Source organism: Equus caballus, chromosome 3 (assembly GCF_041296265.1).
Source record: "Equus caballus isolate H_3958 breed thoroughbred chromosome 3, TB-T2T, whole genome shotgun sequence".
Classification (NCBI taxonomy): Eukaryota; Metazoa; Chordata; class Mammalia; order Perissodactyla; family Equidae; genus Equus; species Equus caballus.
This window is the reverse complement of record NC_091686.1, coordinates 115,871,890-115,943,978: the sequence shown is the minus strand read 5'-3', so window position 1 is coordinate 115,943,978 and position 72,089 is coordinate 115,871,890. Positions and strand designations below refer to the sequence as shown.

Sequence of the window (72,089 nt, the reverse complement as noted above, 5' to 3'; positions counted from 1 at the left end):
AACATCCGTGCCCATCTTCCTCTACTTTATATGTGGGACGCCTACCACAGCATGGCTTTTGCCAAGCGGTCCCATGTCCGCATCCGGGATCCGAACCAGCAAACCCCAGGCCGCTGAGAAGTGGAACGTGTGAACTTAACCGCTGAACCACTAGGCCGGCCCCAATATTTTCTAGTACCATGTTTGATCAGGCAAGGGAAAGAATAGAAAAAATAAACAAATGCGACTACATCAAACTAAAAATCTTCTGCACAGCAAAGGAAACCTTCAGCAAAACAAAAAGACAACCTAACAACTGAGAGAAGATATTTGCAAACCATATATCTGATAAGGGGTTAAAATCCAAATATATAAAGAACGCATACATCTCAACAACAAAAAAGTTAACCACCCAATCAAAAAATAGGCAAAAGATCTGAAAAGACATTTCTCCAAAGATGATATACAGATGGCCAACAGGCATATGAAAGGATGTTCAACATTATTAACTATCAGGGAAATGCAAATCAAAACTACAATGAGATATTACCTCACTCTCATCAGAATTGCTATAATTAACAAGACAGGAAACAACAAGTGTTGGAGAGGATGTGGAGTGAAGGGAATTCTCATACATTGCTGGTGGGAGTGCAAACTGGTACCGCCACTATGGAAAACAGTATGGAGATTGCTCAAAAAGTTAAGAATAGAACTACCACACAATCCAGCTATTCCACTGCTGAGTATCTATCCAAAGAAGATGAAAACACAAATGTGTAAAGATACATGCATCCCTATGTTCATTGCAGCGTTATTCACAATAGCCAAGACTTGGAAGGAACCTGAGTGCCCATCAAGGAATGAATGGATAAAGAAGATGTGGTATTCATAAACAACGGAATACTACTAAGCCATAAAGAAATTATGAAATCTGGCCATTTGTGACAACATGACTGGACCTTGAGGGTATTCTGCTAAGTGAAATAAGTCAGAGGGAGAAACTCAAATACCATATGATCTCACTCACAAGCAGAAGATAAAAACAACAAAAAACAATCACATAGAGACAGAGATTGGATTGGTGGTTACCAGAGGGGAAGGGGGAAGGGAGGAGGGTGAAAGGGGTGACTAGGCATGTGTGTGTGGTGATGGACTGCAATTAGTCTTTGGGTGGTGAACATGATGTAATCTACACAGGAATCAAAATATAATGATGTCCACCTGAAATTTATATAGTGTTATAAACCAATGTTACCACAATTAAAAAAAAAAAAAGAATGAACACTTGGTCATAGAGTTGACATGTCAAGTAAGCTACCCAAAAGGCATTAGCAAGACTTTTATTACATGATCATGATCTTTGCCAAAGAATGTCCAAAATTTAAGCAAAGTAGCCAGAAGGAAACAGTCTTGTGGTTAGCATTAAAGTTTAAACAGAAATAAATTATATGCCATTAACGAAGTTCCAGCTCTACCCCTCCAACAAGCTGGGCATTAGCTTAGCCTCTCTGCGTCTTCATTTCCAAGTCTACATAATATCTTAAAAAGCCTGGGCTCTGCAATCAAACTGTCAGAGATTGCGTCTTGGATCCACTGCCAACCCGCTATACAACTTGACTTAGTAAACTCTCTAAGCCTCCGTTTTCTTATATATAAAATAAGGTTAGCAATACATACAGTGGTTGAGAAGATTACATGAGATGATGTTTATAAAAGGCTTCACTCAGTAGCAGGCACATTCAAAGTCCTCAGTAGCTGTTTTGGCTCTCTTCATTATCTATATCCATCATGGCAGCCATTTGAAACCTGGGGGCTGCTTCTCATTTACCTTTATAACACCAGATCACAACATATCCAATACACAGTGCATGTTCAATGGGCATTTGTTGACTCGCATTCTTGTTGATCACAGAGAAGTGAGTTAAGACTTCAGCTTTCATCTAAGGCTTATTTGGAAAACCCTTTGGAGTAATTGGTCCTGTGCTATTGGTAAAACATGGCTCCTTAGGTAGTAAGAGAGGAAAAGTCTATATTTTAAAAGGTTTCATGGACTGCCAAGAACTGTTATAAAACAATATTTTGATGAGTTATACAGTAAATGAATCAGAAACATATGAGCTTAATTTCCCTGAAAATACATGTGGGTTTAAAAATGAAAGGAAAGGAATCTTGGCACACTTTGCTATGCCAAACCCAAAATGTTAGAAAAATATTTTAAGATTTTAGGATGTACAAATCCTAAATGCAGCTCAATTTGCTCATCCTTCAGTGGCCTGCTCCCAGTGTACCTGTTGAGTCTGCTGCCATAGTCATAACGAGGAAAACCTAAAAAAGAAAAGAAAATCATATTGGCATAAGACAGAGCCAGAGGTTCTAAGTTAGGTCTGGCTCTTCTACTGGCTGGCTGTGGGACTCTAGATTAATCACTTAGCCTTCCTGAACCTTGGCTCAGAAAAACAGTCCATGACTTGCAGACCTCACAGGGTTGTTAGCAGCTGTTAGAACGGAAGTTCAGGAAGCAGTGTTAAGCCCAGGATGACAGGGACCAAACCAAAAAATGAGATGGTGCCCTCAGGGTGGGACAAGTGTCCAGAATGGCCCAGATCTATGCGTCAGAGGGAAACAGGTATGCACAAGATGAGCACATAGCCAGCTTCAGGGAAATCTTCAGCAAAAGTTAAACAAGGCATCCACAGTGGATTATCTGAAGTACACTTGCCCATGAGTATTCTTAATCCCCTTGTATCTCCTGCCATCTACCACACCTGCAGAGCAAACCCCCACTATCCCGGTGGTTGGACACCTCAGATGGATGGTCTCCAACCTCAGCTGGACCCTCAGGAATCTTTTTCAACTCTTCTGTTTCCCCACTCTTTTCTATTATGCTAACACTAACCCCATCGATGAACTGAAACACTTCTGCTAAAACCACTATCCTCTTACTTGCAGCAACAAGCGTTAGCTAATCAACATTATTTTCACATCTATATTTATTTTTGTCCAAACCCACCTGCATTAGTTAACTATTGCTGTGCAATAAATTATCCCCAAATTTAGCAGCTTAAAATGACATGTATTATCCCACAGAGTTGTAGAGGGTCAGGAATTCACAAGTGTCTTAACTGGGTGGTACTGGCTCAGGATCTGTCACAATGTTGCAGTCATGCTGTCAGCTGGGACTGCAGTCAGGTGAAGTCTGGGGTGGAATCTATTTCTAAGCTCTCTCACATAGTTGTTGGCAAGTCTCAGTTTTTTGTTGGGCCGGAGGCCTCTGTTTTTCATTGCACAGGCCTTTCCATAGGTTTCCTGAGCATTCTCAGGACATGGCAGCTGGCTTTGTCCAAATTAAGTGATCATAGAGAAAGGGTGCACACCTAGGACAGAAGCCACAGTCTTTTGTAAACTAATCATGGAAGTGACACTCCATCACTTCTTCTGTATACTACTGGCCACACAAATCACCCTTGGTGTAATGTGGACAGGAACAAGACTAGGGTTCAAACATCAGGAGGTAGGGATCATGGGGTCCCCCTCAGAGGTGGCTTCCACACCATCTGTGCTCTCATTCAGATGTGTATTCCAGCCACCCTACTAATCTGAGTCTTGGCTTCTTTACTTCCTGCCTCCTCTGGGCTGTTGTTCTCTCAGTCATCCCTCACCTTTTGAAAGTACTCCCTCCCTCTCTATTGACTCTTCGTGCTCAGCCTTAGAGCGTACTTGTACTTGACCAGCCACAGGAAGATCTTATGGGGCCTCAGGAGATTACCACACCTAACGTTCCATTTTTTTAAGAGAATAGGCTTAAAACACTCTGTCACAAGTTTTAAGGCTTATGTTACCTGTTGAGGAGAAAACTTCGCCACCTTGTCTACAAGTGATTGAAACAGTAAGTAAACCATACATAGCTAAATAGGCACCACTCAAGACAGAGATCAGCCCTACCTGAAATGGTTTGATGCCAGTGGTACAATGTCACTCCAATAAGGGCTTCCATATTGAACAGCGGTAAACCTAGACAAACAAATCAACCCTTTTGCAAAAATTAAGCATTAAGTAAAAAAGAGAAACCAAATCATTTGGATGAAGAGTGTGAACCAAATAATATGAACATACTATTTCAATTCTTCATATCTCCTATATATTCCAGTCTGCAAACATGGGGCCCAGAGCATCTGCAGAGCTAAAGAGATGATATCCCTCATTTCTCTCATATTCTTATAATTTCTTGTAATTATTACTCCATTATTAAAGGTAATATATGTAAACTGAAAATGACTGGTTTTCCCCTTCCAATAAATAAAATTAGTTCTCTAATAGCTTTCCCTATTGTAGCATTCCAACCTTTTTTCCAATATTTTTTCTTTAGTCACATGAACTAGAGAAAATTCTCTGTGTTTCTGCCTCAGAACCTAGACCACCCCCTTGCAGTCCTTCTCTATATAGAAACAGTCCATGATCCACCAAAGTCCAAATCTTCTCTACTTACTCATGCCATATTAGATTTGTTTCTTTCTCGTTTATAATGATGTGTCGGTGAGACACAGGGTAAGTGGCATGTTACAGAAAAAAACAACCCATAGTGACTTAGCCAAAAACACGTTTTAATTTTTGCACAAGAAAAGGAGCTTGGCCTCCCAGGGCTGATTGGCTGATGCAGTGGCTCTACTATTCCAACAAGGACACAGATCCTTCGGCCTTTCTGCTTCATCAGCCTTGAGAGAGGCTTTTGTCCTCATGCTTGTGGTTGCAAAAGGGCTGGAAATGGCTTCTTTACCTCCAACATTGCATCAGTGTCCCAGGCAGGAATAAGAAAGGTAAAGGGCAAAAAGCATATGCCGTCTGAGTCTGCCCCCTTTAAAGTGCTCTCCTAGAAGTTTCACATAGTGATTTTTGATTACCAAAATCATCTGGTTTCATTAACCACAACTCATTGCCATTACCACTGATTGCCAATCCCAGCCACCTGCAAAAGAGGTTGAGTTTTTTTTTTTTGAACCGGGAACATTATTTCTCTGAATAAAATCAAGACTCGGTATAGATGAAAGAGAAAATGGTTATTGAGAAATTGTCTCACAGTTTCTGTGTCAAAGAATGCAAAGCAAGACAGGCATTGTGGCGCTTTGTGCCATGTCAATTTAGCTCAGCACAAACTGAATTTCCCAGAATCTCCTTACCTGTAAGAGTCTGGGTTAGAGTGGGCCATAAAAACTATTTTGAGCTAGATTAGAAGGCAAAGGCGAAGCCGCAGCCATATTCTTTTCATGATCGGGTGGTCCTGGCAAGGCACCAGGTGCAGCTTTAGTCACATAGGTTGCACTGATCTGCTAGCTTGCCTTGCTATCGTGAGCCAGAAGCTGGGCCGTAGTTCTTTCTTCCTAACTTCATGCCCTGCTGAATTCAGTCCCAAAGCAGAACATGGAAGTAAGGGTATAAGGAAAGCATTTGACCAGCTTACAGAATTATGAGGTCAAATCCCTACACTAAAGACCACACTGTGTGTCATTCCTGGTGATTCTCTTTCGCTTATCAAGTAATGGCTGCAACTTCCTAGGAGTTTGACCGTTGGCAATGTAAGCTCTTAAAGACCTGGTTCCCTTATTTGTATGACAAAGCTAATTGTATACATATCTTTCAGGGTTTTGTTGGATTTACAAATAGTATATGTAAAAAGCTCAGCACAGCATTACTAAAGAGTAGATGTTCCAACAAATGATGGTTGTTAATGCAGGGTCTCCATTACACCAATGGAGAATAAATAAAAATATCTTTTTAGTGGTATAACAGAAGGAGTCATGTCATAAATGCAAGAAACCAACAATGAATTGCTTTAGATGACAAAGGCAGATGATTGGTACTTTAAAGCAGAAATGTTCTTTCTTGCTCTCTCTGCCACCCACCACTACCACCACCATCCCAGTGTAGGAGTTTAACAAGTAAATTGCATCTTTTCCAGTGCCATTTAATTGCCTTAAAAATGCTAAAAAATATTTAAAATCAATTAATAAAGAGACAAATATCTTAGTAGAAAAATGAACAAAGAACATAAATGGAAAATTCCCAGAGGGATAAATAGTAATTCCAGAGTCACATATTAAAATATATTCACTCTGGTAAGGAAATACACAAGATGAGCCTGGAAGACCTTGCAGTCCCAGAAAGTAAGGAAATGCTCACACAAGAACAAGCAAGCAAGCAAGAAGAATAAGAAAGAAAGAGAGAGAGAAAAGAGGGAGGGAGGAAAAAAGAAAAAAAGGAACAAAGGAAGGAAGGAAAGAAAGAAGGGAGAAAGAAAAGAGCTCCCAGTGGCCAAAATTGAAACAATCTTAGCAAAAAAATAAAGCAGTATTGGATCATAACTCAAAGTATAATGTAAATATCCATGAGGTCATACTAATATAAATGAATGAATAAATGAGTAAATGTAGAACAGACAAATCTCCCATACAGAAGAATTCCAAATAATTTATGTAGGTAATTGCCCTCAAGGAGGGGAAGGATGACTTCTTACTCCTTAAGTCTTGGCTACACCTAATGACTTCCTTCCAATGAGTACAGTATGGAAAGAGAGAACAAAAGAGTAACTTTGTAACAGACAAACATGACAAACACCACTTCAGCCAGGTGATCAAGGTCAACATCAGCATATGTCATGTTGATAGCATGTACCCTGGATATAATGTGATGAAAATGGCACTTTACTTCTGTTGTCTTCCACGTAACCCTCATGTAAGCATGAGAGAAACATCAGGCAAATCCCAGTAGAGGGATATTTTGCAAATACCTGAACAGTACTCCTCAAAACTGTCAAGATCATCAAAAACAAAGTATGAGAGACTGACACAGTCAAGAGGAGGCTGTGAAAACATGACTACTAAATAAAACGCAATATCCTGCATGGGATCCTGGAAAGAAAAAGGGCACTAGGTAAAAACTAAGGAAATCTTGGGGCTGGCCCCGTGGCCGAGTGGTTAAGTTTGCGCGCTCCGCTGCAGGCGGCCCAGTGTTTCGTTGGTTCGAATCCTGGGCGCGGACATGGCACTGCTCATCAGACCACGCTGAGGCAGCGTCCCACATGCTGCAACTAGAAGGACCCACAACAAAGAATATACAACTATGTACCGGGGGGCTTTGGGGAGAAAAAGGAAAAAATAAAATCTTTAAAAAAAAAAAAAAAAAAAAAAAAAAAACTAAGGAAATCTGAATAAAGAATAGGCTTCAGTAATAATAATGCATCAACAGTGGCTGACTAATTTTAACAAATGTGCCGTATTAATGTGGTATGTTAATAATAGGGAAGACAGGTATATTGGACCTCTCTACTATCTTCACAATTTTTCTGTAAATTGTACTAAAATAAAAAAGCATGATCTAAAAAGATGTTCATTCTCATTCTAAGAAATGAATATCTTTTAAAAGGCATTATTTTTCACATATTAAACCGGCAAAGGTTTTTAAAAGTACAGAAATTCAGAGCTGACTAGAAAATTAGTACTCACATTTGGAAGTATAAATTCCTGCTTTTCTAAAGAGCAATCTATATTATCTAACTGTTAAAAGAGAAATACACTTTGATTCAGCTATCTCATTTCTAGAATTTATCCCTATGTTGCTTATCTCATAAGTAAGAAAATGTACAATGATGTTTCTTGCAGCTAAATGCTTATTAATGTGAGACTAGTTAAATAAACAGTGCAGCATCTATGCATCCAGTATCATGCAGCTGCTAAAGTTATGCACTTGGGAACTTAATGTCCATATCACAGTTTTTATTACAAATTTGCAGTATGGTCCTATTTGTGTAAATGCAATATGATCCTACACGTGTAAAGACACAAACATACATACATACACACACATCTATATACATATATAGATGTTAAACAAAATATTAGCAGTAGTTAGTGGAGAATGTGATATATAGAGTTATTATTATTGTCTTTATATTTTTATTTTGTTAATTGATTTTTATAAAGTATTAAAAATCTATTTTATATATTAAAGCCGTAAAACTTTTGTTTGTTTGTTTTTAATATTCAGACTCCTAAGGAGTATCTTACTTTGGTGAAATGGTCAGTAACCATGACCCTCCTTCTGCCTTAAATTCAATGCCCAGAGAAAGAGATTCCTGACACCAGCCCCAAAGAGTACAGCTCTTTGGATCTTAACCAGCTGGTGGGGAAAAAAAATACTTGCAATGTGAACAGAAGGAAACTGCAGTCTCAAGTGGTTAAACAACCTGACCAAGGTCACACTGTTAGTGTGAAGTCTCTTCAGGATTCATATACTGATCTGTTTTACTCCAGAACTAGGGTTACAACCACTTAACATTGTTCTGGAAACAGACAAAAATTGCTGAAACCTTGGCTCTCCCACGTCCTAGCTGTGTGGATATGGAGCCATTTAAGTAATCTCTCGGGTCTTCACTTTTATCACCTGTAAAACTGAGGTAACTATGCCCAGTCTGCAAAATCCTGCCAGGAAAAGGCAGGACTGCCAAAGAGCATGGCCCAGAATGGGTGCTTAATAAACATTTCTTGGATAGATGGATGAATGATAACAGGGACGATAAGTGGTTTGCTAAACGAAGTATGGTGACGACTTTTGTCAACATGCTAGTGGAAAAGCAGGTTCCTAATAATGAAACATCCTTTATGAGGGTTATTCCTCATAAGATATAGAACTGTATACATTTTACTCACTACTAAGTGATCCTTTTCTCTATCAGTTTGATTCCCTCAAAAATGTTCATTCTTTCTCAGATGCATACTGTAAATGCTTTAAAAAGTAGTTTATTTTTTTCTTGGATGAAAAAATACTACTTCTTCTATTTGCCAAAATAATGAATATATTTTAGGGGTAGTTAAAATGAACTTTTTAAATTGTATTAAAAGTATTTTAATTATTTCATAACTCAAATATAATGCATTAACAATATGATGTGTTGACATTAAGAGTCTGTCAATATAATATCTAGAAAGATACCAAAATCTAATCTAAAGTATCTAGAAAACATAGAAAAATTTGAAAGCAAAACTACAACCCAAACACTGAAGACTCTCACCAGCTGATTGAAATTGAAACATATTAAGAAAACAACTAAGAATCAGAATTGTTTTCCCCTTTTTATGCCAGTACCTGTCAATTACATGGATGCAGCATAAACAAACATATAAAAGGTTGATCTTCACCAATTTCAAGAAATAAGAATGTAATTTTTAATTCAATAATTGCCTCTAAAGATACATTTCTTAAAAATAAATAAAATTCTGTTTTGAAAAGGAACACAAAGCTGAGAAACGAGAAAATGAATTAAAATTCCTTAGCGTTTAAACTTTCTTGAGTGAAAAATTTCCACACGCCTGATAGGGATGAGCTGGACTTTACAGTGGGAACCAGGGCTGTGGGTTTATCTGCACTACGATGGTTAAAATCCAAGACCTCTATGACCTGTTCAGTGGTAGGTTTACATTGAAACTGTTATAAATTATTACAGAGGTGAAGCCAAGCCAAACAGTCCAACATAAATATATCTGCAGACACACTGGCTACTATATATTCTAAACACTGTCGGTAAATGAATAAACAGAGCTTTCTAAATCATTTAAGAAAATATATTTATTCATAAAATCAATAATTTTTACTTTTTAGTGTGAGCCCCTCCATAAAAAAAAAAGACCTATTATGTCTAATATTTTGGAATCTCATGGATTCTCAGGCAGCTCCCTTCCTGCGATAATAGCCAGAACTTCATATTTCTCTGAGTGACGTGTGAATGTTCTTCAGTTTGGATACTTGCCTAATCTCTACCTGCTGAAATTGTTCCACTGCATTACGCAAATTAAATATTTGAGCACCACAATTTCACAGACTGACTCTGCATCTGTATAAAGGGACAAAGAAGTATAACATGACAGTCTGATTTTCCTAGGGTTTTTGGGAAAGCAGCAAGACTGCTGGCTTGCCCACATGGGTGAATCATAGCCAACCAGAGTAGTCCAAATTTTGTGGTCTGGTTTTATTTGCCTAGTCATATAACTCAAGGCTTTAAGTCTGCACATTGTTGACCAAAACATTAATTGTGGCAAAATAGTTTGTGTCTGTACTGAAAGAGTAAAACCAGAGTAAGCCACATGTAGTGACCATGAGTTAGTTAAACAAGGAGAAAAAAACTCCAAACCTCTGAAACTAAAGTCATTGGGAGGTCTGGCGTTGAAGACAGCTTCAATAGAAATTAGGTTGTTAGTGGGGGCTGCCTGTTAAAGCAGTAGGAACTGGAAGTCAAAGCTTTTCTGGTTAATCTTTCTTTCTCTTTGTGCTGCAGTATTAATCAATGTAATGTCTTCTCTGTCATCTGAATCTCCTTATCTATTAAACAGAGCCAACTTGTGATAATCTGCAGCCCACTTTTCTTAAGAGTAATTTGCCTTCACTTTTTCCTTTAGTGATAGGCAATATCTCTGAAATTTTGATATAATCAATGAACGTTGGACACAGGAGAGAAAATCAAACCAAAAAATGACAAACTGGATGTCACAGGATATGGAAGAATTCTAAGGAAAACCTGAAAGGACATCTCCTAAGACAAACACATCTGAGTTCAGGAGGAAAGCCTCAGGGTATGAAAGTTAATGTTATTATTTTTTCTTTCTATCCTGAGCATTTTTCAGAATGTCCACTTTGAAGCCAGGCTAGAAAGAAAACATGCACTAGTTCCAATGCCATAGTCCTGTATTATCCAGGCAGGCCTCAGGACATCAATGCACTAGTTTTCAGTTTCTATGAGCAAGAGAAGGCTTTGTCTTTTAAACAGCCCCAGCAGCCCAAAGGGTGAAAATATTTACCAGAGCCCTGGCGATGATAACAGCTGATAGCGGAAGATTATGAAGAGCTCTTGATTGATGGGAATAAACTTTCAGATTTCTAAATGCCATCAATTGTAACAAGACAGAAAGGGTTAGGTTTGTTTTTTTTCTTGGTTTGGTTTGGTTGTTGGTTTTTTAGCAGAAAGTTTTTGAATTATAGGAGGACCACATTTCCTGGATTTACAATAGAAATTGTCTATGTAATGTCTACCTATGGCTCTTTAGAACAAACTAGTTGTATTAGTTTCCTAGGGTTGCTCTGACAAAGTACCACAAACTCGGTGGCTTAAAACGACACAATGCATTCTACGCCTTTCTTCTAGATTCTGGTGATAATCAGCAATCCTTGGTATTCGTTGTCTCACAGCTAAAGCACTCCAATCTCTGTCTCTGTCATTACATGTCCTTGTGTGGCTCTCTTCTCTTCTTAGAAGAACGGCAATCATGTAGGATGAAGGGCCCACCCTACTCCGTTATGATCTCTCTTCACTAATTACATCTGCAACGACTCTATTCCCATATAAGGTTACATTCTGTGGCAATATGGGTTAGGACTTCAATATATCTTTTGGGGAGATACAATTCAACTCAAAGCACTAATGTATTTATACATCATGCTTCTTCCAGTCTATAAAAAATACTTCAGCCTTAAATGCTCGTAGCCAGCAATTCTCAAAGTGTAGCCCCACAGTCTACAAGACCCTTTCAAGGGACAGGTAAGGTAAAAACTATTTTCATAATAATATTGAGTTTATTTGCCTTTTTTACTCTTCTTTTTTCATGACTGTACAGTGTACTTTTCCAGATTATTTAATATGTGATGATATCACTCTGATGGATGATAGAATGTGTGTTTGTGTATCATCATGTTTTTTCTAGAGTTTTCTAATGTTATAGTTCTAGTGAATAAATGTGTGCATTTTCCAAGATTAACTCAGGCTTATTCTTAGTACTTCAACTGTGCTCTCACTAGCTTTCTTTGGATCTTGCATGCTATAATCTCCATAATCCATTTTTGTCCAAAAATCATTTGTTTGAAATTCCAAAATTTGTCTTGAACTTACATAAAAACACGAGAAATAAGTATACTTTGTTGTACTTACTTACACTTGTATTTTAGGATAGATCATTGGCTTAAAAAGAGAGATTAGAAGACTTGCTCTCTCAACCCAGAGCTACACCATCTACTCTAAATATGCCGAAAAAAGTGAAATATATTTCTGAGAGTTCTTTGACTCATGCTAGAGAAGAGTCTGCAACAAAGAATCTGGAGAAAACCGTAATATGAGGAAAATATGGAGAGACTATAAATAAAAAAATGAGACAACAAAAAGTTACTTGATTATGTCTTATGCAACACAGCATTCTTTAATAGTATTATGGTGCCAGTTAAATTGAGATGTCATTCTGAAATCAAACATTCAGAGTTTAATTAAAAGAAACTGAATATTTTAAATGAAGGCACAAGGAGCCCTTCAAGACAACAATTGTTTGTTATGGCATTTCAAACGAAAATCAAAAAGTCATTGAAGCACCTTATAGGATAATTTGTATTGCATTGACTAAAGAAGCCACTCAATAACTGCTTAATAAAAGCTTTGTAGAGCTGACATCACTGAGTGCCTACTGAATGAAAAGTCAGAAAAAGAAATTGCAGCTCTGCCACTTTCCGATGACTCAGTAACTTGTCAAAGTAAAGACGATTGAGTTAACACCTCAACTGCAGAATTGAACTTTAGCTATTTTTCACCATTATACATTTGCAGGAAATTTTTTTTGTGTGAGGAAGATTGGCCCAGAGCTAATATCTGTTGCCAGTCTTCCTCTCTTTGCTTGAGGAAGATTGTCACTGAGCTAACATCTGTGCCAATCTTCCTCTTTTTTATGTGGAATGCCACCACAGTGTGGCTTGACGAATGGTGCTAGGTCCATGCCTGGGATCTGGGCCTGCTGAACCCAAGCCACTGAAGCAGAGCATGCAAACTTAACCACTATGCCATCAGGCCAGTCCCCTGCAGGAAATTTTTTAAAGTGCAGAAAAAAACTAGTTTCACTTAAGAATGATCTTAATAAAGCACTAAAAGTTATTAATTTTATTAAATCTCATCTCTTGATTACAAGTCACATTTTAATATTTTGTGTGGTGAAACAGGAAGTCTCAAGCATTTCTGCTGCAGAACTAAGTCTGATGGTTGTCTCCAGGACAAACACTGGTGCAGCTGTTTGAATTACAAACTGAACTACTTTTTTTTCATGAAATATCATTTCTATTTGAAAGAATGATTGACAAACTATGTTTATTCAAATTTGGTTATTTGAAAAACATTTTCTTGAAAGTGAGGCTGTCTATTCAAGGAAAACAAATGGCAGCATTTATCGCCAATGATAAAATTTAAGCTTAAAAGTGAAAATTAGAATTTTGAAGACCTTGGGTCCTCCAACCAGAGACTGACACGTTCCCAATACTTAGATTGGTGATGATGTTAACAAACATAAATCTTAAATTAATTTGGGAGATCTGAATAATTCGATAACCCACTATTTTTTCAAATGATCATTACACAATGTTACAGAATCATACATGGGTAAAAGATACATTCAAAAGTCAAGATAAACCAAAGGATTTTAGTGTAACAGAAAACCAAAAGTTTATCAATATGGTTTCATATTACACATTGCAGCTGACTTTTATAAAATACCAGCTGGCAAGTCTTATTGTAGTAGCAAAGAAGAATAACCAGAATTATTTGAAAAGCTAATTACAATGCTTTTTCTTTTTTCAACCATATACCTGTGTGAAGCTGGATTTTCTACAAATATTTCAAACAAAACAACGTATTGCAATGTGTGAATACAGAAATAGATAAGAGAGGAAACTTCTTCTATTAAACCAAACATTGAAAAGGTTTGCAAAAATGTAAAACAATGACACTCTTCCAACTAAAGAGATTTTGGTTTTGAATATAGTGATTTTTCATAAAAGTATGTATGTTAGCATTTCATAATTTATTATTATTTTAAATGAATTAGTAAACATTTTAGAATTTTTTCAGTTTATAGATATAATAAATCAATATAAGTAAACATAAGTAAATAACATCTCTTTGGGGTCCTCAATATTTTTAATACTAAAAGAGATCCTAAGCTCAAAAAGTTTGAGAAATGCTGACCTAAACAATCGTTGACAATCTTTCTTTTCTCTGTTCCTTATTCTGTGAATCCAATTTGTTTTAATTCAGTTTCATATTCTTTATTTCAGAATCATAACTGTAAGGCCCTGCTGGTATAATCCTTTTGTGGAAGACTCACTCTGTCACTCTCCAGAACGCTGGATCAAAAGGAAGGGAGAGGTGAGGAAAGAGAAGAGAAGGGAGAGGGGGAGAAGGCAGAGGGGGAGGAAAGGATATGATTGGAGAGGTAAGTCCTTCCCCTTCTAATCCTTTCCCTGTAACCCTTCCCCACAATCCAGAAACTAAAGGGTTAATACCTGGGCAGACAAGGAACTTCCAGGACCCAGACCCAGCAGAAACGCAACATCTGTTCTCACCTACCAATGCTGTGTTCTACTTGCTGTTAAATATTTTTAATCATTCTGGCACATAGAACTGTTAGGAGGATCAAGTAAAACAACATATGTAAAGGGCTAGTATAGTGTCTGCTGCATAAATATGCTCATTGAGTGTCAGATATTATTATGATTATGATTTCCTCACCCTACTCCTAACAGCGACTGTAATTCCTTGACTTGCCTCTTGAGCTGTGACTATATTTTGCCCTATATTTTCATAGTGGGGTATTATCAGACTTGAATCATGCGATGAGGACTCAAAACAACTCCAGAATGTTCCAAATGTTTGCTTCGGGATGCAACCCAATAACTTTCAAAGGAGTCTGAACAAAGTGTTCAGAGCATATGCATACCTTCTAAGCATTGGCTTTTGTTGCCTTTGCCAGTTGTGAAAGAAAAAGAGTGAACTTGCAAAAATACCCCCAAGAGACTTCTCGGTATTTGAGTCTGGCTCAAGACAGAAAATATGAAAAGCCCTGTGTGAAAACCTGTCTCTGGTTAGAGACCTCTGGCCAGCAAAGACTGACCCCAATACTCTTCATAAAGCAAACAAGCCTCTGAAAACCTTGCACTCACTCCTGAAGCAACTCAAATTCCAGCACTAGGAATTTGACTTATTACTAATACAATTTCCTTCATGAGGAGTTGTTGGACACAGAGAATATCCCAAGTAGGGCAATTCAGATCCCCAATCCTTCCTATTTTACTTAGGCTGTAGGTGTGTTTACACAAAAGTTTGGGCAGCATTAAACCACAGCTAGTCAGAGAGGTCCTGGACGCTCAGGACTAACTCATCCTTCCCCACTTGAAAGGCATCTTTTGGCCTAAGAATTAGCCAAAGGAGTTTCCGGTGCATGTGGAATCCAGGTCTCTAGCACAACATGGCTTTTTGTTTTTTTTCCCCCCTACCTGTTCAACCAACAAGCAAGCTAAGGCATTAAGTATTTTTCCACAGCTCTCCACAAATGCAAAATTCTGCTTCTGCTCACATATAAATGAGGCCTCACAGTTTACAAAGTGCTCTCTTACCTGTTTCCTCATTTCATTTTCACAGAAGCTCTGTAAGTAAGGCAAGTGAAGATGCCAGTTGCGACGAAGCAAAATAAAAACAACTGAATTTGGAGTCAAAAGAACTGAGCTTAAAGCTCAGCTGTACTAGTAACTAGCTGTGTGATCTTACATCAGTTAAGATTTATGTCAACTCTGAAAGACAAAAAATCTGAAATAACAGAGCTCAGACAATATAGAGGTCTATTTGTCTCTCATATAGCAGAATCCAGAAGTAAGCAGTCCAAGACTAGTAAGGTGACATCTTATGTTTCATTGCTCCACCATCCTCACCATGTGGCTTCCACCGCTTGTCTTAAGAAAGCTACTTGGACTTCATCCATCTGAAAGGAAAAAAAGATGAAGTTGAAAGGGAGCAGATGGTACAGAACAGCTGTCTTTCATGCTGCCGTATCCACCTTTCGCTTACATCCCATTGATTGGAACTTTGTCATGTGACCACAACAGCAAGGGAGGCTGAGCGATACAGTATTATTTCAGGCCATGAGCCTAGTTACAAATCAGAAGTTATATCAATAAAGAATACCAGAGGGGCCCGCCCAGTGGCTCAACTGGTTAAATGCACATGTTCTGCTTCGGCAGCCCAGGGTTCCCCAGTTCGGATCCCGGGTGGGGACATGGCAGTGCTTGGCAAGCCATGCTGTGGTAGGCATCCCACATATAAAGTAGAGGACGATGGGCACGGATGTAGCTCGGGGCCAGTCTTCCTCAGCAAAAAGAGGAGGATTGACAGCAGATGTTAGCTCAGGGCTAATCTTCCTCAAAAAAATAAATAAATAAAAGAATACCAGAAAAATGGATTTTGAGGGACAACCTAAAAGTTCTGCTACAACTGCAAGCAAGTTACGTGAACTCTCTGAGCCTGTTTCTTCACCTGAGAAATCCATAAATCCTTACTTCACAAGCTGGTCATTGAAGCCTCCGACTGGTCACTGGTCATCAGCTTTGGAGAAGAGGATGCCTGGATCAGACACTTTATTTTTGTGATATGTGAGCTTCAAAGTATGGATTAAATGAGAACCCAGGGAGAAGAGTGTAGGTCTAAATGCCAAGCACAGAGTCAGGAAAAAAGTATTTGGGGAGGGGATGGAGATGGAGATAGAAGCAGCTCTAACGAGGTGAAATCAAACCAAAGAGAAGGTGATGCAGTGGGAAGGAGAAGGATGAACCTAGCTGATTGTGTGGAACTATAGCTATTAAGTAGCATTGGCTATTTGCTTACAATGGATGTTTGTCTGTAGAAGTACGTTTCTGGAAGATCCAACCCAGTTTAAAAGTTTAAAGTCAGTGCAGGCAACAATAAGGGTTACATGAAAATACTTACAAAAAAGCTTTGTGAACCACACAGAGCCACTCAAATGTAATAAATGATAGTACTATTATGAATAACTAATGCTATCTTACCACTTTTTTGTGATTATAAGTGGAGACAGTACCTTAGAAATCTCAAGTGTCCAAAATGAATGTTTTTGATGGTGGGAATTAGAAGCCACTATAGGCTAGAAACCAAAGACTCTTACCCCTTTGACTGAGGACACAGTGCCCAGCTATCCTCCAATCCTAAGCAAGAGGATTGGAGCTCTGGATTGGAGTTGAGGAGATGTGATTTCCTAGCCTGGCTCCACTGCTTACTAGGCTGTGATTAGGAGTGTAAGTATGGGGGCAGAATGCCTGGAATCCTGGCTCTGTACTTGCTGGGCACATGATTCTGGCCAAGTCACTTAACAACTCTGTGCTGCAGTGTTCTCATCTGCAAAAGGAGGATGATAGGAATGTGTACTTTAAAGGACTATTGATGCATGGAAAGTGTGCGTAGACTAGTTTCTCTATGTACGAAGTGTTCGGTATATTTTAGCTAGTATTATTATTGATGTTGCTGTCCCAAAAAATACAATTGCACAGTCTACCCACATGTAGTTCTCATCCTTGGTTTCACTATCCAGATCCTTCAGTGGATGCCATTTTGGGTAACTACTACATGACAAGCAATGGACAATGACTTTAGCATCCCCTATTTCCCAGAAACAGCACTGGAATTGTTATTGTTGCTGTTATCAGAAAAAAAACTGATAGTTTGTCTGAGTTCACACTGTTGACAGGTGGTAGAACTGGGATCTAAGTGAGGCCTCTCTGGCTCCAACAATCGTGTTCTTTCAACATCGACCTATTTTATTTTTATATCCCTATCTGATCTTTGCTGATTGTTTGTTTATTCCACCTCTCTGATTTGAAAGAAAATTCTTTGAAAGGGAACTCTGCCTAGTTCACTAATAGATGTTACCCACAGGATAAGGCTCAGGATTTTACCATAACATTCAAGGCCTCCATGGTCTGATCCTTGCCTACGTTTCCAATCTTACCTCTTCTTACTCTGCCGCTCTGCTTTGTTATTAATACACTCCTTTTTCCTACTAAATTCTTCACTGATCTTCAATGGAGGCATCTCTTCCTATAACCGCATGTCTCTGACTTTGCTGTCTAATCTGCTTTTCATGCTCCACTTGCTTCTACTCATGCTATGCAATAACTCAGGCTTCTTCTTTAAGACTCAACTTCAGGAAGGGAATATCATGACTTGTAGAGGGAAGGTGCAGTAAGTGAAAGCTTCATGGAGACTCGTTCTAGTTAGATCTTTATTTATAGCATCTCTAATTCCATAGAATGGGGATAGAACATCCATTTTCTCCTTTTCCTACAAGAGTAAGTCATCCTCCAGATTTCCAACCGAAGTCTCATTCTTCAAATATTTATTGACCTCAGACTGTGAGCCAAACTGACCCTCTGAAGGTGCAGTGTACACTGACCATATACCTAAATATGTGCAATTATTGCTACTCCCCAAATGTAGCCTGGATATTTCTCAAGATAGTTTGCACTTGGAACCAGATCCATAGATATGATTGAATATAGCAATTTGAAGCATACTAAATAAATGCAGCCAAAAACCTTTTGTGCATCATAACTTCTAGTTTGAGCTCAGTTTTCTCCACCTGTTCTTGAAAGCTTAAGTTCAGCTGCAGCAGATCTCTTGGGGCTGAGCTGTATATGTGTGCACATAACTATTATGTTCCAGTTTATGACACATTCACTACAAATAACCACACATACCTGACCTCATGCCCAGTTTGGGAAAATGGGACAATTGGGCTCTGTGTAGTTGCATTACATGTCCTGGAAAGGACATAGATGAGAGGAGGCAGTTTTGTTAGTCTTTTGACAAAGGATGAGTCTGAACTCCTCAGGAACAAAAATTTTAAAAATCCCACATTAGAATAATATCTTAGAAGAGCCATGGAAAAGATTTCTTGAAAGAGGGTTTGTATTTAATTTAAGGACTATTTGCACTAGCTAGACATATAAATGGACTCTAGGTAAAATATAAGCTTCACTGGTGGTGTAAAAAGAGCAAGGGGATGAAGTGGAACCTGAAGATAAATTCCAGCTCTCTTATGTGCTGTGTAACTTTGTGTAAATACCTTAAACTTCACTAAACCTCATTTATTTCAATTATAAAATAAGAATAGTAATAATTTTAATGCCTAGAGTAGTCATAATCATTAAAAGACATTATCTATGCTACTTACCTTGGAAACTAGAATCTTAGAGATGACTAAAGATATAAATATAGGGAACTATAACAGAAAGAAGAAAGCCTGTCCCCTGACTGGGAGACAGTCCATCTGAAGCTGAGTAGGATCTAAACTCTTAGGCCTAGGTCCCTGCTCTGAAAGCCCAGTGACCTAGTCATGACAGTCCCAGAGGTGATCAATTTCAGAGAAACTAACCAAAATGCACAGAAGATGGAGGTAGATAACAGAATACTACTGTAACTGGAAATCTGAACTTGAACCCTATCTTGAAACTGGATTGGGAAGTTGCATAGAAATTTATCTAAAAATGTATTAGATCACCATTTAATTACTTCAAACTTTAACTGAATTGTGGGTAGGTAGTGGGGAAAACTGAGATCTCTTCAAAAGAAAATGAAAATGTGTGTGTGTGTGTCTGTCTGTCCAGTTAGGTATGTAGGTAGTTCTGAGAGGGAAGAAGTAGAGAATGGAGGAGAAGGATGGAAGAGAGAGAAATGACTACGATAGTGGAAGAAGGCAAGGATATCTAAGGTTCATCTCAAAGTTATTTGTACTGACCTAAAGTGCCATTATCTTAAAACTGCAGGGAAAGTTTCCATGCCTACCCTTGCCTTTTGTATATTGTACAGTTTTGTGGTTATGAAGGAGAGAGATTGAGTTTCCTGGATCAATATCAGAGAAAAGGTAAAGGAATAGCCACAAGACCTCAAGTGAGCAAAGATAGCAAATTTGAGCTAAAAATGACCCCAAGAATATAAGTGGCCACCCTTTGCCTCACCGTGGAGAATGCTCAGAAAGATTAGGAAGATATTAAACTTTTCCACAAGGCATTGAACAGAGGATTGAGACAATCTATCTAGAACTGAAGGGGTAGATGTACATGTAAAATTTTTAATAATGAAAAACAATGTATCCCAGGAATGAGATTATTTGAAATCTTCATGATGAGTGCATGTCCTCTCTGCCATCATTCTCCTCAGGAAGCTAAGTCATAATCGAAAGTCTACTTAGATGAGTGGAAAGTCAAACTATAGAAATGTAATGATCTTGATGAAGTTCTCTAAGATAGCTTCTGGATATTACAAAATAAGGATGACCTTGGCAAATTAAGTGTGTCCTACTCAACTTCTGTTGACCAAGATACCCTCTCCTCCAGGCAGTGCTGGAACATATCAGCCAAAGCTTTATCTGCTTCCTTCTCATGGGTGTTCTATTCTAATTAATTTAAGTTGGTTCTTTTTCCCTCTCTTCGTTTTGTTAATACCGTTGTCTATAACTCAACCTTATCATGCTCATGTAGCCCAGACTTTGCTAGCTACCTCCAGATTGGAATAACCTCTTGAGTCATTTCCATTCTGTTATTTCAGGCAACTTCTTTTAGGGCTGGCTAATTTCCTCCACCATGTGCTGACTTTGTAGTTTAGCCTTCATATGGTGATCTTAATTTTCTTGTTTCCAAGTCTTTAGAAGACAACTTGCACAGCCCTCAGTATGGAAAACTAGTGAAATGAATTTGGCATCTAGCTGATGTTCAATAAATATTAATGCTCTCTTTCTTCTCTGGGGGATGGAAGACCATTGCAATCTATTAATGAACAAGTATTTAATAAGTGCTGGAAGGGAGTAGTGAGTTAATAACAGAGGCTGCTATGTAAAATATATTGGCAAAGTAAGTTAAGAACTGTTATGTGTTTTATGTGGAAGACTGATAATGTAGATTATAACTTGGTTTCAATGGTATTGTTGAGACCAAAGAAGAAGACTATTGATTATACTTGCAATATATCAGGGCAAAAGAGTTTTGATTTTAATATTGTCTTGGAGTTAACACAAGTTTGTATGAGTCCATGGAAATAAAAAATGTTAAAACTGATCATGCCACTAATATGATATGTTCCTATCATACATTTATTTTTATACATCTGACTCCTCTAATTTGTGAAATCCTTAAAGGTAGGACCAACTGTGTCTAATTCATCATCTATCCCTAGCATTTGGCAGTGCCTACTACATACATAATAGTACTCAGTAGATGTTTATGGAATGTACATTGATCACACAACTATTCTTTCCATTTAAGAAATTACCTTGTCCATGGAATAACTGTATTCACTTTATTCTATTACTTTGTAAGTATTCGGCCCTCTTGCTGCATTTCTTTCCAGAGGCTAATCTTTCTCCTCTTTGATCTGGACCTTTTATAAAGGAATGAGGAAATAAGGTTTGGAAGTTGAGGTGGGGTGGACATTTTTTGGGGGGGTTATTTTTTTTTTTAGCTTGTTTTACTTTGAGAGGACTACTCAAAATTTGAATACTGAAATATTTGCTACTTATCAAACAACTCCTTTAAAGACGGGATAAAAAGAACAAAATAAGCAAAGATTTTTGGCTAACACAGAATTCTAATGGACTCAGAGAATCTGCCCTTTACTAATCGTGTATGCTGGTGCTGCCTAAACCTCCACGTCCACTGAGGGAGACGAGCACAGTCTTCTCTTAAGTTATGGAGTAGCTCTCAGCAGCTAGCAAAGGAAAGAAAACAGGAAACAAATCTTGGGTTCCTGGTGGGGAAGAGTGGGAGTGAAATGAATGTGTATTGTGTGTCTACTTTGTACCAAGTATTGTGGTCAGATGGTTTTATATGGTTTGGTTCAATTCTACGAGAAAGATACTGTGATTCCCATTCTGTAGATATGGAAACTGATGTGCTCACAGTCACACAGCTGGTGAGTAGGTATTCAGGTCTGTCTGGCTCAACATTTCTATCTCTTTCTGCTAAACCAGTATTTCCCATATATTTCTGAGTCAAAGAATCACCTGGAGCATTTGATAAAAATATACATTTCCAGGCTTCCACCTGGAGATCTTGAGCGGATGAGTCTGGGATGTGGGGTTAAGCACGTGAAATTTTAACAATCTCACCAGGTGTTTTTTATGATCAAACAAGACTTGAATTCCCTGCTGCACCACCCTACCTTCTCAGAGATTCCAAAGCGTCAAAATATCCCCGAATGTAAAAATAGACCAAGATAAATAAGGAGCTAAAAGACTTTAAATATCTCCATAATAATCTCCATCATCTCACTTCCCTTCCGTTCTTTTATCTATCCATTTCACTTCATGAACAAGACAAAAATTCTGAGGTCCACTCTGGAGGACACTTAGGTTGGTCAATCTCATTCTAGAATGTCTAGACAAGAAAGTGAGTCAAACAACTGTCCAGATTAATGTTGTTTGAAGGGAGTTGAAAATTCTCTTTCCTAACTCTTTCTTGTCATCTCTGTCTTCTTGTCTTTCCACATCTGTTTCTGCATCTCTGTTTCTCTGAAACTTGTGTGGATAATCTATGAATAGTGACATCTTGCCACTAAGCTTTGAAGTGCTTACAAGTTCTCACTTATAAGGTGAGGCTTCTAAGACTCACTCTATAAGTAGATTACTTTGAAGGAGTCCCCTGTTAGGCAGTTGTTTGTGAAACATTTCCCTTGAAGTGTCCCTAAAGACAGAGGAAAGTTTCTGGTGCCCCTGGTGCTGTGGAAATAAAACTATAGGATCCTATGAAAAGCATGAAATCTATTTTAAGTTTTTTATTTTATCTTAAAATTTCATGTGGACTTGGCTTTCTAATTTAAAATACATCCATATTTGCTTTAATATAAAAATTCTATTTTTCTCAATATCTTTTATTTTATTTTATTTTTTGCTGACGAATATTTGCCCTGAGCTAACATCTGCTGCTAATCTTCCTCTTTTTGCTTGAGGAAGATTTGACTTGAGCTAACACCTGTGCCAATCGTCCTTTATTTATGATGTGGGACACCACTGTGGCATGGCCACTGATGAGTGGTGTAGGTCCGCACCTGGGAACCAAATCAGGGCCACTGAAGCGGAGCACGCAGAAGTTAACCACCAGGCCACAGGGCTGGTCCCTTTCTCAATATCTTTGAGTAAAATCAAATCTCCATATATATTATATATAATACATATAAATATATATATATATATATATGCATATATTTCTTTTTCTTATCTGAAGGCTTTGCTATCCCTGTGTACAGATGAAGACGCATGGCATTCAGCCATCACTGTGCATCAACACCCCAGCCTAAATAAGTTTACTAGATCAGTTAACTTTCCCAAGACAATGTGACCCAAGATGGGAATTCCTTAAACAGGAAATGGGAAAGTCTCAAACAAAGAAGAGTGCCATAGTTTGCTCACACCCTGATGCTGAATGTTAAATGAAAGGTACCCAATCTGTTGACCAGTGAATTGCAGTAGAGATAGCCTTGGGAGTGAGACTGCTTTTCAAGTCTCTCTCTCTCAACTTCAGAGTGAGGAGTCAAGGCTAAATTATTTTCCAGATCACATGCTGCTTCCACACACACTGTCCCTTTTGATCTTCGTATTAACTCTATAGAACTAACAAAACAGAAATTGTTACCCTCATTTAACAGAGAAAAAATGAGGAACAGCAAGATTACAAGAATCACCCAGAATCACGCAGATCATTCTCGTCTCTCTCCACTCTCCCATATTTCTTCTATACCCAGAAATATCTTAGACATTTTCGTAAGTACAAGACACATTTAGTAAATTATGGCTGAACTGAATTTATTACTCCAGTTTAACAAGATTGTGAGTACAAAGCTTAGGACTGCAGATCAATTCTTCCACCCTTCTGAATCCGGTGTCATTATAAAAATTCATGCTGTACTTCAAAAATGTTAATGATAATTTGACTAATAATATTTGTGCAATTTACCACAAACCAGCTTTCAGAGTATAAATATGGAACTGTGCACTACTCAACTGAAACAGTTCCTCCCGAGTTATTTTATTGCTGAAAAATCAAGAGACTATATTTTTAAGTTCCAAAGGGCAAGTCTGAAGTTGGTATTTGTAAATATTAACTACTGTATTTTTTCCTCTGAGTAGTCCAATCTGATAACAAAGAATCCACACTGGATTGGGATCTGTATTAAATAAAACTCTCTATTTACATGAAATGTGCTCTTTAGCCAGAAGAGGTGGGGGTATAAAAAGAGGCACAATTCAGCTAAAGAGGCTTTGACTCTTTATCATCCATCAGTCAAGGTGAAAAGCTCACTGAAACTCCAGTGAGATTGGATTTAACATAAACTTCCTGAGCTGAATTCCATTATTGCTAAAATAACCAGAAGAAAATCATTTAAATATTTTCCAAAATGCCAGTGTTGGAGTATATTCAGCTTCTGACTAATAGAATTTTGAGAAGAGTTTATCCTCCTTCAAAGAGTCAAGAATTGCTTAAGCTTTATATCTAGAAAGAACGCTAAAGGAGCGTTATTTCAACCTTCCCGCTAATAAAAGACATCCTGATTGAATTGAACCAAATACTGTTCCAAATGTTCAGTAATGGACATCATTACTTCTCGAGGAGCTCCATTCAGTTGTTGGACACGTAATTATTTTAGTAAATACAAAGCAAAGTGAAGTGAAATAACTGTAAGGGCATACTGTAGCCCTCAGCCAGAGAAAAGAAATGGTGATAGATTTCTCATATACTTTTTATAGTCAGGTTTGGTATGGTCATGGCGAGAGCGGTTAATAGTTCAAACATCTGCTAGAAATCTCACTCAGTTAAAAGAAAAACATACAAGTTCTTAACTCACCCACTGATAGTTTCCATTTTCAAGATATAGAGGAAAAGAAATACCCCATGGACATTATCCTTAAGAAGTAATTACTGGTTACGTAGAATTGATTTAAACTTGAAAAAAGGATTACTATATTATATTAAATTTCATCTAATTGAGGAAATCAACATGGTAAAGAATTGGACATGAGGCAACTATCAAAAAGCCAAAAATAAAAGGTTGCATAATCTCATGATGTTCACTCACTTACTGTATTACCTTCTCACTATTTGATACTTATTGAACACCTACTATGTGCCAGACTCTGTAAGGTACCAGAGAATAAAGGTGGATAATATAGTCTCTGACAGAAGGAGTTTGCAATCTAGCAGACAAGAAAAATAAATCAAGGATTTGGGCTGTGATGATAACTTTAATAGGGAAAGTTGTGTCCCCTTGACCTTACTCTTTTCCAGTGTACTTTACAGGATTTGGACAATGAATTCTTTGAGTTTCCATTTAGTTCTAATTCAATAATTCCTAAAGAGTTGTGGGCAACTGTATCATTAGTGAAGATTGCTCCAATCTTCATTTCAATTCAACACAAACAGCTTCAAAACACCTCGAATGAGCATTCTAGGGGTAAGTGAAACTGGGAAGGAGAAAGGTAAGAAAATTAGTACTGTTAAGTGCCTAATATTATTAGTCATCATTACACTGTGTTTTACTTTCAATATCTAATTTCACCAAAAGAAAAATCTCACTGAGCTAAGTATCATTATATCAATTTTATGGCTGAGGAAGCTAAAACTGAGAGGATTATACCACAGGCCTGAAATCACATACTAGTAAATACCTGAGTAGGAATTAGACCCTCCTAAATTCCTAACAAAGTGTCACATTGTAGGGCTGAGGCCAATCTATTTTCCAAGGCTTTGAAAACTGCATTCTGAGTTCTGCTTTTTCTGCATCCTTTACCTGATGTCATCCACAGGGACACTGTCAGTCTGTTTGATTGAATTTAATTCAACAAGGGCTTCAACTCACATTCCAAAAATGTATCTGTCAAGTTTCGGACTTACCAAGATGAGTCAGACATGGTTCCTTCCTTCAACGTATTCAAGTCTAGTGAAAGAGACAAAACGCTAACAGAGATACAAAGGGAATGCAAAATGTGTTGTGACAGGTGGTTAAAGCAGGTGCTGTTGCTCACCGAGGCGCCACTAACTGCCTTCATGATGGGACTCCACTTGCCTCTCTATCCTCTACTCTCTTCTCTTCCCAATTCAGCCACAGTGATATTTTCTCAGTTCCTGAACATCTCATGCAGCCTCTCTTCAAGACCTTCACATACCTGGTTTCTTCTACAACTCCTAGTTCCTCTACCAACATCACTCTTCCTCTTCCCCTTGCCACACCTCACCTGGCTACTCATCTTTCAGGACAGGCCTCAACCTGTGACCTCCCCAGTTTGCAATATGTTCCTCTGCTTATTTTAACCATATCACCTTGGGTTAAGTATAGCGAAGCTAGCTGCAGATCAAGAGAGAGAAATTGGAAAGAGTTTTACAATTTTGATACTCCCAGTTCTCTGGGGAAAACACAGCACGCCAGGCAGGGCCACATGGGGAAGCATTGAGGTCAGTCACGAGGCAGAAGATAAGGGGGAATGGTGGGCAAGCACCCTGTATAGTGCTTTCTGTGAGAAAGAATGGGCAAGACAGGGTAAACAGGCTTTGGATTGGCTGGTTTGAACAACTTCAGCAAGCTCTGGGCTGTAAGGACTATCCCTGGCTGTCTGGTACCTGATCCTGGGATTCTTTGGGTAGGTATATAGTGGCCTGGAGTATAAGAGGCCAGGAGTTGAGGTGGTTGGGGATGTGGACTTCATCAATTGCTTGAGAAGGGGAACTGACTTGCCTCTAGCCAGGGTGTCAAAACTGGGTCAACACAACATTTTTAAAAACTCTATGTCACTGTTGTGTCATCTCAGACACTCTGGACAACTCCTATCATAAAGTGCATGGTATGTTGGATTTGCTTATCGAATTTCTTGTCTTTCCTGCATGATTAAACTAGCTCTATGAGGGCAGGAACCCTAGTATCCAACATTTAGGAGATATTTGATGAATGTTTTGAATGAAAGTTAATGGCATTTAAGTTGTGTTTTGAAGGATGAATAGGAATTTCTTAAGAGCAAGTAAGTTGGATGGGAAATCTAGACAAAAGGAAGAGTAGACTAACAGCTTTGGGACATGATAGAAAGTGTTATTTGGGAATGATAAATGGCTTTATGTTTTTTAGATTAGTATTCAGGGAGAAATATCAAGAGATAAGAGAATGAGAAAGATAACGAGGTTTGATTAAGAAAATCTTTATGTATCAGGCTAAGGAATTTGTATGTTAGCCTATATGCAAGGGAGAGTCATCAGGCCCCAGCACAAGAAGATAGTCAGACCAGCAAGTATAGGTCACTTATCAATATGGAAAAGAAATAGGGGAGATCAAATGTGTTCTGCCACAAAAGGTATCCCGTGTTTGGCTGGAAAAATTCTAAGTACAAATGCTTGAACCTCAACAGCCAGCCTCCAGTTCAGTTCACAGCAGGGCTCATGGTGAGACACAGCGTGTTGATGAACCCCAAAATGAGCTGCAAAGAAATCCTTCAGCTCTTATTACCAACAGATTCCATCTTGTTTTTCACTTATTTTCCCAGTGTAGCATGAGTAGATGAAAAATAAACCTCCGGAAGTATAGATAGTGCATATTTCCTAGTAATATGTAATGCCTAATTCATAATTGCTAAAGTTGTAAAAGATCTAATCTCTAGACAAGTTATATTTATCCAATGACTATCCAACTATCTTTAAATTATTGTTTAACAACTATTCTGCTCTCTTATTAAGGAAAAACCATACATGGTGTGATATTGTTCTACAGTTTATTATTTTTATTCAGACGCAGACATGACACCATAACATTAAGAAGTCATGTCTTTGGCCACATTCAAATAAATAAAATACACTGAAAGCTGCAATCTGTGAAGGATCGCAGTGTTTCCATAAGAAAATGAAAATGTAGATGCAGACATCTGATTTGCTCAGTTTCTTCACAAACTCTTTGCAGCCTGCTCCATGTGAGACACAAAGGGCTTTTGTGACGCATATGCTGTGCATCACAAATGGAGAGCTCGAGCCAAAGAAAATATACAGTTACCAGAAGAATAAACCCAGGATGAAAAGCATAGAGGTAGCATCAATAGACGTCTAATATGCCATTGGCCCCATCTGGTTAGAATCACATCATCAAAATTAGAGCTGGAGTAGGCCTTCCAGGTCATCCCATCCATCCCCTTGCCAACACAACAATCATCTTTTTGAGGACCAGGTCCAGTTCAAATTCATTTCTCTCAAGAGACAAGAATTCCACAGATTCTGTGGGCAAGATATTTACCATATATAAAGAGGCAAATGTAGTCATAGTAAAGATTTCAGTCAGTGAAGTAATTGCATTCAGCCTTTGAAACATAAGGTGTTGGCTTTTTGAAGTAGAGATTTTCCCAGTAGAAGACAAAGAGATTGGTGCCTGGAGAATCACAATTGAGATAGAAATAAGAATTGTTGCAAGCAGTAAGAAGATTTAAGGGAGACTCAGAGCTGTGTCAAGGGACTTCCTAGAATCAGTTCAAGGAAATTCTATGCCAGTGTTCAAATCCTTCTTCCACGGTACAGAGGGGACTGGAACAGTTGTGAGCAGGAATCAGCTAAGGTGTTTGAAAAAGAGATGAGCTGGAAATCAGAGCTATAGATTCTTGTCATAGATATCAGAGAACACTTGCTCTTCTTTGGGAGATGGTGGGGGAAAGGCGGACAATTGTATATTAAGAAAAATCCTATGTGAAGAGCCAAGAAGTAGAATCAGGATGTATGTTAAATTTTTAAGTGTCTGAAAGTAGGATCAAAGATATAACCTATGGAGTCAAGAGCTTGGAAGTATGGAGATAAGATCTAATATAAACAGTTTTGGGGCAGAAGGAATGAAGGGCTCCAAATAATTACCGTTAAGAGTCATTTTTAAATTATTTTCAAATGGTGAAATGTTTGTTCAAAAAAGTGTTATATATAACAGATAGACATGCCAGCCTTTCTGAGCAGAACTTGAGATGGGATTGGGTAAGTGGGGGATGTGGGAGCCCACAGGCCCAAACCCACCTGTTCCTATGAAGAAACTTGCTGCAATTCTGTGGAACACCTGGCATTGATTTAAGGCACCAATTTTCAACTGTAGAATTAACAATTATGTTGAGTATTCTGTGGTGGGGCATGTCAAAAGGGAGGAGGTATAGTTTTTGAACAAAGAATTCAACCCGTGGAACTCAGAGCTTATTTTATTTAAGCCAATATCCTGTTACCTTGCACATCCATGTAGCTGAGTGGTTCCCGCAAATCCCACAATCATATCCATCTCATCAGAGCAAGTGATGTGCTGCCTGTGAACAGTGTCTGTGGCTTGCTTTTACGTATCAGCAAAGTGGACCAGCCTAGCTAAAGTGTTTAAGATGGGGAGTATAGCTAGGAGATGGGATAGTATATAGAGATGAGAGGTGAAATGACAAAATAGCCAAACTAGAAAACAGGAGAGGAGTTAGAAAAATAAAGCTAGAGTCAATAACAGGACTGTCTGAGATTAAATTGGGTACTGATGGTGCAGCCAACATTATTGTTTTCCTAAATCAAATGCACACATCATCCTCCTTTCTTGCTAACAAAAGTGTGACTTTGTCTGGATAACAGACCCTCCTCCACCCAGCCTTGTACTTAACTAGACAGTCACAGTAATTCCATTACCCTTGCCAACAACTGACTTAAGAATGGGCATTTGATGCCATTATGGGCAAAGGAGAGGGAGCTTCCTTGAAGAATTTTCCTGTACCTACAGTGGTGTAACTGGCGCAAGATGGTTCCTCTTCTTTTCCTAGACATGTCTTTTCCTAGATGTCTGAATAACTGGAGCTACAGCAGTCATCTTGCGACTATGAGGAAACATACTGAGTGACAATGTTGACACAGACAGTTTGAATCCTTGATGTCATGGTTGAATCACTGAATTATCCAACCTTGAAACTGCCCCACTTCAGGGCTTCTCTTTAGGGGAAATATCAGTTTTTTTCTTATTGCTTGAGTTAGTTGAGGCAGGGGTTTCTGTTAGCAGCAAGCAAAGCATCCCAACTGATACTGAAGAGTGGAAAGCAGCTTTGTAATCCAACACACAATTGTTATCCCCTTAGGCATTTCTTGTACACTCTATTTGGTATCTGTCACTGAACTAAAACTTCTCCTAAAGCAGCAGAGAGATAGTCATTTGATAGAGTAGAACCAAGAAATATGATGGAAGAGAAACATGAGCTGATTTTGAGAGATGAAGCCAAATTTTAATCACAGAGTTCAAGTGAATAGTTTAAATATTTATGCATATTGGACTGCCATAGACCAAGTAGGACAAAGAAAAATCTTTGGATAAACCAAGAAAAATAAAACAATAAAGTCTGTGAGCTCCTTGAGGGAAGGCACCATGTTTTGTCTGTTGCTGGGTATCCAATACTTAGCAGCATGCCTGGCACATGGTAGGTGCTCTATAAATGCAGAATTAAGTAATTGAAAGAGACCAGAGATTTAGTAATTATTATTTATTTGCAGTTTCATCCAAGCATTCCCAGTTTCTTATGGATTATTTGAGTAGATGATGCTGGGCTGGTATCAGGAACTAAGTCCAAAGACTAGAATTAAATAAGCACTCTCTGCAAACATGGCATAACCATAGGAACTTTGAGGCAGAGACTGTTGACTATTCATTAGAATTAGAATCGATGTGCAGCTTCCCAGGATGGATAAGAATCACAATGAATAAACATAAAACACATGTGTATGAGCATCACAGCTCACAGTGATTTGACATATTCTACCTCCTATGATCTTTCCAACAGTCCTGGACCCACACTAGGCTACAATTTCCAGACTCTCTTGCGTGGTTTTGCCATGTGACTGAGTTCTAGCCAATAGAACATGAGTGGACTTGATGTGTGCCATTTCTGGGCATCGCATTTTAAAAGCAAGTGTGTTGTCTCCATATTCTCCTTTCACAGTCCTACTAGCTGGATGAGGATGGCAATGAACTAAGGAGTGCCAGAGTGACAAGAGGGAAGGTGCCTGGGTCTATGAATTACCGTGATGAACAATCAATACCAACCAGAAATAATCTGCTATTGCAATCAATCTGTTATATATCACGCCATCTTTTTGTCACCATAGTTTAGCCTACTTTAAATAATGCATCTTTTACACACCCATTGGTTTATGTGCACAATATCAGCCTTGTCAACATCTCAGGATGATAGAGAGAATCCTGTTTAAAAAAATCCACAACAAAAATGGATGTACTTTGCAGTTCATAATGTTTTGACATACATGAGCTTGTACGATCCTCCCAACAACCCCATCAAATAGGCAGCATAGATATTATTATCCTCATTTTAGAAGTAAGAAAATCAATGATCAAGGAGATTAAACAAATTGTCTAAATCCACTGAGCGCTAGACTTAGAACTAAACATAAATCTTTTTGTTTCAAATCATTTGCTTTTCTCATTGTGAATACGCTGAACAGTCTGCTTCTGTAGAAAATATTTCCTTGATGGATAACTTTATTGCATAAATTCTCCCAAAGGATTAGGGATTAATTTAGAAGATTCAATTCACTTGAATTCTAAATGTGAAATCTAAATACGGAAGGATTTGTCATTCCAGAGAATTTAGCAATGAGGTTGTCTCTACCACAGACTATTTGTCTTTGTGGATTCTTTCAGTGTCTCAGACTTGGATGGCTCCTCCAGAGGTTATGGAGCTCATTCTCCTCCCCAAAAACAGAAGCTTCTCTGACACATTCCATAGAATTGGTTGGTCAGCTTCTACTCGACCACCTCTAATGATGGAGCACTACTTCAAAAGCTTTCTCAATCTGTTGTTAGGGTAACCAGCTCACCCCAGTTTCGCCAGTACTTTTCTGATATTATAACTGAAAGTCCTACATACCTGGAATACTCTTAGTCCTGAACAAATTAGGTAGCCTACCGTTACTGAACAACGGAAATTATTAAAACCCTCTTTAGTAGAAATTAAACCCTCCTTACTATAGCTTCTACCTAGTTTATTGTTTGCCCTCTTCAGTGTCTATTATTCAATCAAAATTTGTGTCTTGTTGAAGTATGGATGGTCTCTGGTTTTGTATAGCTACCAAAGTCTGTGATAAAACTGCACTTCAAGCATTGTTCTACCACAAACTATAGGATAAATAGACCGTAGATCTAAGCTTTTAATCTCTGAGTTTGATAGACAGAGCCTGATGATACACTAGCAACAATCCATATCATCTATATACATTATTCCCCCTATAAGCCTATAGTGTAAGCCTTTTCAAATTGTTTTCCTGGTTCCCCAAGTTAAGTTTTATGATAGAATTGATGACATAAAAATAAATGTACTCCTATAGTAATCTATCATGGGTGAAGATAATTTATTAATTAATAATTGATTCTTAAACAAAAAACAGCTATTTTCATCCACATACTCTTGAGAAAAAAAATAATTGTCTTCTAAGTTTTCACCATTCAGCTTAATGTGCCTCTGAGAGTTGAAGTCTTTTTCTTTTCTTTTCTTTTTTCTTTTCTTTTAAATATGAGTACACCACTTCCTCTTTAGGGAAAGGAATAGTCTTTACATTATTGGATACTGAGGGACCACCAAAACCAGGAAATTCACATTTTATGAGTTTTCCCCAAATCAAAGCAACAGGGTTATAGTCAACATCATCCTTTCAGTCCTACTGGGTACTTTCAGAGAGGTGATTTGGGGGGCAAAATAAACTTTTTGCAGTGAAAAGCACATCCACTTCATTGCTTTCTTTCCAGCTGAAAATCAAGACTGGGATCTTAACAGGCCACAAGGCCTCCGCACTAAGCCAGACAGGTCCCTTTATGCTGTTTTGACTTTCTTGCCACTTACGATATCTATCACTTGGTAGAACACTTCATAAACCTAGTTCTTGGAGGTATATTTTTCTGTACATAGCAAAAAAAAATGATGAGAAATCATAAAAGATGAGAAATCATGATTACTATGATGAATCTGAGAATTTTGAGAAGCAAATGTTTCCAGAGAAGCTTTATGTTGACAGTACTTTGGGAAGGTTAATAATATAGTTTGTAAATGGAGTAAGATTTTAAGGGCTAAATTTTTAAATTATAGGATGTTAGAATGAAATGGGATGTTAGGGATCATTTAGTTCAGCCATGCCCATTTTACAGACAGGAAAATCGAAGTCCAGGGAGCACAGATTACCACTCTAATGGTCAGTGGCAGAGTTCTGAAGATAACCAGACTGACCTCTCACTCTAACTTCAACAAGTCAAACAATAATCATTTACTTTTGGGGAATGATGAAGCCATTTGAGAAGTGAGTTAATACAAAACCTGGCAAGATGCACATGCATTCGAGAGTTGTCATGTACTTTCAGGAGATCTATATACCTTGTGACGCTCATTGGATCTTCTTAGGCCATGGTTTTCCAAGGGAACAACTCAGGTAATTCTTGAATGGGCTCTATATTTAACGGATAAATCAAATCAGAGTTTATTTGAAATTCAACACTTATTTAAGAGGAATCAATTTTTTATTGCTGTTTTACATTCATTTTAAGGCTTTAAGTAAGTTCTGTATGAACAAATTGTTATAATATTAAGATTAAAAATGAGAAATTTTCCTTAAGGATTAGTAGGGTAGGACCTGGCCAGTGTCATTCACATTAACACCCAAGAGTATCTAGATCTGATGGTTCTAAATCTAACTGTGATTCAAACTTCCTATACAAATTTAGGAGTACAATTTAAACTCTTTATTTCAGTTTTCCCAATTTTAGCATGACTTGTATAGTCTCACTGTACTGCATGTCTTTGATAAACAATGACAAATAACTGATATTAGTAACTAATGCTTATTGTGCTCTTACTCTATAGCAAACATAGGCTGATGAATTTATGTGTTATATCCCTTCACAACAGTATAAATTGGGGTTTATTATATACATTTTTACAGTCAAGAAGGATAGAATCCCACAGAGATTTAAGCACTTCCTGAGGTCATCAGCTAGAGCAGTGGTTCTCTAATCAGGACAATCACCCCCTTTCCTACCTCACCCCACCTCCAAGCCAGGAGGTACTTCACAATGTCTGGAGGCCTTTTTAAGCATCATAACTGGGAAGGTGCTTTCAAACTAGTAGGTAGAGGCCAGGAATGCCACTAAACATCCTACAGTGTACAGAACAGAACCCACCCCACCCCAGTGAAGAATTATTTGGCCCAAAAAGTCCATAATGCTGAGGTTGGGAAACCCTAAACTAGTGACAGATGGAGAATTCAAATCTAAAGAACATGGCTCCACAGTGCACACTTAATATTTGCTTTCAAAATACAAGTTTAATATTACATATTTTATCAAAATATTAGTGATAATAATAATCCACCATTTTGCAAAACGGTATGCTTACTTGATAGCTTATAACTCACAATCTGTAGGGTCTAAGATACAGACCGAGTAATTCTGGGTAGACTATGGCAAAATCATGGGCATATATGTACCATAGGAGTTGGTGAGAAGGATGGAGCCTACCTAAGAGAATCTCAGTGCCCAGTCCCATCCTAACAGGGCATTAATACTTCAATAAATATTTTGAGGAACATAATTAGAACACATTTTATTGGGGGAGAAGCTTTGTAGAGATTAGTAGAACTAAAATTGAGTAAACCTGTGTGCTTAATATTAAATTATTTTTCCCAAGCATCTTTTGTACAATGAGCTGGGGTTGGTACAATTATTAAAGTTGTAACTCCAGGTCTGCACCCAGAGAGATGCTACCCAGGCTGGCATAGGCTTTAGCTAAGTATAGGTCATCAGCTCCATGCAGTGCCCTGGGCAAAGAGAAAGCTCCAGCCTCTTGTCCACCATTCCTCTGGTAGAGGCCAGGCATGCCCTCTGAGGCCAGGAGAGAAATCATGACTTTGTAGAGCCAGAACAGACTGAGAACAGAGCAATCTTTTACTGTGGTGCAAACGTGCAACATTTGGACTGGGGCTGACTTCTATAGCTGCAATCTTTGATAGTCTCTAATCAGAAAAGGAAATGGTGACAGTCCTAGTAATTGCCTGCACCCAGTCAGCCACAGATCCCAGATCACACTTAGTATTTGCATTAAGCCAGTAAAGCATTAGGGTAAGGCTTTAATGGGGTATAGAAATTAAACTCGTCCTTTGTGCTAGATATTCAGTTTACATTCATTTCACAAGTATTTCATGAACATTTGGTGTTAATTGTATAATTTTTCACAGTCCACACACCAGTGAAACCAAGATGGATATAAGACTTATTATTATGCTCTTGAAACTTTCACTCTAATTATAAAACTAACCAATGAGACCATTAAGGGTAATGAATGTGCTATTTATTTATTCGCCAGACATTTAAAAAAACATCTACTATGTGCAAAGTACTGTGTCAGATTTAAAGGAAAACATGGCTGAATATATTAGCCCACTCCTCAAAATCTTATAATGTAGTACAAGAAGTAGACAGGTGGTATGATGGGAAGACAAAATAAAAGAATGGAAAAAGGAAGGAATTCAGATATAAATACTGGGCTCTGACTTTTCCTTGCTGGAACCTTAAGAAAGTTATTGAATGTTCAAGAGCTCGACTTCCTCATCTGTGAAAGAAGCACAATTACATGAACTTTATAGAAAACACTTAAAGAATTGCCATAATAAAAGTACAATATGGGCATTCACTTGCACTCAGGTCCAGAGATACCCAAAAGAGAGCCCTGAATCCTGTGCCAGCCCTAAAGACGATGCTGGGCAAGCTCCCCTTATTCTCACCATCAGGGATGCTCCAACCCAGAATAACCAATGGGATCTAGACCCTGAGACTGGGAAGTAGAAGAAAATGAAAAAGTGGTTTGATCCAACCACCAAGTAATCAAAAGGCATACAAGAACAAGTGCAAAACACGGGGAACTAGCTCCCTCAGAGTGCCCCAGTGCGTTCCTTAGGTGATGGGCTTTGAAAACGTGTCTTGGCTTGGTAGAAAATTGACAATGAACACTGTCTTCCTGTTTTTTAGTGTTCAGTTCTTCCTGTGCATCATTATCACCTCTGGAGTTTGTTTATCAATGTAGACGCCCCTTGGCTTGTCATTCCGGACCAACGAACCAGAATCTCTGGAGATAGCGCCCAGGAAGCTGGATACTGAGGAAGCACTTCAGGTGATTCTGAGGCAAGACCAAGTGTGGAAATCACAGCAGTAGAGCCTCATGGTATTAGGAGGAGAAAAATAAAGACTTTTCACTTCTGGTTTAGGCTCTTCAACATGCAAAAATGACTTTAAGATGATCTGAGTTCACCCGTAGAAGGCAAATCCTTTCTTTGACTATATGATTATTAATCTGTTGATCTACCTGGATAGTATAACGCACCCTCCCTCTCTCCAGTGTGTCCCACTTATGAGGATAACACTGTCTTTTCTTCTCTCTTAACTTCCATGTCCATTCACTCATCAAATCCTCTCCGTCCAAATTTTCTTAATATTTCTCAATCCTTCTCATTCTCTTTGCTCCATTTATACTTCTTAGTTCAAACCTTCATCATCTCCTATTTTCTAATTTTGGAAGCCTATTTTACTTATTTAAATAAAAAGGAAACATTAAATATTAAGGTGAAAAAAGGAAAGAGAAAGACAGGAGCCAGCACGTAAAGCAACTGCTACATGTAAACTTTGTGCTGGGGTCTTCACGCATGACCTAAGTTTTATTTTCCCAATGGCCTCATGAATTAGTTGTCATCTCAGACCACTCTATAGAGTAGAAGGTGAGATGGTCGATGATTGTTTCCAATGTCACAGCTAATAAATGGCCAAGAAAGTTCTTAAATCCAACACCCTTCCTACAGCCAAAAGCATTTCAACGAGTTTCACAACCGTTGCCAGTTCATCTTTCCCAATGGCTGATCTACATTCCAACAGCCTTACATAAATCTCTTTTCATTGTTTTCTTTACTTGATGAACACAGGGACCAACTGTTCCCTGTCACTCATCTATTACACTTTCTTACACTTGAAGCCTGAGAACCTCTTCTAATTTTCTAATTAATCAATTATTCTTTAATACACTGAATTCAGTTTCCATTGATGGAGCAGCCACAGATTGCTGGCACCATCCTTGGCACTTGGGGGGTCAGGAGGGAGGGAGATGACAAGTTCACTGCCATTAGGACACTTGAGTCCAATAGAAGCGTGACAAATGACAACCAGGCAAACCAGTTAAGTGCACTCTCTGAAGTCAAGTCATGAAATAAATAGGAAGACTGTGTGTGAAATGAGGCAATAGTCCAACAGCCCTCTTACACAGCTGGGCAACCTCTTAGAGAAATAAACAGCATCCTTTTAACCATCCAGACAGGCTCATGGTTGAGCCTATTTATCTGTATCATCTACAAACAATATTTAACTTAATCTAAGGCAGAACAGGAGCACAAACATTGAGGTCTGGGTCTGTAACCATTCCCCTAGCACTGCAATGTTTATGGGAACATTCAAGGCCAAGAAAAAAATGTGTGAGCCCTCACCAGACATTTCCATTGTTGCTGGATGCCAGCTTCTCACTTATTCATATAGCATCTGCTTCAGAAGACCTATATTATCCAACTGTCCTTCTGGAGTGGGGGGTGTCAAGTTAAGAGTTTGTGGTTCTGGACTGAGCTGTGTTTCTCACTAGTTGTATAGTATTAGGAAAACCACTTAGGTCACTCATTCTCAGTTTGGTCAAAAGTCCAAAAGGGGAGTTGGGCTAGATTTCTCAAAAGGGCTCTTCCAGCTTCACAGCTCAAGGGTTTCACATGAATGAGGAGTTCTAAGAAAGAAAATGGGATCAATACTTCTTACCTGGGGAGATGCAGAAGTAGTCTGAGTAGAAATCTCTATGTTGCCTGTGTGTGTGACTGCCATTGTCCAGCAATGCCAGCTAGGAGTGATTAGTGCTTAGCATTTTTCCTCATCCTGTGTGTCTATCGAGTGTACTTTCCCACTGACCTACCTGATAAGGATCTCTTGTATGCTTGGCACACTAACATTCCAAGATATTACACTGAGTGTGAGAGGGGAGGTATCAGGTAGTACTATGCCAAAACAGGAACCATAGAGTCTACCTCTGAGATGCCAAGGGTTAAATTTCAAGATAGGGGCCAAGCAAGGAAGCAACTTGAATCATTTCCCCGAATAGGTTTGGGCCTTCCCAGGCGTGGGGGATATCTGTTGTTTTTGCCTTCCCACCATTCATACCCTCTTCCTCCAGTTGCAGTAGCCTGATTTTTTTTCTTCAGGAACAATTTCTCCCCTACACTCAGTACACACAGTTTTAGAATGGACATGGGAGCCAGACCTCAATCAACCACATGATCTATCCCTTGAACGCAGTAACTGTCTCAGCAACGGGTGTATGTCTTATTTGAGGTTGGTAAGAATCAGACCAAGACTGAAGAGTGAATTCTTCTCCTAAGATTGCCCACAGAAAGGATCATGTAAGCCTGGAGCTATCATGAGCTACCACAAGGAATGTTAAAAAAAAAAAAAAGCCAAAGGGAAATAGAGCTCAGAGAAGAAGGTAATGAGTCCTGATAATAGAACTGGGTCCTTTGATTCAGCCTTGCCTGAAATTGCCTTTTCATTTGCACACCAGGGAAGTCCTTTTTCTGTTTAAGCCAGCTTCCATTGGATTTTTACTACTTAACCAGAAGACCCGTGACTTATGTGTTGAATGCAAGTATGGGGCCTTGCATTTGCTTACTAAAAAGTTTCAATAAGTGGTTTGACAAATTTGATAATCTCTAACACAGCTTCCAGTTCTATCATTCATTGGGACTTTTTAAACAAACATGTCCAAGAAAAGCAACATAGTAGAAAGAGCAGGAACTGTGAAATCAGACTGATCAGAGTTCAAATCTCAACTTATCCACTGCCTCACTCCAAAAACCTAGTTACTTGCCTTTATGAGCATGTGAGTTTCTGTAAAATGTGGAGTAATAATATGTATCTTGAAGAATTTCTGAGGCTGGCCTGGTGGTGTAGTGGTTAAGTTCACACACTCTGCTGTGGTGGCCCAGGGTTCTCAGGTTCAGATCCCAGATGCAGACCTACACACTGCTCATCAAGCCATGCTGTGGCAGTGTCCCTCATTCAAAATAGAGGAAGATTGCCACGAATGTTAGCTCAATGACAATCTTCCTCAAGCAAAAAGGGTAATATTGGCAACAGATGTTAGCTCACAGCCAAACTTCCTCACCAAAAAAAAAAAAAAAAAGAAAACACAAACCAGAATTTCTTTCCAGGATTAAATTAAAACATGAGTACTGAACACATCACCTACCACACAACATGCAGTCAATGGATGACAGCTGTCACTATTTTATTAGTTCATGGAACCAGAAGCCACATCTAGTACTGTCTAATATGAATGTAATAATGGTATTTCCTTACAACTTCAAAATTCAATATAGTTTACATAATATTTTGTTACCTATTAGCTCATTCCTCCTGCTCCACAATCCTCAGAAGTAGTGAAATTCGGTCTGATAACTCCCACTTTAAAGAAGAAACCAAGGTGTCGCAGCCTGTAAGAAACAGAGTTAAGACCAAAGTCACAGCATTTTGACCTTAAGCTCAGAGCTCTAACTTCCCCACAGGCCTCACAGGCCTGGTGCCCAGAACATGCATCATCTCTCAGAGTCTGCACTGATACTGTCTGAGTTGTGTACACCACAGAGTCACAGAGTGAAAAAGCTAGAAAAGTCATTAGACTTTCCAACCTCCACCCCCTGAAAACTTCCACTAGTATTCTAGTTAAAAGCGTAGGATGAAAGGTAAGAAAGATTAGGGTTAGAATGCACCAATTTTGGGCTTTGTGACCACAACCTAGTAAATAAGTCTTGCTGAGCTGCGGTTTTCTTACATGTATTTTAGAGGTCAGATGACTGACCATCTTTCTTGCTTATAAAGAGAATTAAAAGGACACATGTTTGTAAGGCAATTAACACAATACCTGTCACATGGAAACCTCTCTGTGAGTGACATAAATTATTAAATTACCTATTGTTGTGATTATTATTAACCCACAATTCTGAACCACCAGTGCTTTCTCCACTCCTTACTCTCTCTCTATACTATAAACTTTAAAATATATATGCCACTGAGGCTAGAGACTGTGTCTCTGTTGTCTTTGTACCCTCAAATCAATTCATATTTCTTGAATGTCACAATTAATGAATGATAGCATTGCTAAGGCATTCATTTGAAGTATTATCCTAAGGGAATAATTGCCTTCGAGTTCTTAGGTGGGCTCCTTTCTCTTCCCACCAGGAAGGAGACTCCAAATGTTGACAAAGGTGAAAAAGGTTGAATCACGTGTTCCTGTTCCTTCAAGCATTATTTCTTTTTGGATTTTTTTCCCCTCTGTGTTTACCCCTTGTTCCTTCACACACCTGCTTCAGACCCAGCTGAGAGTCAGGGATGGAGGTGCTGGGTGTGGGCCCCATTAGGGAGGATTTGGGCTTTATCCTTTGCTTGTGTTCTCCTCTTGTGATTTGTATTAATTTCGCTTTGGGACACATGCTACTAGGCACAAGAAGCCTTTTTGATTGAACAGTGAAAGAAGCCTATTAGAAATGTGAAATCATAATTTCTGGAGGTTTGAGGACTTAAAAAAAATGTGGACAGCTGTTGGCTAAAGAACTGAGGAATGTTTAAGTCAGGAAAATATCCTAGGTAATGGAGCCAGAGAGCCTAAATCAGTGGTAAATACTGCTAAGCCATCATTACACACTAAATAGTTATTAGTCATCTCTCTGTTTTTAACGGAAAGCTTAAGGGTCTGAAGTCCAAAGCTTAGACTCCATTCTCTCTAACAAATCAAAAATCCCATCCCCTCCAATAACAGAAATCTGCCAAGAGAACATTAAAGGTCAAGCTAAACCCACAAAAGCAAAGCAATGCTGATTTCAAAGACCCAGAATGGAAAAATACAATTAAAAGTCACCGGTTCACTCTGAGCAGGAGAAAAGATTGAGAGTTTGATTTAAGGTTAGGAGCCCAAGGGGCAATGGCGAAGGGAAGCAGGAACCCCAAGCCAAACCATAAGCAAAGTGGCCTGGAAACTCTCAAACTTGGCGGGAGCCTTTCCCTTTCCCGTCCCCTCTTGGGCGAGTGGGTCACAGCGTGGTTGGAATGTTGAGCTGCCCCCGCGGGACCTATATTGGGAACCTGGCCTCCAATGGATAGGTCTGGGCTATGGACCTGGCTCTCTCCCAGCTTCACAGTGATTTTCCTGTGTTATCCTACACAAGTCATTCACCCTGCCCTGCCCTAGTTTTACCTAATTACAAAATAATTTCTTCTAATGAGGCCAAGTTTACCAGTAAGCCTGCATTTTGTGGTTTGTGGGATGCCAAGAAGACACCAGTGGGGCTGTAGGCCCAGCTTCATAATATTCACATCTCTCCATTATACTTTCTCACCAATGCCTGAAATGCCACCATTCATGGATATATTTAATCTAAAAACAGTTTTTGAGTGCCTACTTCACATCAGATATTGTACTAGGCACTAGGGACACAGAATTGAGTAAAATAAACATAGATCCTATGCACAGTTTAGTTGGAAGAAACAGACTGAATTAAACAGGTAAATATATGCAAATATATATACGCAAATTGAGAGTCCCCTGAAAAGTTAGTAAACAAAGTGCAATGGTAAAGATGAGAAGTCTAAGTCTTAGTTAATTTCATTAGCAAAGCCACTGAGAAGGTGGCTTTTAAGCTGAGACTTTAAATTCACAGTGAAGATCCAGGAACATACTCTTCTAGGTAGGAGACTAGCAGGTGCTAGCCTCTAAGCTGGAAAGGAGCTTGGTGTGTTCTGAAATTGACAAAGAAAGGAGGTTGTTGTGGATGGAACATGGTATGTGAGCTGTAAAGGAGTTGAGACGAGGGTGAGGGGTAGCTGAGGAGAGGTCACACGGGGCTTGGTAGGCCACAATAAAGCAACTGCGCATCGCACTGTCCATAATGTAAAGCTATCAAAGTTACTAAGCAAGAGGGTGGCATCATCTGTCTCACAATTAAAATTACTGTGGCATCAGTGAGGTGAATAGAATCTTAGAAGCCACAAGAGGAAGCAGGGAAATGAGGTATAAAGCATGCTCCCCTCCCTAGATTGTGAGCTCCATGAGTGCAAAGAGTTGTGTCTGTTTTATTCACTAAAATTGCTCTGGTTCTTAGAACAAGAGTTGTTGCATGAAGATAGTGATACAGAATAAAGGCAGAGCCTTACATAGAGTCAACAAGAGAACTCATGTGTGTGGCACTTAAGAGGAGCTCTATCAATAAATATTTATTAAATGAATGAAGGAAAGAGTGAAGCTTGCCATACTCCAGAAAAAATATTACAGTAGCTTGGATGTAGTGGTGGAAGTGGAGAGTGAGAAGTATGCAGATTTGAGATATACCTGAAGGCGAAACACAAAGGACTTCTGAATAGAATGAAGGTGAGGGTGGAGAGAGAGACAAGTGAAAATCAACACCCTTATTTATGGCTTGAGGAACAAGCTAAGTGGCAAAAACATTTCCTGGGGTGGGAAAACCTCTGGGAAGATAGATAGATTAGATGATTGTCCTGTAGCCTGAATCAAAACCAGCCTTGCCGTCCCAGATCTGTGTATGTCATAATAAAGGTGCATTGTTATCAAGATTTGGGGTGCTTTGTTTTGCAGCATTGCTGTGGCTATAGCTGAGTGAGGCAGGAATCATGAGACTCAAAGGAAAATCATGATTTCAATTTTGAAATGTCAAACTTGAGAGAGCTCTGAAATACTCAAGCGGGGATATCAAATAGCCAACTGAACACACAATTCCATAAATGTACAGATGAAGTCTCAGCTCAAGGTAAACCTTTTGGACTCACTAGCACAAAGATTATATTTAAGACCAAGAACATGGATGAGATCATCCAGGGAGAGTATATAAAAAGAAAGGTAAAAAAGTGCCCATTTCCCAACCATGGGGTCCTTCAACATTTAGAGGTCATGAGAAGAAGACGGAGAATTAGGGACCAGAGAGGTGATAGGAAAATAGGAGTGCTTGGGAGCACAGCATCCAAGAGAGGAGATTTTTAAAAAAAGAAGTAGAGAATGTTCAACTGTGTCAAACATTATTATAAGACTATATTAATTTCCTATTGCTGCTGTAAATTACCACAAACTTGGTGGCTTAAACAACAAAAATTTATTATCTCACAGTTTGGGAGATCAAAAATCTGAAATGGGTCTGATTGAGCTAAAGTTAAAGTGTCAGTAAAAATGTCTTCCTTCTGGTGGCTGCAGAGAAGCCTTTCCCAGCCTCCAGATGCCACTCACATACATTGACTCATGGCCTCTTCTACTATCCCCAAGACTCTCTTCGACTCAGGGCACAGTGACTTTCTTGCTTCTCTCTTTTACTGAGAAGGATCCTTATGATTACATTGGGCCCACAAGGATACTCCAAGATAATTTTCCCAGCTCAAACTCAGCACATTAGCAACCCAAGTTCCATCCACAACCTTAACGGCACTGCTGCCCCATGCAACACAACATATTCACAGGGGCCAGGGATTAGGAAACAGGCAGCTCTTGGAAATCATTATTCTGCATCTGACAGACACTAAGTAGCTTTGCTTTTTGGGAAAAGAGATAGATGATTCTGGAAAAGCTTTGGGCTTCTAGTGTGTTAATTAGTTCCCAAGAATATTAAAAGAATATCTCCCTTATACACAGAATTATATGAAAAACATTTCAGGAATCAGAAAAACAGATTTAACCATAAAGAAAATCCCCTTCAGCTACTTATTTTAAAGAACTGGGGTTTCCAGCAATGTGAGGGAAAAAAAGAGCAAAGAATGAAAGATCAAGATGGACAAAAAGAATACCGGAATAAACAGAGATAATCCACAGAATATGAGAACTTTCAAAATGATTCTAATGAGGATTCCCAGAGATATTTGAGAAAAGATCATATCAAAAATATAAGCATAATTTTCTATAAAAGGATTAATTAGGGGGCAAGAAAGCATTCATAGAAATTTAAAATATGAGGGCTGAAATTTAAAAAATATATATGTTTAACAGTATGGTCTGAGGAAAATACCCCAGAGCACAAAAGATAAAAAAAGAAAAGGAAAATAATGTAAGATAAAAGTAAAGTCTTAAAAGATCAGTCCAAAAGGGTCATCTTCCATCCAAAAGAGTTCTAGAATAAGAGAAGAGAGAATGTGAAGGAGAATAAAAAATCAAGAAATACTGCAAGACAGCAGGACAATGGCAATAACGTTTTAAGGAAAAATGTTATTTTGAACTCAGAACTCCATACCTACTCACAATACTAAGTGTGAAAGTAAAATGAAGAAATTTTCTAGACATAAAAGGATTGAGAACATTTGTCTTCATGCAACCTCTGGGAGAAAAATATATCTTGATTATCTATTCCAACAAAACAGCAGAAAGTACAAAAACAAGAAACCGAGGGACTGATTCAGGACTGTTGGTAGAAGTTGTGATCTCCACCTCTTCCCAGGCCAAGAGTGGATCCAGTTCTGGGCACTCCTCCATTTATATGGATCACTTAACTGTTCTCATCCAGGGAGTATGATGAAGTCACGTGTGCCACTTGCAGCCCAAAGAAATTAGAAGCACGTGTGCCTTCCCCATCGCCAATCTTTGCCTGCCACTGGCTGATTGCAGAAGAGATCAAGATGAGAAGATAGCTGAGACTTCTGATGGACATTTCCAGAATGTCTGCATGAAGCAGAGCTCCCTTCTAGTCTTACTGGGACTGGGATGTGAATGAAAAATAGATTTCTATAAAATTATGCCTTTGAAATTTGGAGATATTACACCATTAAACATAGCCCAATTAATATAACAATATAATGGGAAAAATATTCTAGAAAAATGGCTCTGCAACAGGTATATAAAGTATGAGGTCCAAATTTGAACAGAATTCAGAACACTTTAATAGTTTTATCTTCAAGAAGAAAATAGACTTTATTAAACAAAGAATAGATTAGAAAGCCAAGAAATTCTATGGATGTGGTAAGGAAAGAATATGATTCTTCTGTCAGCATGTAAAAGAAAGCAATTAGAAACACCAAGAACAATTAAAGGATATATAAAAATATCATGGCTTAAGTACAAACCCAACTAAAATGCAGTATGATATTGAGCAATTAGAAGAAAACAAAGTCTATTTGAACTTAACTTTGGAAGCATTCTTTGTCAATCCTAAATAACAGAGAATTACAGTTCCTTCACTCTGAGTTCAATCCTACCACTTGGTTCTATGGCACAGTTACTGTTATTTCATTTACATTGTCATAAGATTGTAAAGGCTAATTATTTACTTTCACATTCTTAGAATCAATTTTAGAAAAAAAAACTAAATATAATCATAAAACAGGATGTAAATGTTAAAACTCTGATACTAGATAGGTAATTGTACAGCTGACACAACTTGGGAGATATGAGGAGAAGAGGAAGTCAAGAGTGTGTTGAAGCCTCATTTCCTCATTGTAAATGGTGGGGCATTAAGAAACACTTTCTAAATTTGGTGGAATGAGAGCAGTTTTGATCATAACATTTAACAAAACTGGGTATCCAAAGTCCTAATTCTTCACAGCAGAGTCAACAAAGAAATATGTAACAAGAAATTGTTTAATATTATTTCAGTAACAATTAGAAGAAATAAGAACATAAATAATCCTACTAAGGAGTGAGACTCTGGAAGGAAGGTAGTAATGGGAATGATGTTAATTTTTTACTTACTACCGAGTTTCAATTTTTCAAAGAACGTGCATATATTACTTTTACGGTGCCATCAACCAAGACTGTGAGAAGAGGAGCCAGAACAGGTGTGTGTGTGCGGGGTGGGGGATGGATAAAGATTTCAGTTTAAACTTGTTGAGTCGTTTATTTGAAATCTTTAGATCAAACACAAGCATTTACTCTAAGCTCTCTGATAGTGGGATTATAGAAATACACTTAATACACAATGGAAGACTTTAATGTACTCACTTTGAAATTTGCATTTTTATTTTGGAAAGAATTTCATGTTCAAAGTTTTTGTTTGTTCTCAAATGCATTCACTTCTTTGACTTAGAGTAATTACGTTTAATAAAACACCAGCAATTTTTCCATTGCTCATCATAAAAATCTCATTTTAATTCATGTTTTCCAGTGTCTTCTCAAGTGCTTACATTACTGAAATATTTCATAAAAACATCAGCGTTCTCAGATTGGTAAATTTCCTACTGTTTCTTAAAGCCATGTGTCATGAACTTGGTTTGTCATTCAATTAATAGGCTCCTTCTTAAGCCCTCTTTTCATAAGCAGCACAGCATGTGGTAATTCACTGGTCTTCTCCAAGGAAAAATGCACAACAGAGAGATGGAAATACATTTCCAGACCTTGGCAGAGACAGAGAGGTCAGGATTAAAGTGCTGTATTTGGTGGTGATTAAAGGGCTAATAATGCAAGCCATGAAAGTGGAATGAAATTGCCTAAGCGGAGAGTAGAAGGAAACGAGATGAGAGGTAATGGCAAAAGTCAGGCAATGCTCACACACGAAGATGCAGACTTAAGAAGAATAAAGCACGAAGATTAAGGTGCAGTATGAGGGAATAAGATGCAAACTCACTAGCTATGAATTACTTGAAGAAACTGTCATTATTGACTTTTAATTCTCTAATCCTCCTCTCCATGATCCCATTATAGACACTTTTCAAATATGAAGTGAGATGAAAGAGGAAGACTGCAGAATGGATGGAGACGAAGAAAAAAATTCGAGTAGAGCCAAGAGCAAATAAGTCAACTGAATAAATTGTCCCTGTAAGGTAGGACTTTGTCACCTCGGCATCTAGCAATTTAGAGCTCCTTCTATGCAGTAAAAGCTCAACAGAGGTGAAAGGTAATGAATAAATGAAGTACAGGCTAGAATGGGCCCAATGGAGAAGAGAGAAGAGGGATGATAGAAAAAGATTGTGGACTAAGATTAATTTAGGAGCCCAGCATTTATATTTCTACTGTTAACCTCAAATCTGAATATCATAATTATTTACATTATATGAAATAGCATATGCAACCAAGATGGCTCCAAAATGAGCCTCCAATATGGACATCCCTAAGCCCTCTTAGTTTCTAGGTCACACATTCTTTTAAAGTGCCCAAAGGCACTTTAGAGTCTGTATCAGACAGTACAGTCCCTAGACAGAAATTGCTAGAAGTTCACCAATGTCTTAAGAAAACAATTCTACACGATGATGTTGAGCAGAAACAAGTAGGTCTATTCTTTAGTTTAAGTGAAGAGACTTAGCAGAAACATAAAGCCATTGTTTTCCTTATGTTATCCAATTGGACTAAATGAATTATTAGTATGAATACAATCATTTCACCTCTCAGGTACTAAAGCCAAGAATTCACAGGCAAAACACACTTTTATTTTCCCTAATTTCTATCATAACCTACGAGTGTGGATCAAACTACATTCATAACAGAAAAGCAGCAGAGAATCAGTACTGTATTAACCACAAATCTACTTGGTACATTTACTTTGCAGGAGAAATGGACTGATATCTGACCACAGGTAGGGGCCAGGAGGACCCCCTGCTGGTGAGAATTCATCAGTCTCTGTCTCACCAAGATAAAATTACTTCCCTTCAGGTATGGACCATTCCCAGCCAGAAAGAATTTTCATAATCTTCATCCTGTGAGCTCCCATCAGTTCTTGGGATCTATATCTATCTATATTTTGAAAGAGAAACAGAGAGAGAGAGATCACTCCTACATCTTCCTCATTCTTCCGAACCTCAACCACTCAATCCTTTTCTTGGGAAGACGTATGTCAAAGTACTGTAGATTCTCATTATTTGCAGTTATGTTCTATAAAGTCACCACAAAGACTGCATTACTGAATACCCAGCCACTGATCCTAGTGGAAATACAGAGTTAGGTTCCTACAAATCTCTAGTCACAACTATTTTGTCAACCAATCAATGCACAATCTTGTTTTATATGTGTCTCTGATTAAAGACATATTACTTAATACATATTGCTAATTCATTAACATTGAACTCACTGCCCACAGCACTATAACTCATGCCTAAATGAAGCTTATCTAATACTCATATTTTCTCTGTAAGCCACATCCCAGTATTCTTGCTCTTAGTAATACTAGACAGCACTTCAGCACTAGGCTTGGGGACCATTTAAACAGCACCCCAAAAAAGCACAAAAATGCAAAATCATAGCACTAAATAGAACGCAAAAAGGACACTTGTTTACAGTACGAGAGCTGAAACAGAAAGGCAGAGTGTTGCCTTGCTTCACCTCAGTTGGAAACATGTGTGACAGGTGACTCAAATTTTTCACCACTCTGTGTATGTTCACAAATGACTGTGAAAGCACAGTGAGTGTTGATTTTGATGTTATAATAAATTTTAGTAGTAGGTCAATTTGCAAACACAGAATCCATGAATCATAAGGATCAATTGTACTTACAAAAAAATAAAGCTAGTATCTATTGTTCAAACACTGCATACCAGGCACTGTTCTATGCTCTTTAGGTATTTACCTCAGTTAATCCTCGCAAGGACCCACTGAGGTAAGTATAATTCTCATCCCCATATCACAGATACGGAAACTATAGACTGAGAGGCCCACGTGCCTTGCTGCTCAGGAGTGGTGCCAGAATTTAATCCCCAGCCACGTGACTCAGAATCCATGCTCTCAGCTACATCCCTGGATGCAGAACAACTCCACAGGTCTTTTTCTCACCCTGGCCCACCCATCAATCTACTTTCCTAAGTAAAATAATTATATTCCTGAACTTGAATTAATTTGAACACTCCCTGAGAGGCCAGAATGAGGCTAGACTCAGTTTTTGTTTTAAATGGCAATTATTGCTTTCTTCTTGCCAAATACAGATGACAGTTACTATATGCAAGGCACTGCCACCTGGGGGGTGGTTACCAGGCACATGAGTAATCAGCAACTGCAAAAGTGATGAAGGCCAGTGACTCTGAGACCCCCTGGCCCCCACATACCCTATTAAAGAGATTCAATTCAAGTTTAAGTGCCTTTACCAGTTCTACATCCTTGAAAACAAGGGCATCTCTATACCTTAGTGATTGTGTCAGTCCAATAAGGGGGAATCGTCCTGCCTACTTCTGTCCTAGCATGATGGACGGGCTGGCATAGAGCTGGGTGGGGAGGGTGTGACTACCCCTGTCCATGCAGACCATGCCCTCACCACCATTTGCTGTCTGCACCACTTTCCTCTCTGCCACCAGAACCACCACAGCTCTGGATATGGGACAGATATGATTATTCCATATCCCAAAAGAGGAACCAAATGTTCAGAGAAATTGTGACATGACTGGTTAGGAACAAAGGTTAGACTAAAGGTGAGGCTGACCTTGTATTTGTGAAGGTGCAATGATTACTAAGGGATTCTACATTTAATCCTTACAACATCCCTGCAGAAAAGGCATTATTCTCTCTGTTTTGCAGACTAAGACACCAAGGTTTGGAGAGGGCCAATGATTTCCCTCCAGTCATGTGGTTGATAAGCAGGAGAGCTAGAACTGAAATCACGTTTTCTGTCTCCCTGTCTAGTGATCTTCTTGCTGCCTCTGGACAGGTCAAGAAAAGAAGCAGAGCATCCCAGGCAGGTGGCAAAGCACAAGTAAAGGCACACAGGCCCAATAGACTACCACCACACGCAACTGCTGATTGCTTTCCACTCCCTTGGCAGAGACTTATTGACCCCTGCAACATACCAGGATATAACACAACAGTGAAAAAAAGAGATACAACTGCTGGTACCATAGAGAGACACACTGAGCAAGTCACTCAAGGGGAGACAAGAGGAGCAAGGAGAAATTCAAGTATTAGGAGAGCAGATAACAGGAGGCCCTCATCCTCCCGAGAGTCCAGGAAGCGCTCACTGAAGAATGATATTATGGCTGATACCTAAGAGTGGTGGCAGGAAGCAGCTGCCATGCAGAAGGAGGGACAGGTATAAAAGTCCAAAGGTAAGAAAGATTTGGGGAAATCTGAGAAGCTAAGAGTCCAGAGAGGTGAAAGAAGCATAAAGAGGAGGGGGAAGAGGACCTGAGATGGGACTGGGATGATGGAGCCACATGTTATGGGGCTCCCTACTTCAAGGACCCAAAGACCTCAATACAGTGGTCCATCCCATGGGCTTCTCAGCTGTCAGGGGTCCCTTGCTGGGGGAGGAAGGCAAGCCCATTAAGCTCTTTAATCTCTCCCCTCTAGGTCATTTCCTCCAGTTACGAATGAATCATACGGTTTCCTTCTCCCCATCCACATGGCCTGGGTACCGAGGCTTGGAACAGGGGTCTGTTTTCCAGGTGCAGTCTCACCAGTGCCATATAAAGGGGGATTATTCCCCTTCCTGCAGCTTGACTCCTCGCACAGGCCAGCCCCAGCAGGGTCGGCTTTCCTCACGGCCAGATCACATTACGAGCTAATATCTAATTTGTAAGTTCTACATCACACCTCAGTTTCACAGCATTTTGGCTTCCAAGTGAACATTCATTTCTTCCTTTTTCAAAATTAGCTGAGTGCCCTACAATGAGAGGAGAAGAGAATGTACAAATGGTCAAATAAAATGGAAAGGGCCTGAATTGTTATCTGACCACAAGGATGTAACTTCATCCCTTAGTTAACAATCTGTAAAATGGGGTCTTGATTCTTTCTGCCATTACAGAGTTGCATATAGTCCAAAATAAAGTGGAAAGTTTAATAGATGGAATTTGTATTCTAATGCCAGCTTTTCCACTAACCATTCCTCCTGTCTTCAGTTTCCCCATCTGTAACATAAACAGATGAAAATATATAGACTCTAATGTCCCCTTTCAATATAACATTCTTTGCTGTTCTGTGTGATTAGTGGCTAAAAGATTATATTATGAGAATTTTCAAATTCTAATTAATATCACTGTAATTATATTTCTGTATGTTTAAGTGCCAAAAGTACTAAGACTTTTTGGAGATGGGGGCAGAGGACATGTAAGGATAAACAACCTTTTGATAGAGCAGCATAATGATTCAAATTCTCCCCATCTCCATATCTGTGCCGTGTGACTTAATAGTATGTCCCACTATGGTCTTGCTTTGGGACAATGTGATGTTGGTGAGTATGATACAAGCAGACTCAAAAAAATTCTTTGAGTACTATTGGGGTTGCTTCTCTGGCCCTCTGCTATAGCCACGCAAAAGACAAGCCCCCCAGAGGTCCCAGAAGACAATGAGGGACATGTGAAGGAAAGCTAACCTGTAGACACGTGAGCAAGCCCAGCCAAACTGTAGACTAATGAGTGAGCCCAGCCAGCCCTGCCAAGCTCTTCCTCGATGATCTGATCCCTGTTGATGAGCTAGAAAAGATTTTTTTGTCATACATCACTGGGTTTGGGGGCAATTTGTTATACAGCATTAATTTAGTGGCTGATACAAATCTAGACCTAAGTACTTTGTAACCTCTTTAGTCTACAGAAAAAAGTAATCAACTTGTTTCTATGCCTCATATTTCTATATCTTCATCTGTCCTTTCTATCTCAGATAAAAGCATGTCCCTCCTCTGAGTCAACACTAATCCTACCTTCTCCATTGCAATTCTCTCCGTTTCAGCCTCCTCCCTGACATCACTCCATCTATCATTCCATCCCTTGGAAGGATTAATGAACCTCGACGTCTTTAAGGGTGATTTTTCTTAGAGAGGTAGATTTAAGAGAAGCCCTCGTTGTCGGGAAGCCATTGTCTGTAACAACCTATTTTGTTTTGGGGATTTAAAAGAACAGTACCCATCCTCTGGTAGTTCCCAGATGGAAAAAAAAAAGGGGATATGCATTCTAGACCTGATCTTAACCAGCTCTACTGTTCACACTCTGGGAAGTGGCCCAATAAGAAGACTGAGACAAAGAGCTGCATCTGGTAGGTAGAGGTTGGAGGTCAATGAGGACGTGCCTTAGCGAGGTTTAGCATGGAGGCAAGATTAAAGTCTTCCCTTAGAAATCATCACAGCCTGTTCAGGAATATGCCCACACTCACCAGCCTAGGCTGGTTACAGAAGACTAAAGCCTCAAATATGGTGGCGAAGTTGTCCAGAGACTTGAGTCTACTGCACCCGCAATTATCATCGAGAGATTCAACCCAATGAAAAGGATTTAGCCCCTTAGTAGCTCTTTTATGATAATCGTTATTGACTCTTTGTCTGAAACCATCTAAACCATAAAATTAAGTTTATTTACTTATATTTTTGCTATTGAAATTTAATTTACTTTTCAGAAATATTAAATATACTTCTAGAAGTTTCTTCAAATAACTTTTAACTTGGTTTTTCCTTAGTTTGGGCCCAGGACCAGAGACCAGAACTTTCTATCCCACATTCGTTCTTCCTTTTGTATAGCAAACCCTACATGAAAGGAATTGGGAGTAAAAGTAATGGTTTAGAAGGCAGATATAAATATCCTATGGGAGGTGACAGTCACATAAACATTAGGTGATGTTTATAACATGTAAGTATATTATATATGATTTATAACAGTAAGCATTCAGTAGGTGTGCATTAAAATGTAAATGCACTTAAATAAAAGGATTTCTAAAGTCTGGCATTAATAAATTATAAACTCCATCAGATAAGACATCTTGTCACTTTTATTTATAACTATTTATTCAGCACTTTTCAGGGTATGCTCAGATATTTGTGGAATAGATGGACTGATGGATGATGAACGGACAAAACAGATAATATACATATATTGAATATCCACTATGTGCCAGATATGCTTCTAAGCTGAAGAGATACAGAGAAAAATAAACGGAATCCTTACCTTCGAAGAGAGTTCATTTAACCTAGTTCTGATCATATTTTACAATTCAAGAATTAGACTTCCTGATTTATGGTGGGATATGACACATATCTTCAAGCCAAATGTGCCCTCAACTGGGGCAAAAGCACTGCTATGTCATTCTGACCAAACCATTTTGGATAGAATGTTCTCCATGTATCTATCACTGAGCCTACAACCTTGACATAATCATCTCGTTAGACGGCTTTCTGACATTCAAATGGCGGGCCTTTGAGGATCAGGACTACATTCTATTCCCAGTTCATGGCATGTTGCAGATGCTTAGTAAATATCCATATTCATAGAATGAACAATTGGATTAATGAATGCATCTCCCAAATTTAAATTTTTGCTGGAGTATCTCCCCTTTAAATCTTGATTTTTAAAATACAGAAATGAATTAAAATGAACAAAACAGTCCTGATCACATGCCCATTAGACAATTCTTTCAAAAATGTGCACATCATCCTACTTTGCAGAGTTTTGTGCCAGGAAAGGACATTATGAGGTAAATGTGCTGAGACCGTAATAGCCAAGTTAAAGACAGCATGGAGTGGGGAAGATATCCTCCGACAAGTAGCATGTCTTAAATAGCAAATGGCTCCCAAGAAATAGTATGTCTCTTTCTCACCCAAGTTCTGAAGCAATTATATATAAAATAAAGATGTTAGATGATGGGAGATAAAACATCAATTTTATTACTTGTAAAAGCTAGATCTATGAGAAATTGGACTTCCTCACAATAAACCCCAGAATTATACAGCCTTACACACCCCACCACAAGCTGTGTTGGACCAACACACAAGAGGCAAATCTCTCCAAGAATTGTTCTGCTCGGTGCAGCAAAGAGAGGAAATTCTCCCTGTGGGAATCTGGTGTCCAAGAGAGAAAGGGGGAGAGAATGGGACCAGACTATACATGTCTGGTTTCTCCTTCACAACTGAATAATCAGAAACACCCTCAGAAGGAGTTGAGTGAGCCAACATAAGAGGCCAGAAGTGTTACTCTTACGGATGTCTCTCCACATGGAGGGACACAGAAGAACTAGGAGAAGCATTCCTACTAGTCAACTCTTGGTCCTCAGTGGAATTGGAGGTGAGCAGAGCACCAGATCAAGCAGCTGGAGGCTTCACTTCTGAGAAAAGATCAACTTGAGAACAAGGGTTAATGGGTGATCTGCAAACAAAACCATCAATGAACTGGTCGACAATAAGGCTCAAAGCTAGGCCAGAACTCCAAGATCTCCCGGATCATTTCTGTTGCTGCAGATGCCTTCTCTTCTACTCTCCCTTTCTTTCCCACAGGCCCTGACAACAATATATTTCCTCTGCTCTTACCGTCACACTCCGAACTAAGTCATTCTGCCTATTCTTTTCATAATCAATTTTATATCCCTGCATAGTATAGACACACTATTTCATTTTCAATGGCAGAATTTTGTTCCTTGTTTTTCAGATATTCATGCATTAAGTGCAGGTCTAAATTTCAAAAACCTCTTTAACTAGTGTTGAATTTCCTGTGAAGCATGTAGTGCAAAAGGAAATACATATCTTCTTGTACAGTTAAATGCTGTCAGGGCAACTGAAAGAAAAAAAGGTATTAAGCATTTCCAAAGCCCCTCTTCTGAATGTGCGCAGGTTGACATTGATTAAAATACCACACATTATAAAATGTGTGAAAGAAGGTGAACTGGGGCCAGCAAAAATATTTTGTTCCCTCAGGTGAGTAAAATCTTGGATTACATGATTTTCATGTATTCTAGACCTAGTTGGAGGTTATCCTAATTTGAACAAGGCATCATCTTTTCACACTAAAAATTGGCACTTAATTGCACAGCTCATGTCAGAACTACCAGGAATGGTATTTCTATAATATGGATGGTCTTTTCTTAACTACAGCACTGGGCTCTCCAGGGTCATGTGTTTCAGGAAATCACTTGCTTAAATGGCTCTGTTCTGTACTTGGGAAAGGAACAAACGTTTGTTGAGTATTTAGCGTTATATATTCTGTTGGTTCTCTTTCTCTGAAGAACCCTGACCAATACACCAGTGAAACAAAACGTGGGAGTACCTACTGCTTAGCGTATAGACAGCTGCCTCCTTTATCTTTTTTCCTAACATCCTTATTGAGATATAATTCACATATTATAAAATTCACCCTTTTAAAGTGTGCACTCCAGTGATTATTAATGTATTCACAGAGCTGTGCAACTATCACCACAGTCTAAGTTTAGAACATTTTCGTCACCCCCCAAAAAAATTTCATACCCATTAGCAGTCACTCTCCACCTCCCACTCCCTACCTCCAACCCCTGGAAACCACTAATATGCTTTTTGTCTCCATAGATTTGCCTATTCTGGACATTTCATATAAATAGAAGTATACAATTGTGGTCTTGTGTGACTGGCTTTGTTCAATTAGTATGTTTTCAAGATTCATTCATGTTTTTGCATTTATCAGTACTTCATTCCTTTTTATTGCCAAATAATATCTCATTATATGTTTTTTTTAATTTTACAGTTCAAGTCCAAAATGGGCCAGCAGAACTGCGTTCTTTCTGGAGACTCCAGAGAGAACTCTGTTTCTTTCCCTTTTCCAGTTTCTCGAGGCTGCTTGCATTGTTTGGCCCACGGCCCTTTTGTCTATCTTCAAAGCCATCCGCACAGCATCTTAAAAACGGCTCCCTGTCACCTCTGCTTCTATCCTCACATCTCTTTTCACTCTCCTGCCTCCTCCTTATAATAACCCTGTGATTATATTGTGAACACCCAGAATAATCTCCCCATCTCGAGATCCTTAGCTTAATCCCATCTTCAAAGTCTCTTTTTTCATGGAAAGTAACGTACAGATTCTGAGGATTCGGACATGGATATCTTTGGGGGGCGGGGGTCAGTATTCTGCCCACCACAGGGAGACTATCATAAATTGTGATTTTTTTTTTAACACCTGATACTTTGGAAGTAGCGTTTCCAGTCCACTGATATCATAAACTTGAATTATTCAAGCATAGAAATTAGAATTAAATTTGATTTTATAAAATGAGAGAAACGTGTTTGCTACTTTCATTAAGACAAATATGAATCTTAGTACTATAGAAATAGTTAATCAAAGTGGTTCTCTGAATGGGTTCCTGACTCAGACTTCTAGAGATCAATTCCCAGCTCCGCCACTTAAGCTAAGTGACTTTGGTAAGTGATTTAAACCTTCTGTGCCTTAGTTTCTTCATCCATACAAAGGACAATCTAAGAATATGATTTCATAGACTTGCTCTAAGAAGTAAATAAGATAATACACGCAAAGTGCTTAGAACAGTGCTGAGAATGTAATAAATATTAATACATTTTCATTTTTGTAAAATTATCAAAAACATTTTTTAGAGAGAATCGGTCAGCCTCAAACCATATGAAGCAATGAACATGTGTTTCTAGAGAAGAGCTTAAGTGATTTACCAGGAAAATCTCATTTTGTTTCTTTATAAGGCTATTTTTCACATTACCTGCTTCTAAGATTCTGAGTCAAGCCGGCTGTCCTGGAGCTGAAATGTTGGGATATTACTGCAGATCCTAAGCCTGATAACAGAGAATGAGGCCACAGGTCTTCATCTAATTCCAATTGTGACGTTAGCACAACAGTCATAATTACCAGATTGATACTTACCATTTACTGAGCACTACTATGTGTCAGCAACTCTTCGAAGCATTTAATAGGAATTAATTCCTTTAATCCTCACTCTAGCCCTATGAGGTAGATAGCAATCTCCATTTAATAGAGGGGAAACTGAGGCCTGGAGGATTTAAGCATTTTGCTCAATGCTTCACAAGCTGGTAAGAAGCAAATCCAACAGTCTAAGTCTGATCTCTTGTTCTCAGGTGCATGGATCTTCCCACTAGTGAGACCGTGAACATTTGGGTGAGAGCAATCTCTGAAACCAGCCTGCCTAGGTTCAAAGTATGGCTTTGTGACATGTGCAAGCTGGGTAACCTTAGGCAAATTGCTTAACTCCTCTGTGTTTCATCCATCAGTTGGTGGTGGACATAACATCTACCTCATGCAGTCTCTGTGAGGAGTAAATAAGACCCCACTGACAACATTTAACACATTACCACACCCACACAAATGCTCGATAAGAGCTTCCGAGTCAAAATTGGTTTCTTTTGTAATAGATTCTGCCTTTTAAATATCTTCAAAAGTAGAAAAACATTAATTGTAGCACCTATGCTCAATCACATTCTGTGATATTTCCATATAAACTCACGTTTAGTCCTCAACAGCCTTTCAATGAATTTTCGTACTCATTCATCCATTTGTTCATTGTCTTATTTCTCCAACAAAATGTGTTGAGACTCCAGCACGAGCTAAATCCTGTGTCCTAGGTTCTCACACCCAATCCTTATAAAATCCTCCATGCAAATAGTATTGTTGTCTCCATTGTTCTTTGAGGAAACTGGGTCTCGAAGATGCTAGATGACAACGGCAGTAGGTTCGGTCCCGGGAATCAGGACTCCTTCTCCCACCCAGCAGACATTCACAGCATCCTTTTCTCTGTTGGAATGTGGCATGAGCACAGACTGAGCAAACGCAACTGACCATGAGGTCTGCTTTGGCCAGTTGCCAGCTACTGACCTTCAATAGTGTATGTAATCTAAGTCTCATTTTTCTCATCTATAAAATAAGAATAATAATATCTACCTTCCAGGGTTGCTTTGTGAATAACTTAGTATCTTGGCATGTCTAGATGAGATTAAATGTTCAATAAATGGTTGCTTTTGGTTGTTATCATTTATATCTATTTACTAATTTCTTTGTAAAATTTAACCTGGTCTTTCTAATGAAACACAAATATGCTCTTTGTATAGAATGCATTAGGGAAAAATTTTCATCTAAGTTTTCTTATATTTTAATATAAACGATGAAAAGGTAGCTTGGAACATTTTACACATCTGTTATAAACCTCTGGGAATTGTCTGGAAGAAAGGACTTGAATCCAAAACAGGTGGCTGGGCAGGACATATTGGTCTGTGCGAAGGGTTGGACTTCCTTCAAAAGCTCACAAACTAAGGAAAAAGTCCAAGGGAACTGTGAGAAAACAGTAATTAATGACTACAAACACTGCTTCTAGTCCTCATGATAAAGTTTCTGTACAGAGTCATAAAGAGATCAGTTCCACATTTTAAATTCTCCCCCTAACTCCTCCTAACTCCCCCTAACTCCTAACCCCTTAACATCATTAACCAACAGGAGTAAAGCCCTACTATCCCAGAACACCAACTGTGAGTCAAATATACTAGACATTTTTTGTGCATTATCTCATTTTTTATCCATACAAGTGTTATGGGTTGAATTATCTCCCCCTCAAATTCGTATGTTGAAGCCGTAACCCTCAGTGCCTTGGAATGTGATCTTATTTGGATATAGGGTCCTTGCAGGTATAATTAGTTAAGATGAGGTCATTAGCGTGGGCCCTAATCCAATACGACTTATGTCCTTTTCAAAAGATGAAATTTGGACACAGACACACACACACAGGGAGAACATCACGTGAAGATGAAGGCAGAGATTGGGGTAATGATTCTCCACGCCAAGAAACACCAAAGATTGCCAGCAAACCAACAGAAGCTAGAAGAAAGACATGAAACAGATTTTTCCTCACAGCTGTCAGAAGAAAGCAACCCAGCCAATACCTTGATCTTGGACTTGTAGCTTCCAGAACTGTGAGAGAATAAATTTCTGTTGTCTAACACACCCAGTTTGTGGTACTCTGTTATGGCAGCCCTAGCAAAGTAACACAACAATCCACAGAGAGTGCCATTATTATTCCCATTTTTGGGAAACTTACACTTAGGAAGTTTAATTGTCATGCCCAAGGACCCGCAGCTAGTGATTGACAAAGTGGGACAGCCTTATTCCAAAGACCATGCTGCTGGGCATTGTGGGTTCCATTTTCTACTTTCTTTTTAATTTTTATGAAGAAAAAGGAAATCCCTTGCTATCGTACTGCACTGGGTAGCTAAACTTTCTCAGAAATCAACTATGTTTTGTAGAATAGTCATTTACACCCCTAAAGACTGTTGACCTGCCTTGTGAAAAACATTACAACGCTTCAATAGTAATAACAAACATTCAAATAGTACTTCATAGCACTTACTGGTGTTGGCTTAGGCTTTCACATGAACTCCTGTGAGGAGATGTTGGCATCCCAGAGGAGGAACACACACAACGAGGTGGTGGGATTTGCCAATGTGAGGCAATCAGCGTGTAGCCAAGTCAGGATTGAAAGCAAGGCCTCCTAGTCCACCATGTTGTCTTCCTACTAGGAACACAAGCTTTACCTGCTTCTTCTGCTTCTGATATATCTGCTTCTTGCCTGAAAGGAGGAAGAGTACTGGGCAGTCAGGGGGCCCTATGTGAAAAAGCATGGCCTTTGCAGTTAGACAGATGTGGGTTCAGTTCTCAGTTACCTGGAGCAAGACCCTTATTCTCTTTAACCGCAACGTGAGCTGTTGTGAGGATTAATGAGATAAACTATGAAAAGTGTCCTGTAGAGAATCCTGCTAAATAAGTTACATTGCACTAGTCAAAAGAACACCTGGCTTAATCTCAGCTTCACCATTTATTCAAGGTGCGATCTTGAATTCCTTTCATCTTCCTTTGCTTATCTTTTCAGGCCATTGTGTTGCATGGATGCAGTAACACTTTCTAGATTTTCATTTCTATTCAAAAACAAGGAATTAATTATAAGGAATCTGAAGAGAAATAGCAAATGCCCTACAAAAATATTCTACAAAAAAGTTGTAGAACATAGAAGGCATTAAACAAATATACACTTAGTGAACAAAAACGACTACACCCCAGCCTACCCCCAAGATTCAAAAGAACCTGTCATAATAAACAGGAAAAAAATTGATTTCACCTAGACAGTATCTGCATTGGTGAGAAACGGAAGACAGAGCCCATTTCCTCTGGAAAATTAGAAACCATAACCACTACTTTGATTAATAAGATCATCTCATGTCTTAGTTTTAATTTTAACTAAAATCCAAAAGTTTCATTTAAAAAACCCTCTGGGCAATTCCTTTTAAGCTAACTGTGAACTTAATTTAAATCCTCTCATCCCCTACTTCAATATTACTACAAATAAAACATGTTTTAAACTATGTTCCTATGCAAATATTTTTTAGAAACACATATATGAATTTGTCTCAGAGGAATTCTATTAAACGTGTTGAAATCCATGTCTAATCTGGGTTTGATATCTGATAACTGGAGATGCTAGGAAGACTTATCTCATAGTTTTCCTTTGGAAACCAACCTTGAATGATCACTGAGTGTTCAAAGTCAATACCTATTAATGCTTGTACATATGGTATTAATTCCACATTAATTCTGTCAAAAGTGATATCATAGTTAGAAGTTCCAAATGATGACATCACTAAAACAACCTGGTTTTCATGAGCATGGGACCAGCCAGTGCCAAAATCCAGTTCAATCTATTCATCTGTCTATTCTGACAAGTTCAGTTTAATTAGTTCATGGCCTCATAACGAACAAGAGGCTGGCTTTCTGTCCGATTGCCAGAGCATTTCTATTCTCTTCAACTTAAGTGCCAAACGCTTACACTGCTTTGCCCAATTTATACCTTTGCCTATAATTACTGGTCCCCAAGGTGTGATTGTCCTTTTTCATAAGAGTTTGTGCAGCTGCCAACATGAAGTTGTAAATAAATTGTAATACCGTTGCTGTGAGGTGTAAAAGTCCCACAGCTCATATCCAGAGCCTTGTATAATAAACTCAAGTAAACATTCCATTTCCTGCAAGTGATTGTGGCCTGTGACTAGATTTAGAAAACAGGGCAGTAAGTCATCTTTCTTTAATGAGTCGTTGAAAACAAAGTCGTATCCCATGAAACCAAAACCTGTCCCTAACAAAAACAAATAGCTTATTTGTAAAAGACCCTCCAAAGGGGACAAGCTTTTCTGTAGCTCATGATCTGAGTTCCATTTTTGTATTCACAAAGTGCTTGAACAATAGCAATGCTACTCTCCCAACAGCAACCACTGCCAATGAAGCATAAGAAATTGGTTTTCTAACAAGGAAGACAATATGCTACAGGAGGAAAGAATGGGAGAAGGAAATGTAGAGGGATCACTTTGATAGCTTGCTCTCCTACTTACTAGCTGTGTGACCTTGGTCATTTAAAATCTCTGTGCCTCAGTTTCTTCAGCTATAACATGGAGAGAACGATGCCTACTAAATGGGGGCTGGCGTGGTCATAAGACGAGACCAAGCACCTAGCAACAGTCCTACCCAACAGTAGGTGACACAGAAATGATCATTTCTTCCTCCTTTTTCTTTGTAATAGACAGAAAACCAGCATTTCTGGTTTTCACTGGACCATCTCTTAGCCTACTGTGTAGAACGTGCTGCAGTTGAGGAGCAAGCCACATTTTTTCTAGCGTCACTGTTCTTAAAACCCCTGAAAATGCTTTCTTTTTAAATTGGCTCAATGCCAAAATGATACCTTAACTACAAACGCTGGTAATTTCTAAAATTCATTAAGACTGTTGACATTTTTCTCATTTTTTGGGGTCAAAAAGGGTTCATTGATTATTTTTCTTCCGTAATTATAATAGAATTTAAGAAAATTGGGGCTGGCCCAGTGGCACAGCGGTTAAGTTCGCACATTCAGCTTCAGCGGCCCGGGGTTCCCAGGTTCGGATCCCGGGTGTGGACATGGCACTGCTTGGCATGCCATGCTGTGGTAGGCATCCCACATATAAAGTAGAGGAAGATGGGCATGGATGTTAGCTCAGGACCAGTCTTCTTCAGCACAAAGAAGAGGATTGCCACAGATGTTAGCTCAGGGCTAATCTTCCTTAAAAAAAAGAAAGAAAGAAAAGAAAAAAAGAAAATTGAATACTCCATATCGGATTTTATCCTATGGAACTCAGAGAGATCATAGGTTCAACTTTAATATTAAACAAAGTTTACATTGGAACCAATTATGTCAAGAAGTAATTGCTAACTAAAGTCATTGTGTGCCCAACAGTAGCCCGGATTTTACAGTGGAAAATTAAATTAATCAAGATTAACAATTCATTCCTATATGTGGAAAAGACTATTAATGCTGCCAAATATACATGGTTTCTACAACCATGTATATTTCCCAGCCTCCCCTGTAGTTAGTTTGGGGCTATTTGACTAGTTCTGGTTAATGGCCCATAATCAGGAGTGATGTATATTACTGTCAGTTAAAGAAAGTTGAGAGTCAGAGTGTGTCCTCCATGTCTCTCTTCTCCAGCTACAATGACCCTGGAAAATGTACCAGGCAACACAGTAGAAGACAGAATGGAAGTAGATTGTAGAATTTTGTGCCAATGAGAGATTAAATATTATAATATTAATATGAAGCATGTGGGTGCTCTTTGCTACAGTCTTTTGTGTTAACTATCTGTGCCTTTCTAATAGATCAGAGTTCAGAGTTCACATTGCTTTGGATTCTGTAGGGTTTATCCATGGTTTCCCAGCCTTTAACAGACGCCAGGTATAATTAGGATCACATTCACAGCCATCTCTTTAAAAAAACGCCTCCCCGTTAAGTTGTGCTTAGGCTTCCAAGGAATGTTTCCTATTTACAGTTACCATGGGAAATCTACCAGACAAAGCATCATTTAAGTAACCACAGCCTCCTCAAGTGGGCACAACTTTCACTTCTACTGGGTCCTATCACATCTGCCGGGTGGCATATTCTTGCAAAGTCTCAATGTCTGCATTAGTTTCCTGTGGCTGCTGTAACAAATTACCTTGAACCGGGTGGCTTAAAAGAACAGCAATTTCTTCTCCCACAGTTTTAGAGGAGAGAAACCGAAAATCAAGGTGTCAACAGGCTGCACTCCTTCTGGAGGCTCTAGACAAGAATGCTTCCTTGCCTTTTCCAGCTTCTGGCGGCTGCTGACATTCCTTGGCTTCCTAGCTTTGTATCTTTGCTTCATCCCCACATCACCTTCTCCTCTGTATTGTCTCTTATAAGGACATTGCCACTGGATTTAGGGCCCATCCAGATCAGCCAGGATGATCTCTTCATCTTAAGATCCTTAACTTAGTTACATCTGCAAAAATCCTTCTTCCAAATAAGGTAACACTCACAGCTTCCAGAAATTGGGACTTGGACATATCTTCTTGGAGATCATTTTTAGACCTACTCAAATGCCTTCTCTGCTAATGTGAGCAGCACAGAATACTTCCTCCAGATGTAGCCTTCTGATAGCAGGTTCTAAAGCAGAGTTGCTTTGCTCCTCAATATCTTAAGAGTTTTAGGTACAGAAGGATGAAATGTTCTTTTGATTTCTTACTAGTAGCTCTCATTTCCTTAGGACTCAGACATAGGGTAGGGACAAACTGATCAGCAGGGCTTTGTTAGACACTGATTGTCAAGGCTGTGTCCTCAAGCCATAATTTTCTTTATGAAGAATATTTCTTCCCCTAGAAGACATCTACTTCCCTCGTGGCTAGCCCACCTAGCAGTTCACTACCCTTCACTAGGATTTTGATTTCCAGGAATACTAAAAGTACAGACTCAAACCTGGACCCCAGGTATAGTTAATTATTTTGCATCTCTCAGTTCCGTGAGACTCTGAGATCCTTGTAACCAGAAGTACTCATCTCTCTTTTCTTATCTCTCATTGTAAACGCTCCTTTTGACTTTAACTAAAGTGCACTGAATTGACAAACTAATAATGTAACATTTCAAAATCGCATATTGAGTCATCAGTATCCTCATCTTGAGTAATTGGTAGTTCTATGACTACAATTATAATAAATCAGAACAGAAATGGACCTCAAATCATGTCATTAAGCCTTTCATTTTATAGATGGAAAAAGTGATATCCCAAAATGGTAAATGATTTACTCAAGTTGATCCAGCTATTGAATAGTGAGTTACAACTACCAGTTTATCTGTTGGAAGTGTCCAAGAGCATTAGTTCCTGGTTAGGAAACCTGGGTTTCAACCCAAACCCTGGCACTTACTAACTGCTGGAAACTCTTCTAAGGAAATCACGTGGTCTTTCCCAACCTCAGCTTCTTCCTCTGCGACATGGAAATAGGTACCATGCTTCTGAACATCTGTGTACCTCAAGCAACATAACACAGGTAAAAATGTCTCAAACGATCCCCAACCAGAATGAGCTCCTGGTGAATAGAGAGCATGCATTATCCTTGATTGACACTCCAGCATATAGCTCAGGGACTGATACAAGAACAGTGTACAGGGAAAGCTGAACCATGATCAAGCTAATCAATTAGTTAACAAAAACTTATGCTGTGAAAATAAAAAGTGGTATTACCCTCAAATAAAATGAGACTGTATAGAAATAGAAATTAAGGGCATTGGCTCTGGAGCCTGGGCGCCTGGATTCAAATCCAAGCTCCAGCACTTATCAGTTGTGCCACCTAGGGAAAATCACTTAGCCTCTCTGTGCTTCAATTTTTCATCTGTAAAAGGAGAAGAGTACTGATACTCATTGCATGCAGTTACAGTGAGAATCAAATGATACAAGGCCTGGCACAGAGTGACTACCAAGAAATATTTTATTGTAAGTTTCATGTTTATACCATTTCCTGGAATGTGTTCTAGTCTAGCTTCTCTTTGTTTGTGTTTTCAATCCAATTTTGGCCCTTTGCCATTATCATGAGTTTCCATATGTTTTATCTCATTTTGAATTATTAAAAGAAAGAGAAGATCATAGAAATCTTTGTATTAACTTATGAATGCTCACTGTAACAAAAGGCACACAGACAGCCAAGGATAATACATCAAAATTACATCAGGCTGCATCAAAGCAGCCCTCTGATACTGCAGAAAAGCACAGCTTTGAAAGGAGACACCAGAGTATTAGGCACATCACAAATGAGATTTTGATAAGCTCACCCTGGAGTAATATGATTTAACCTGTGGTTCTCCCTTGGTCTCCCAGTACTCCTTTAGGAATGCCATCGTCTGTTTAATCTGCCCTCAAAGCCAGTAATACCATAATTTTATTGGCAACAAATGACTACATGGTTATAACCCAAAGCTACCACCCCGGTTAAAGAGAGTAATTCACCCTCCCTACCTGCTCTTGTTTGGCACTTTCCCTGGCATGACCTCTGCCCACTTCTTCATCCCTCTAACGTAGATTTTACCTTCAAAATTCAACGCAGGTATCCCTCTCACTTCAAAAACCTCTCTACTCACTCCGCACTCTTAGCTATAAGATCCAGAAAGGAAGAACGCAATTCTTCTGCATATTCATATCTACACTACCATAGCACAGTGCTGCCAGGTTGTAGGTATTCAGAAATGTCTTTTTGAACAAAACATAAATTCATGAAAAAAGATATTTGGGGGTTGTTTTAATAAGCAGGAGAAGTCCTACACTTTTAAAGAAAAATACATAAAGTAAAAATTTGAAATTTAAAAAACATCTTAATTCTTTTCCTGATAATTGGGAAAAGATCAGTATTATTTGGCATTTTCAATCTAGCTTGTGGAATACTGATGTTCTGTGGAAATATTGATTAAGACCAATTGAATCAACATATCCAAAACCACATAGAACAGATAAAAAGGTGAAGAGTGATCAACTTAACAAAAACTGACAAATATCTTCTTATTACCATGACTCAAACCCAATGTCCACTTGCACCAAGGCATAAAGGTGAGAAAAATAGCAACAACCGTGTACCGCGGCCTGCTATGCTTCAATGTCTATAAATCCATTCTTTTTATGCATCACAAAAGCCTTGCAACTTGGACATTATCATTCTTATTTTAGAAACTTAAAAACCCTAAAATTAATAAATGTTAAATAAATTACCCAGAGGCACAGAGCTGGTGAATGGAAAAGCTATAATTTGATCTCACGTGCGTTTGATGCAGACCCATGTGCTTTCTCCACTACCCCAGGTTTCAATAGGTTGCAGAGTAGAAGACTAACACAGAATTTAAAATTATCAACTATTTGGACAACATCCATACAGACAATCAAAAGTTAAATATTCAGAAAAAAATATGTTTTAATAGAACAAATGGAATTTTAGAATTATGACAAATAGAACAGCTCAAGAAGTTCATTATACAGATGTAAAACTAAAGTCTAAGAAGCTTAAGGAGCTAGTTTAAGTCATATTACCCTCAATTTTTTACACACGTTTTTATCTATGCATTCATTCAATAACTAACTCATCAAGAACTTTCGAGCAGGTATTTTTCTAGTCACTGGAAACACAGGGATAAATAAGAAATGAACCCAGCCTTCAGGAATTTTGCAGTCTGTTAAAGTAGACAGGCACATAAATATATAATGATAATACCATGTAATGTAACATACATAGCAGGGCATTCCTTCATATATTTCCCTAGGCTGCTTTTATTGCCCTCTAGTCTCCTACTCCCACATCCCAGAGCTCCTGGGATTATCCAAAGTACTGGAAAGGGTGATCCAACACAAAATTAGTTTCATACGACTAATTAGCCTAGCATTATTAGAGTGGAATTTTCTGAGATTATCTGTCCCCCTCCTTTGCCCATTTGCAGAGTCATATCACTCTCATAGAAGCTACCAGATATTCCAGGACCCTATCTATACCTACTTCCTACTGCAACTATTTTGACCAAGTAAGGGCACCCGGCAGAAATGAGAACAACAGGAAGCTTCCATAGGACTTTTGGTCTTGGGACCAGGAACATCAAGACTAGTCTGCTGCACAAGTGATGTAAGATGTAAATCTCAGGGGTCTTTATACCATGTGGCCCACTTTTGGAAGAGAGTGTATCTACATCTAGAGTCCCCGATGTCTACCTACCTAATTGCCATCACCTCTTAGATAACTCAAAGCTACTACAACTCAACCTGTCCAAAGCCAGACTCATACTCTTTGCCCCAAACCTGGTCATTTGCTAGTATTCATTGTTGCAATGACCAAGACTCTAACTGGCTTAGTAATTCAAGCAAGAAACTTAGGATTTATCTCGGGCTTCTCCATCTCCATCACTCCTCATATCTCATCATTACTTGTCTCTGCTGTAATCACTCTGAAATGGTTCTTTTCTCTGTCTGCATTTCTCCATATACATCCCCCTCAGCCCAAGCTACAAAAAGTCCCTAACTCACCTACTTGCAGCCACTGTTGCTCTCCTACAATCCAGTCTTCAAGAAACTGTCCACTTTATTCCAGTCTCATGGCTAAAATCATCCAATCATTTCCCGTAATTCTTTGAATAAAGCAGAAGTCATACAACTATCTGGGCTTCATCTCATGCTCCCCTCTTCTTCAGGCTCTAAAGCACCTGCCTAATTTACAACAGGACTTTTGCAAATGATGTTAACTCCTGCTTCTCAGCTCAATCATCTCTACCTCAGGGGAAATAGATATCATTTCCATGACCAGATAAAATCTCTCATCAGCAGCTCTTATAGCACCTTGTATCTTTCACAGAACCAGAGCAACCTGAACTCTGCTTAGGGGTCGTATCACAGTTGCAGTGTTCTATTTACTTGTGTGATTATCTGAATAAGGTTAATCTCCTTCACCAAACTCCATGAGGTAAGGACCGGATGGGTAGGTACCAAATTTGCTTTCCTCCTCCGTTGTGTCCCTAGACCCTATCACAGTGGCCCATGCAATGCATTTCAAAATATCTGTTGTATAAATGAATCCAAAATATTACATTGTGACTCAATTTACTCTTTGTAATTTGTTCTGATGACAGTAGAAAATTACAAGTATTTTAAAAAGATTGTAAACGAAGCAAAATTTTTTCAAACAAGTCATTCTCTAAAGAGACATCTCTACTATGCTTTTAAAAATCTATGCAAATTCTGCTTCCCCCAAATATTTGCTCCATGCCAATTCTAAATCATGCTAAATCAAGGGTTATTCTACTGAGCACCATCATCAGGGAACTTCTTGAAGAAACCATCTTTACCTCTCTGGATTCTACTCAATATAACAACCATTTATGGAGTACCTAGTACTCTAAGTGCAGAGGACTCAGGATGAATAAGTCTTGGCTCTAGTCATCAATGTGCTCATAATTAGTAGCGTTCCAGGTGATCCCACCCCTCTCTCAGGCCCTTCTCCCATTTCAGCTGTGTTATTCAGTAATAAAAGCTATAATAAAAAAGTGCTGCTGACAGGGATGCTTCAGATAGAAACTAACCAGCACTGGGAGAGTCTTTGTGAAACAAAAACAAATATTATCTAGGCAGTTTCTCTAAGTTTTCCTTTAAAAACATTAGGAATTCTTTAATCATGGGTGAGCTATGAGCTGAATCCAAAGATTCATAGTGAAATAAGAGAAAATAAACAGTTCAAACGACTCCTTATAACAAGCTGGTTGTTAAGGGACAAAATGTTTACCTTTGCTATCAGTGTAAAATGTCTGTGAATTGATCCTAACACTAAACCTGACTCATAGCCATTATTAAACACATCTTCACTGAATAAATATGTGGATGAATGAATGGGTGGTTGCTTTATCATGCTTGGCATAAGCGTCATTGTAGGAGTACATCCTGATTCCCAAAATCTCTCTATGAACCCTATGTTGCTATTGAGTAGATGCACCTGGAAAGGAGGAATTTTTGGTGACTTTAAGAGTAAAGATTCTGTCCCCAAACTTCTGGCTGATTCTATGGCTAAGAAGTTTCCATAGGATGCATTAATAACCCATGCTTTACTATTTGAAAAAATAAATGAAGGAATTGACCTGCTTTACTCTGGAAAGAGTCTACGTACCATGCTAACATTTTGAGAACACGCAAACGCCTTTACTTGTAGCAGCCTTCTGGCTCCTCTATCATCTGAAACATCAGTCAAATAGCATCATTAATTCTGCTTTTTGGGGATGTTATTGATAAATTACAAATGAGAGCTCTCTAAAAGGAAAAAAGCATATAGACTTTATTAGAAGACAGTGCTACATCCACTGGAGGAAACGCGCGAGGAAGAAGAGGGAGAGATTTGGCCTGCAGGGTGCTTGGCGTGGTGGGGAAAGTACTGGACTGAAAGTCTAGACAATTTCAACTTAGTCCTGGCGTTACTACTAACATGATGTATGTGACCTTAGGAAAGCAGTCAACTTCTCCAGGCCTCAAGGTCCTCTTCTCAAAATGAAGGAGTTAGACTTAGATCTCTAAAACCCTCAACAGCTCTTATCTTCCATGACTTCCAAATCTCTTTGATATCAACTGCATCCTGGTTATTTCATAAACAATGTGTCACAATTTCCAGCCCAGTTACCAGGTAGAAATATACGCAACTCGTAAATTTCTGATTATCCAAAAGATTATCTTAAACTATTTTTGAAGTAGTTCATCTTATGATACCACAAAAAGCTTATGAAGAAAAAAAACCAAAATTATGTCTTGGCCAGAAAATGTTCATAACTACTAGACTCTCACCCCACTATTGAAAACAAAAGTAGCTGGGGCGAAGTGTGCCAGAGACTCAGGCGCTTACCCAGAGCTTCCCTTCGATATCATGGGGAAGTCGGCTGGTAAACCACAGCAGAGATCGCTGCAGTATGCCCAAGAATAATAAGCGCCTCTACCTGATAGTGGTGAATAGTTCCTTCCAGTTGGCTTGAAGCATTTCCTTTTCTAAATAGCTTGAAACCTAATGTGATACATAGTTTGTAGATTTTGGGGGCAATTCTTGGAGTCTAAGATAATGTTGCCTTGGATAGTTGAAATGCACTACAGTGAAAAGATCCAGTCTCCTTTCCGCTAGCAGAGGGTATAACTAATGCTATTTTAAATGGCCTTGTTTTTTAGGAAATGTTCCTGTCATTCAGGTTGAAAGATGTGGTTGTGTGACTAATTATGTTTTCCTTAGCAAACTACTTCACCATCCATTATGCAAAAGCTTTAATGAGCTATTTCTAGAGAAGGCATACCACATATAGTCCTCTCTATGAAAACATCCAGTGAATAAATTTAGAGCAAGAATGCCAGCTCCAATGCCATTTTCTCCAGTGGGCCTTCTCATTGGTAGAATTAATCTCTCTCTTTTTTAAGTGCTATCAGGACTCACTGATTATTCTTCTGTTCATTTATTTAAGTGAAAAAAAATTAGTTGAGGGGAGACCACAGGTCACTTGGATGTGGCGTTACAAGTTTTTATTCTTATGTTCAGATGAAATATGAATGTTGTCCCACCACAGACAAAACAGAAACAGGACTATTGTTTCACAATTAGCAAAGCTGATTTCAGGTACTATTGATAGTTAAACGAATTGGCAGATTGTTCTATGACTTTCTTTTAACTCTAGAATACGGAGTGTTGAACTGGGATATTTATATAGTGTGAGTATATTGGAGGCGCGGCAGTTCTGTCCTCCTCTATCTGCCTCTTTATCCTACCTCCAGGAGTCTTGGACACTATTTTTATTTTTTTATACAGCTTTGTGGAGGCATATTTTATATATCATAAAATCTACCCCTTTCATGTGTATAAGCGAATGATTTTTGGTTAATTTACCAAGTAGTGAAACCTTCATCATAAATCAGTTTTAGAATATTTTTTTCCCAGAATAAGATCCCTTGTGCCCATTTATAGCAATCCCCATTCCTACCCCTTGCCCCAGGCAACCACTAATCTACTTTATGTCTCTATAAATTTTCCTCTTCTGGACACTTCATATAAATGGAATCATATGATATGTGGTCTCTTGTGTCCGGCTTCTTTCACTTAGCATGTTTTCGAGGTTCATCCATAATGTAGCATGCATCAGTAGTTCATTCTTCTTTTTCCCATTGCATGGATACACCACATTTTGTCTATCCATTCCCCAGTTGATGGGTATTAAGTTGCTTCTAGTTCTGGGGCTATTATCAATAAGGTTGCTATGAATATTCGCATGCAAGTCCATGTGTGGATATTTCTTTTGTGCAGATAGCTAGGAATGGAATTTCAGGTCTATTTAATACTTCTATTCAATTCTTCCACACAGATTGATTCATTGGCTATACAACTATATAAATAGGCAATGCCCTAAGAAAGGATAGTAAATGAATGAAGTTTACTTTCTTGTGGGGGAAACAAGACATGCACATAGGAAGATATAAAATGATGTCCCAGAGAGGTTGATTTAGGAGGAGGGAAATATTGGGTTCAGTAGAAAAACAGGAAGATTTCCTGGATGAAGCAGCACCTGTGCAGAGACCTTGAAAAAGAAATAGGATTTTAATAGCTGGACATTCCCTATGCAGGTCACTGTCTACCAAAACCCCAATGGCATGCTTATTTATACAGTGTGAGGGCAGACAGTCATAATGATTTGAGGGTCAGCGTTTATGGGCTCCAGACCTCACTCAGTCTCTCTCTAGGTGTGCTTCTGTGTTCTCTGGGCTTTGGTTTTCTCATTTAAAGTAAGAATCACCCCTATCCTCTTGAATCTTTGCTTCACCTACCTGTGACCTGCCACAGCATTTGGAAAAGTAGTCCTTGAGAGATTGGATGTAAGGGGGATTCAAAAAAGTATAAGTTTTTCTTCAAATCTGTACAGTGTTTTGTAGAAAGGTGTTGACATTAGAAATACATTATAGGAAGAGGTCTTCCATATATAAGCTCAGACCAGTGAGCCGAGCTCTGTTTCAGAACACCTGAGCAGGGCCTATTTGATTTTGATCAGGTTTATCTCCTTGATCTCTCCGGTGTCAGTCTCTTCTTCAGTCATTTCAATGCCCCCACACTAGCCTTTCTGTTTCTTTAATGTGTCAAGCTACATATCCCATCAAAGCCTTCGAATTTACTATTCTCTCTGCTAAGAATGTTGTTCTCCCTATAATCCAAAAAGTTAGTTCCTTCTTATTTTTCGTGATTTACCTCTAAAGTCACCTCCTAATGGAGCTCTTCATTGAATATTCTGAGTAGCAGTGACATCAGTGTACGTGGTAGACCTCAAATGTAATGAGCACTGAACACATATTAGAATTAACGGTTACTCTGAATTGCATTGTTGTTAATACTGTATCAGTTTGCTAGCGCTGCTGTAATGAAGTACCATGAACTGGATGACTTCAACAATAGAAACTTACCATCTTACAGTTCCAGAGGCTGGAAGTCCAAAATCAAGGTGTCAGCAGGATTGGTCCCTTCTGAAGGCTGTGACGGAAGAATCTGTTGCAGGCCTCTTTCCTTGGTTTATAGATGGCGTCTTCTCCCTACATCTCTTTACATCATCTTCTATGTATATCTTATCTCCTGTGTCCAAATTTCCCCTTTTTATAAGGACACCAGTCATATTAAATTATGGTCC

General features: G+C 38.7%; 1 long non-coding RNA gene across 1 annotated transcript; it reads right to left on the bottom strand.

Moving 5' to 3' along the window:
• Positions 1-15,439: 15,439 nt before the first annotated feature.
• On the bottom strand, positions 15,440-56,377 carry LOC111772719 (uncharacterized). Its single transcript, XR_011436825.1, has 3 exons — positions 56,286-56,377; positions 39,357-39,450; positions 15,440-15,800 (listed from the first exon to the last, which is right to left on the bottom strand). It is a non-coding gene; the product is annotated as an uncharacterized lncRNA (long non-coding RNA).
• Positions 56,378-72,089: the final 15,712 nt, after the last annotated feature.